The sequence below is a fragment of the Cornus florida genome, unplaced genomic scaffold (assembly GCF_030987335.1).
Source record: "Cornus florida cultivar Cherokee Brave unplaced genomic scaffold, ASM3098733v1 CherokeeBrave_3.0.0_Hap2_Chr05, whole genome shotgun sequence".
NCBI classification, from domain to species: Eukaryota; Viridiplantae; Streptophyta; class Magnoliopsida; order Cornales; family Cornaceae; genus Cornus; species Cornus florida.
Window position 1 is genome coordinate 113184946 of NW_026775575.1, and position 72089 is coordinate 113257034.

Consider the following 72089-nt stretch of genomic DNA (forward strand, 5'->3'; position numbering starts at 1 on the left):
TCCTTTATCTTAGAGACTGAAACCATACAACAATAAGTTTAATAACACTTAAAATTAACTACTTAGATCCTCTGTTAAGTCCCTACAGTTCATGAGCATCACTCAGAAGCTCAAACAGTGCTCAAAACACCAAACAGAGCTCTAGAAAACACTTTCTGGACGTAAAACAAATTGGAGCCGGCTCTTGGAATGGAAGAGCCGGCTCTTCCCCTATTGGAGCCTACTCCAATTCCCTAGGAGCCGGCTCTTGCTGAAGGGGAGCCGGCTCTTGACTTTCTAAAGCCGGCTCTCTCCCTCTTGAGAGCCTCCAGTTCATCTCTGCTCCGTTTCCGTCAATCTGCTCCTTCTCCGATCGATTCCTACCCCTTCTGTTCTTCCTTGAGACTAATTTAATGGTTTAATATTTATACCACATCATCCCAATACTTAGTGTACAACAGTGAGTATCACAACAACAATTAAAGCCATAACAGTTTCATGCTTTAAAACCAACAACTAAGAACAGAGATACGAGGAAACTTTCAGACATGTTGTAAACATATACATATGACTAATTTGGCATATGATAGGCATGAAAAAAACTCAATTAATATTTAATTAACACCCTAGAGACCATCCAAGAGTGCACAGAACACAGGCCAAGGGGAGAGAGACAGAATAGAACTTGCCTCTGTAACTTTAGTTTGCCGTCCTCTGTCCAGACTTTCCGGTGACCTCTTGACTATCATCCACTCCATTGTTGCCCTAGGTTCAACCCATGAGCAGCATCCCTTCCTTCTCTCCTTGGTTCAGCCTTAATTCTTGGCCAAAACCCTCGTCTCCTCCTCTGTTTTCCTCACAATCTCTCTCTGTTCCCTCTCTGTTCTCTCTCCATTATATTGTACGTGTATAAGGTTTCCACCCTTTGAAGACCATAGTAGTATATATATATATAAGCCCCAAGAAACCCTAAACCCAAATCCTAATCCACGATGGAAAACTTAATTTTAGTCGGCGTGAGATGTACCAAACTCAAACCCTAATTAACATTACAATTAAATACAAAATTTAAATTTAAATCAAATGGAAACAAAATAAAAATAAAACAATTAAGCACCTAGCCACATAAATACCAAAAATAATTAAAATAAATAATGAAAACAATAAAATAAATATTAAAATTCCAATTATAGCCCTTACAAAATCAAGGGTATTACACTTGGCTAGAATGTCACTTGCCACTTGCTTTTTATTTCTTAGCAAGTGTTTGGCGTTCGACTCATAGTGCCAGCTGCCACTTACTTTGCTTAAGTGCCTGGCGCTCGGCTAGAATGCCACTTGCCACTTGGCTTTTTATTTTTTAGCAAGTGTTTGGCGTTCGGCTCATAGTGCCAGCTGCCACTTACTTTGCTTAAGTGCTTGGCGCTCGGCTAGAATGTCACTTGCCACTTGGCTTTTTATTTCTTAGCAAATGTTTGGCGTTCGGCTCATAGTGCCAGCTGCCACTTACTTTGCTTAAGTGCCTGGCGCTCGGCTGGAATGCCACTTGCCACTTGGTTTTTTATTTTTTTTAGTAAGTGTTTGGCGTTCGGCTCATAGTGCCAGCTGCCACTTACTTCGCTATTTTTACTTAATCAATCTCTTGAAAATGAATATTACTTTTATAAATCTCGGAAACTTCTACACTCGCCTGTATTCAATTGAAAATGAACAGAATTCAAAATTGAAACTCAACTTTTTATTGATAATACCTCTTCAGAGATGTAGCATTCCAAGGCTTGTTAACCAGCCTTCCAGCCATGGTCTCTAGGGTACATGCCCCATTTCCTATGACTTCTGCAATTCTATATGGGCCTTCCCAAGGTGCCACCATTTTCTTAACCATTCCTACCTTCTTCTTTAGAACCAGATCACCTGGTGTAGAGTCTCTGTGCTTTACCTTTTTGTTATGGCTATTCATAAGCGTCTGCTAGTAGGATGCGAGCCTTACTGCCGCTGCATCTATCTTTTCCTCCAGTATATCGAGGTTAAACCTCAACATACTGTCATTATGCTCTCGGCTCCATGCTAAGCTTTGAACATTCGGAACCAAGTGTTCGACCGGTATAACTGCCTCGGTACCATACACCATGGTGAATGGGTTTTCTCCGGTCGGTCTCCTTGGGGTCGTTCTATAAGCCCATAAGACGTTCGACAGTTCATCTAACCATTTTTCTTTCTTCTCTTCAAGTTTCTTCTTGATGCAAGCAAAGATTATTCTATTCGTGATTTCTGCTTGTCCATTGGCCGGGGGGTGACTTACTGCCGCCAGCTTTTGATTAATTCCATATTCCTCCAACAACTCTCTTACTTGCTTGCTGTCAAGGTTGGTCCCATTATCCATGACGATTGACCTCGGAACACAAAACGGCAAATAATATTACTCCAAATGAACCGCCTCATATGAGTCTGAGTTACGCTCGGGTACGGCTCTACTTCCACCCACTTAGTAAAGTAATCTGTAGCCAGCAGCACATACTTGTTCTGAGCTCTTGTAGTTGGCAGAGGACCAACCACATCCATCCCCCATTGTGCGAAAGGCCATGGTGTGGCCATTACGTGCAAGTCCTCAGGTGGTTGGTGGATAAGTGGTCCGAACCTTTGGCACCTATCGCACCTTCTGGATAATTCTTCTGCATCTTGCGACATGTTCGGCCAGAAGTACCCTTGCGTCATTGCTTTGTGCGCTAAAGACATTCCTTCTGAATGGTTTCCACATACACCTTCATGAATAGCTCGCAGTATCTGCCGAGCCTCTGTGGGGGTGACGCACTTCAAGTACGGCCCAGAAAAAGATCTTCTGTATAACTGGTTATGCACTATGGTGTACTTTGCAGCATTCGATTTAATTTTTCTAGCCTCATCTCTTTGCTCAAGCAGAGTACCATCCCGGATGTAAGTTATGATCGGATCCATCCAACTTGGCTCATATGGAATAACATTCACTTGCCAAGGATCTGAGCCTGAAGGTTCTTCAAAAATGGATGGCTGGTTTAATATTCCTACTGGAATCACCCTTGCCAATGTTTCTCCAGAACCCGAGGCACTACATGCTAGCCGATCGGCATCCTCGTTATGCTCTCTTGGTATTTGGATGAATTCAATTTTTTTAAAGTTTTTGGTTTCCCGCATAACAGCAGAATGATATGCTTCCATCGTTTCATCTTTGGTTTCATACTAGCCATTCACCTGCCGAACAATTAACTGCGATTCATTAAAGACAGTCAAATTCCTGACCTTCAGCTCCTTGGTAAGCTTAAGTCCTGCCAGCAGCGTTTCATACTCCGCTTCATTGTTGGTGGCTCTGAATTCAAGCCGAAGCGCTTGACTTAAGGACGTACCTTCCGGTGTCTGCAGTTTGATCCCAATGCCCGCCCCCATTTGATTTGAGGATCCATCGACAAAAAGTTTCCACAAGCAACCACGAAGGTCTTCCTTCATGTCTTCTGAATCATATTCTAGTAAAAAATCTGCCACCGCTTGCCCTTTGACTGCCGTTCTGGGTTCATATGTTGTATCAAATGAGCTTAACTCTATGGCCCACTTCGTCATCCTTCCTGAGAGGTCTGGTTTGTGCAGGATTATTCTGATAGGGAAAGTTATTAGAACGATGATAGGATGGGATTCAAAATAATGCCTGAGCTTTCGTTTCGCATGCACTAGCGAGAGTATCACCCACTTCGCCTTTGAATAACGCCGTTTAGCCTCAGTCATCATTTTGCTAACATAGAACACTAGATATTACTTCCCCTCTGCACAACGGATCAAAGCACCACTTGTCGCGATGCTGGATACCCTGAGGTATAAAAATAGCTTTTTGCCTGGTTCTAGGGCTGACAGGACCGGAAGGTTCTGCATATATTCCTTCAGAACAGTTAATGCTAGGCGCTGTTTATCCCTCCAAACTTGTCTGCCATGGCTTCGTATTGTGTCAAAAAATGGTTTGCAGCGATCTGACAATTTGGAAATGAACAGGCTCAATGCAGCGATCCGTCTCGTAAGTATTTGCACTTCTTTGACTGTTGTCGGCTCGGCATTCTTAGTCAGAGCTCCTGCCTGGGCAGGGCTTGCCTTTATGCCTCTATGATTAACCACGTGTCCCAGGAATTGGCCAGAACTCACGCCGAATGAGCACTTGGTTGGATTGAGCTTCATTCCATATTATCTTAACACATCAAATACATCTCGTAAATGTTTCAAAAGGTCAACTTTCTTCTTACTTTTTACCACCATGTCATCAATGTAAACTTCCACGGTCTTCCCTATTTGGCCCTTGAAAATTTTGCTAATAAGTCTTTGGTAAGTTGCTCCGGCGTTTTTCAGTCCGAATGGCATGACTTTGTAGCAATAGGTCCCGCATTCGGTAACGAAAGAAGTTTTTTCTTCATCAGCAGAATCCATGGGGATTTGATTATAACCTGAATAAGTATCTAAAAAGGTTAAACGCTCATACCAAGTAGTAGCATCCACCATTTGATCAATTTTCGGCAGCGGAAAGCTATCATTCGGACAGGCTTTGTTCAGATTGGTGAAATCGATGCACACTCGCCATTTCCCATTCTTCTTCTGTACCACAACAACGTTTGACAACCAGTCAGGATAATACACTTCTCTTATAAATAGTAGTGGAGTGGTTCATTACAAATAGTATCAGAGCCTAACTTAGTCAGAAGTGTGCTGACGAGGGCGTCGGGTTTCCAAAGGGGGTGGATTGTGATGACCCTGTGGGCGGGTGAGAGACACTGTCAGGCTACTACACTGGCGAGTTACGGGTGCACAAGTCTCACGTCGTCTGGGTAGAGGAAATGTGAAGTGCATATATGTAAGTGTGTCATCTCCAATTGGTATGAGGCCTTTTGGGATGAAGCCCAAGAGCAAAACTGTGCGGGCTCAGGCCTAAAGCGGACAATATCATACCATGTGGTGGAGTGGGTCGTTACAAATGGTATCAGAGCCTGACCCAGCTGGAAGTGTGCCTACGAGGACGTCGGGCCTTCAAGGGGAGTGGATTGTGATGACCTTGTGGGCGGGTGCGAGAGACACTATCAGGTTACCATACTAGCGAGCTATGGGTGCACAGTCCAACATCGTCTGGCTAGAGGAAAGGTGAAGTGCTTATATATAAGTGTGTTATCTCCAATTGGTATGAGGCCTTTTGGGGTAAATCCCAATAGTAAAACTGTGTGGGCTCAGGCCCAAAGCGGACAATATCATACCATGTGGTGGAGTGGGTCGTTACAGAGACACTCTCCCATGGTCTCTCTGGAATAGGCAGTGGCTCTAGTAGGCCTGCAGGATGCTGTTGCTCAATCTTGTCTTGTTGGCACACAAGACAAGTCCTCACATATATTTCCACATTATCATGCATCCGAGGCTAGTGTGCGCCGCGTACCTGGGTGATCAGCCCATTTGGTGTCATGGCACTCCCGTATTATCTCCTTTTGTAAGTTGCCCCACCTGCATACAAATAGTCGATCCCCTGTAGTGTGAAGTAAATCATCCCTTAGCCAAAAGCGTCGAGTCTTCCCTTCCTTAGCCACCTGAATAAGGCTTTTGGCTAAAGGTCACGCTGCAACCCTTCTTTAATCCGCTCCACAAGAGGGTGCTGGGGCCGACTGATAGCTGCGAGCTCGGCCTTGTGATTAAGCGCATCCGCCACAACATTGGCCTTGCCCAGCTTATATTCAAAGTGATAAGTGAACTCCGCTAGGAAGTCCTGCCAACGAGCTTGCTTGGGGCTGAGCTTCTTTTGTGTCTGGAAGTAGCTGGTGGCAACATTATCCGTCTTGATCACAAATTGTGCCCTGAGCAAGTAATGCCTCCAAGTACGTAGGCAATGGATGACCACCGTCATCTCTTTCTCCTTCACTGTATAGCGCTGCTCGGTGTCATTAAGCTTGCGGCTCTCATAAGCTATGGGGTGTTCTTCCTGCATCAAGACGCCCCCAATAACAAAGACTGATGCATCTGTGTGCACCTCATATAGCTTGGAGTGATCGGGCAAGCTAAGTACTGGCTCCTCTGTAACTGCCCTCTTCAAGTCATCAAATGCCCCCTAGCATGACTCTGTCCAACTCCAAGCACATGCCTTCTTCAGAAGGTCTGTTAATGGGGCTGCTCTCGCCGAGTAACCCTTGATGAAGCGGCGGTAGTAGTTGACAAGCCCAAGAAATGAGTGTAGTTTTGTCACTTTAGTGGGCGGCTCCCATTCTTGAATGGCCCTCACCTTTGCCTCGTCCATCTTCAGCTTTCCATCCCGTATCTTATGCCCTAGGACCAACACCTCCTCTTGGGCAAATGAGCATTTCTCCGTCTTTACATATAAGTCATTCTCCTGTAGGACTTGGAAGACCACCCTCAAGTGCTGCACTTACTCCTCTAGAGTGGTGCTATACACAACAATATCATCCAAGTACACCACCACAAAGCGATCCAAGTAGGGATGGAAGAGCTTGTTCATCAAAGTACAGAAAGTAGCAGGTGCATTGGTAAGACCAAACGACATAACAAGAAACTCATAAGAGCTATACCTCGTCACACATGTAGTCTTAGGCTTATCCCCGTCTGCCATCCGCACCTGATAGTACCCCGAGTGCAAGTCTAGCTTAGTGAAGTAGCGTGCTCCACCAAGCTGATAAAAAAGATCGGCAATGAGAGGAATGGGGTACTTGTTTTTGATAGTCACCTTATTTAGCACCCGGTAGTCAATGCACATATGCAAGGACCCGTCCTTCTTCCTCTGGAATAGCACCGGTGCGCCATATGATGCCTTCGAGGGTCGAATATAGCCCGCATCTACTAGCTCCTTGAGTTGCCTTCGCAACTCCTCTAACTTTGGGGGTGCCATCCGGTAAGGCACCAAAGCAGGGGGTTTAGAACCCGGTTCTAGCTCAATTTTATGATTCACCTCTCTCCTGGGTGGAAGCTTCTTGAGCAGCTCCTTAGGCATCACGTCCATGTACTCGTCTAGCACGGCTCGTATCTCCTTAGGCACCTTTTCTTGTGGGGAAGGGATTAGCTCATCATCAGGCGTCTCCATCAACGTAGCAAGATAACTAGTCTCCCCCTTCCTGAAGCCCTTCTTGAACTGCATAGCTGACAAGACTTGGGCTTCCAACTTGACGCCTCGCTCTACTGGCACCATGCATGTTGTGTTGCCTTCCATAATACACATAGTGTTAGCAAAAGGAATGGGGAAAGCTCTCACCTTGTCTAAGAATTCCAACCCAAGGACTAGTTTGAAGTCGTCCATGGGTGCCACCGATAGATCTATGTAGCCACCCCACTTACCAATGCATGGACGCCGTGTGCCATGCCATGTATAGCCTTTGTCGCCCAGTTAACTGCATTCATAGAGCCCCATTTTTTGCTATACTTGAGGCCCAACCTCTTAGCCTCGTCAAGGCTCACAAAGTTGTGGGATACACCCGTGTCCACCAAAGCACGTGTGGATGTCCCATTAATGCTCGCTTCCGCGAACATTAGCCCTTTAGCCGCCGCCTTAGGGACTTCAGTTTTAGCCTTAATGGCATTAAGGATTTGTAGTGAACCCATCTGCGCCTCCTGTTGCTGTTGTTGCTCTTCATAGTGACTTGTCATGGCATTGAGCGTTTTCCTCTTAGGGCAATCTCTCACCCAATGTGGCCCGTCACATATGAAACAAAAACCCTTAGGCTTGGGTGCTCCTTCCTTATTCTCCCTTCCCTCTTTGCCACCATGGCCACCACCTGGCTTACGGGACCAATCATTGTGGGGTGCAACGCCCTTGTCTCCCTCACCTTTGCCGACATACCTCCCCTTGTCCTTGTCTTTGTCTTTTGGCTTGGACGAGGGTTCCTTCTTGGAGTTGAAATTAATAAAGGACTCCACTTCTACAATAGCCGTGGCAAGGTCTTGCACGATACGCCGCCTCAACTCCGTCTTGACCCACAACTGCAAACCATCCATGAAAAAGAAAAGAGAGTCCTTGTCGGATAGATCCGGGATCTCAAGAGTCAAGTTAGTGAATTTGTGATACCCCCGAATTTCTAGATGCGGGTTGGCCAGGCCCACGCCCGATTACCCGAGGATATCAAATCAATTAGTAGTTAACGAACACAGAATACAATTAATAAACAAGAATAAATAAATTGCTAAAAAGAAATAAGAATGATAATCCAAAAACCTTAGAATAAAATTTAATTAATAAAGAATTATTCTGATACATTCAAATTCTCCATTTCCAATACAACTCGGGAATCAGTCTAGTGGACCCCTAAAAAATCCCAATTGAAAATTTCATAGCTGGGAAAAAACTCAAGTCTAAAACATGGAAATAAATCCTACATCATCGGGAGTATGAATGGAACCCTCTGCTCAGCACGAACACGTCTAAGTCTGGAACTGTCGTGTACCTGAAAAATAGAAGTGGGTCAGGCCCACAAACAAGTTCTAACCTTCTACAATCCAAGCAGATGCTCAATACGCATATACATCCTAAGCAGTTCAACAATAGCTATAGTCCTTACATAAGTATATTCACACTACAGGACTTTCACTGAACTATGGAGGGGGTCTCAATCTGAATAGAAGGCAACATGCGAAAACGCACACAAAGGTGGGCATGAGTACCTAGACCTAACATGGTATACCTCAACCAACATAGCTAGTTACGCATCTTACTGCATATACGCACCCTAACCGTCGACTGTGAGACTCAAACTCAGATCGCGGTACCATAATTTATATATATAAATTCCCATCCAAACCAATGTAGTGCCGCTCAACTGTTCGTCACTCAAGACACCACAATTAATCAGGATTTTAAACGTTCTAGTTAAAACCCTATCTTTCCTAATACAGAAATATAAATAACCATCCAATATGTCGTTCAACTATTGTAGTTGACAGGATATGAAACCATGTAGGATTTAACTGTTTTAGTTAATCCATTCCATATGTATGAATGGGTAGGGATTAGCATTTTGATCTAATCCGTCCCTCCGTATCCCACCATCCCATACCGATGTATACCATGCAATTGATCCGTAATGATGCAACATTTTGAGCAGTTCATCAAAGAAAGTTCATATAATCCATATAGTTGATAATACAGAATTTAAACAGTTCATCAACTAACAATCCAGAGCCCATCCGTATACTAACGACACAAAGTTTACTAAATCTTCAAGTTCAAATCCAGCATTCATCCAGTTAATTGACAGAAAATATATATATATAATTCTTCAATTAATCCCAGTCTGACATCCAACTAGATTGACAACACAGGTAATAAATGCAATTATCAGCTATATAACCTATCCAGCAGTAATCCAACATTCACAGTTGACCATACAAATAATAAATGTAATTATCCACTCTATAGTATATCCAACAAAACCACAGTCACTCACTAAATTGTAAATATGAACTGTTTCACATTATGCATGCCAAAACCTTATTAATTAACAAACTTATTTAGCCCTACCTCAACCAGTTCCATGATTTTAATACATATCAAATATATATATAGTCCTTAAATAAATCCAAATAAGCATAATAGATTTATTTTACAAACTTACGTACTTATCCTATACTACTCCACCATTGTTCAGGTGTGAACAACACACTCAATGTAAGTGCACACCTTCCATCCCTTACAGGCATGTAAATCATTCTGTAGTCCTACATGCCTACAATCCATCATAGAATCATGAACAAAGCCTAACTCCATTTCCAAATAAACTGCTACAACTAAGGCTGTGTGGTTTAGATCCTAAGTCCCAAAATAGTTTACTAGTTTGCTTAGAATTTCTATATTGTTCCAAACAACATTACTGGTTGGTTGAATATGAATTAATGAGCCATCTGAAGACCTAAATTAATCCCACTCATCAACCCCAAGTCCCATTTACAGCTCCTAAACACCTCTGCCATAACCAAACCAGTCCCAGAACTCTCAAAAACTCACAAAACTGGAAACACACGAAGAGAGCAGGCTCCCACAAGGTGGAGCCGCCTCCACCAATGCTTGAGCCAGCTCTAGACCAAGGTAGAGTCGGCTCCAAACCATGTAGAGCCGGCTCCATGGTCTTTTGGAGCCGCATCCAGTTTTCCCTCTCCTCTATTCGTTTGTTTCTTCTCCGTTTGCCTGCACTACTTCCGTCCCTCTGTGTTACAGCTTCTAACACCCTTGTTTGTGTTCAAAACCTCTCAGAAGAAACCCATCTAACCCTTTCTACCATTGATTAACAGTAAATTAAAAGAACAATTGCACGATTAAATACAAAACAAACAGTTCGTAACAAGTTCCCAGCACATACTGTTATAAGAAGTTCTAAACATGCAGAGTCAGTTTTAAATTCCATTTAACGATTTCCTGGAACTACTTAGGCATGCAAAGAACATGAGTAAAAGGGAAAGAGATGAGGTTAGAACTTGCCTTTAGCCTTTCCCCGTCTCAATTCTCCGGCGACACCTTTGTTTATCTCTCTGTTTCCTCCCAACTGCTCCAAAACTTCTCACCACCTTACTGTGTCGTAATGGTATTCTAAAACCCTAGGCAAACCCCTTAGACGAGTATTTATAGGCAAACTGACCCTAGGCTCAAATAAAACCCTTATATAACTCACTCGGCCTATAGACAACCCTAGGTTATAATCCACTGTCGGCAGAACTAAAAACTGTAAACCTAAACCTAATTAACTTAACCAATTAAACAAATAATGACATGCAATTTAAATAAATTCACATAATAACAAGTAATTCAAATAAATCACAATCACAAATAGGGCAAATACTTCAAGATACCTCAAGCAAGTTAGAAAAATAACAATTAAATAAATTATTCACATAACAACAAGTTAGAAAAATAACAAAGCAAGTTAGAAAAAATAACAAAGCATTTAAACAATTAAAAGCGAATTTAATTTAATTAAAGAAAATAAAAACTACAATTTAAACAATTAATTAATTCAAAACAATTAATTAAACCAAACCACTATGCAAAATCAAAATTTGACACCTAAGCACAAATCCGCACAAATAAAATAAAATTTAAATTTCAATCTTATCTTTTGAAAAATAGGGGTATTACAGAATTCCTTCACATAGTCCCGGATTGACCCAACCTGTTTTAGCCTTCAGAGTCTGCCCCTGGCTTCATCCTCGGCATTCTCAGGATAGAAATGCTTCCTAATTTCCCTTGTGAAATCAGCCCAAGTATCAATAGAGACCGTACCTTTGCCCATGTCACCATATTTTTTTCCCACCATAGCATGGCATGGTCGGTGAGGTAGAGGGTCGCCGTGCATATCTTGATGGTCTCATCTATCATGCCCGTAGCCTCAAAGTATTGTTCCATGCTAAAGAGGAAGTTCTCCAACTCCCTCGCTACCCGATTCCCACCATAGCACTTAGGCTTGGGAATATCAACCCGGGGTGCTACTACCCCCGTAGTAGCTATGCCGAACGCCACCGCCCATTTGCACAATGCCCAATCCGCTCCCATTTCCTCCATTTGCTCAAGGAAAGTGCCAAATTCCTGATCAACATAGCCACGTAGGGTGGCAAACTCACCCAATATAAGTTCTCGAAGTGCTTAGAGCTCCTGCCGAAAGTCACCACTTAGGGTATTGAGTGACCATTTGACAGCATTCTGGACCTCAGCGTCCTCCGACTCCAGCCCATCCATGCGCTGGTGAGCATCCTCGAGCTGCTCCAACACGTTGGCTATAGACCCCTCCATGTTTGCCACACGTGCCTTTAAGTTCACCATGATGTCCTTCGACCTAGCCCTTGTCCTCATGCCGACTGGAGGGAGATTTGCATCCCTTCCATGTAGCTCATCCTCTTGGGTGTTAGTCACGTCTGATAGCTCCGCCATAGTTTCCTCCACACAAGGTGTGACGCCTCACTACCTTAGCTCTGATACCAACTGTCACGGACTTGGACCTTTCCAAGCTCATATGCGGCCTTAGACACTTTCAAGCCCCCTTGAAGCGCTAAGTCAATCTACCTGAGTGTGCTAGCTTAGTGACGACTAAGGCTAGACAAGTGCTTTGCTTACTTGGGTGTGTAGGAAGAGATTATGCAAGTGAACAAGAGAGTTTGAGAATGTATGGACACTTGTATTACTTGAGAGGAGATTACAACTTAGGTTGCTTGGTGAGGAGCAAATGAACTCCCACCTCCTATTTATAGGCCTTTGGCCTTACAAGAACATTCTAGATGTGTACAAATGTGTGGCCTAGAATAAGTGTCTAGAATCCTCCAAAGATATATCTACACAATTCTAGAACTATTTACAATGTACAAGACAAGTCTAGAGAATTCTAAAGAATTTTATATAACTCTAGACAAGTCTAGAAAAGGTTAGACAACTCCACTGTGACACCCCCAACATTTTTCACGCATAAGTTGATCAGGCTTATACACGAAAAACGAGGGATATCAAAAACAATTGGCAATATACAAGCATGGAATACAAAATGATGGTAATAAAAGAATTTAGACAGGAAAGGAACACTAAATAATACAACATCCATCCATCCTTTATTTAATACAGTACTCCATTACAACTTGGAAATCCTATGTCAAAGATCCCTAAATATAAACCGGAGAGTTCAACGTCAAAAGTAAATAAAAACTGAAACTGAAGTAATACATAAAACTTCTACCCTGAACTGGATCATAAGAGTAGATGAGTTCGGATGGTGGTCCCTCACTGCTAACCTCAACCTTGGAACGGGTATTGACCGTATCCTGAAATAACAACAATGGTGGGTCAACCCCACGAGCAAGTCCTCTCTACTATGACCCAAATCAGAGAATCAAATAAATTAATCCTTTATATCCGGATGAGTACTATATCTGTATACATCCTAAGGGAACTATCCAATGTATAACATGACCTCAACCAGAATAGACGATGATCACTTAGACTCACACTAGGTGGTTAAGTGTCACCTTTCCCTACCCGGGAAATCAGCTATTATACATGGTGCACGTTACTGACAACACAGACTGTAAAGACCACACAGTAATAACGCATCTCAATGTACTAATGAGTTATTGAGCATAACAATTAGGCAATACATGCCAATAATAATACTAAATATACTGAGTATGTTAATTAGGCAACACATGCCAATAATATGAATAAATATACTAAGTATACCAATTAGGCAACACATGCCAATAATATTAAACCACATACCCCGACAGCCACACATCTGTCTATAGCAACGAATGCATAAGGTATAAATGAGTCTAAACTTATTAGCCAGCTCACATGGTTCTATATGGCAACACATCCATATAATATAAATGCGACATAATAAACAGTCCATTTATTCCCTGAAATGCACACAGCATAATAATCATGGTTTATATATGATTAACAGTATAAATATTCCATAATATATAATGGATCATTTATATGAATAAAACCAAGCACTAATTAATTTAACATTAATGGTTATTACAGTTTAATAAAATAATAATACCATTAATAGTCGTTAAATTAATTACATACGTTTACTAGCGATTCGCACTTTAACTGATACAATTAATATTTAGAAATATTAATCGGACAATTATAATAGTTAACGAGAATTAAAATAATAATATAATGTCCCGTTAATTCCAAAAATGCCAACCCGAGGCCCCAAAATGTATAGTGAAGGTCCTGGTAATGACAAAACAGTCCCTAGGGGTATTCTGGACTTTTCCAGCAGCTGCAGAGGCCCTTCACGCGCCCCCACGCGCCTCCCAGAGCTCCCCACACGCGCCGCCAAGCTTTCCCACGCGTGCACGCGCTCCTACGCGCCGCCACGCGCGCGCACGCGCTCCCACGCGCCCACTAAGCCCCCCTGATGACGTGGCTCGTCCTGGTTCGCTGGCTGCATCATCCTGCTATGGGCGCGCTACACTGAATCATCTCACCCTATCTTCACTCAATCCAACGCTCATAGATCCGGGTGTACCGCGGTAACATGGACCGCGGTGCACCGGATCAATCGCTCCTGTTAATGGCCCAGATGCGCGCGCATACCTTCCTATGGTGCGCTGCATCACACCGGATCACTCCGGTCATCTCCCCCATTGCCGGCGACCGGAAAACTCGCCGGAAGGTCGCCGGAAATTACAGAAAAGCCCCGGAAAAATCTAGAAAATTCTAGAAAAATCCCTAAAGCCTTATTTAATTATTTTCAGCCATTATTAATTTCATAGGATATTAAATAAATATATACCATCCTATATAATTAAAATTTCATTAGTTTAATAAACTAAAATTAATAATTTATTAACCTCATAACCTGGTCTCTATGTATGAAAATAAACTAAACAATTAATTTATTAATTCAAAGGGGAAAAGTAGATAATAACTTGCCTTTTTGGATTTAAAATAAATCCGCCGGTTGCGCGTAGTCGGGTAAATTTCTCCTACACCGGTCCAAGCTCCTTTCTTTCTCTCTCTTCCTTTCCACACTTTTACAATGGCTCACTAAAAATTATAACTTTTTCTAACTCCCTTCCATTCCTTCTAATGTAGGCTAGCTAATTTATATACAATTTATATAATATAAATATTACAAATATCTAATTTTGCATTTAATTAACCACATTCCCAACCATATGGCTTCAAGTCTTACCCATAAACATTAATGAAATCCTATCCTAATCTCTAATTTCATCATGACTTATGATTTAATACTATTATTATTATTATAATTATAATAATAATTATTATTATATTATTATTAATAAACTTTTATAATTATTATTATTATATTATTATTATTATTACATAAGTATACATTATATCATCATAATACTTTATAACACAAATATAATACTTTGATTAACTAATAATGCTTAATATAAACATAACCAACAAATAAAAATTATTAATAATAATACATGCACAATTAAATGAATAAATTTACTATTTTAACATACACAATTAATTTACATGCACCATTAAATGAACTTTATATAATAATGTAGCATGCACAATAATAGGTAAAGAAATCCACACATAAATGAATTTAAATAAACTAAACTCTTTAATAAAATACGGGTATTACATCCACACTAATCTAGAGAATTCCGGGAAGTTCCATACTTGTGTAGAGAAGTCTAGAAAGCTCCGGTCCATGAAGGCTCTATGTCATCGTTTGCTGGGCGCCTGCGTGGCGTAGCCTCTTGGTTGCGGGGTGTGACAATACGCTAGTTAAATTTCATCATGCTACTCCATCTGTCTCATATTAGATGTTTAAGTTTAGAAATTGGTGTTTTTAAGGGGATATGCAATTAATGTATTATCCCTTTTTAAAATTATTAACTTGTCCTTTTTAGTTTAGATATGTATAGTTACCAAGTTTGAAATTTTTTAAAAATATAAAGGACAATGATGGAAAGATAAGTTTATTTGTTTTGACTTTTCAAAGTGAACAATTAATTTAGAACGTATAAAAATGAGATAATTGACTACTAATATGGAACCGTGGTTGTATAAGCCAATTAATTAAGTTTATATATATATATATATATATATATATATATATATATATATTTCTAGATATCATAATATATGTCTGTGTATATATTATTTATATATATGTTCAGAACACTCACACACATCACAAAGTTCTTGGATAATGGGTGTGTAAAAAACACACTCACAGACGCTTGAACTGCTAACTTCTCTTGGCTGCGAGCTAGCCAACGGCTTGGTGGTAAACAAGGAGTATGTCGTCACGATTTTTGAACACTTGGCTTCAGCACCTAAGCTTCATATTATTAATTATTAATTTTGACATAAAAATCTTTACCTTTTGTGCTGAGTTGACATGCCTAGATGAGTTTTTTTTTTAAGCTATGGAGGACACAGGGGCTACTGGTATATATGACGAGAAACTCCAGTCACCTTGAGAAATTACTTTTATATCTCTACCTAATTTGTATCATTCGATTAATCATCATCGAGTAATTACTGTAGCTATGCTTCATAAAATGGATCTAATTAGGTCCTCTGTTGGTTAGAGCAATTCAAAATTATACTCTTGAGTCTTGATTCTTGAATGATCCATATTTTTAATGAGTTTGAAATATTTCAATTTGTACTTTCAGATCACACTCTACAAAGTTGGTTATCTTTCGAATAAAGTGAGCAACACCAAGTCTTGTTTAAAAGGGCTTTGTTGGTTTAAAGACTTGTACTTTATATGAGTGAAAGTTGAATAAGACAACACATACTTTCTATTAGTGCAAGTTGAATAACAAAACATGGAATAACTTGTTAATTATGTTGTCACAAACAAGCATCAGCAACTGGGAATATTATTAATTCGCTTCTACAAATAAAATTCCTCAGAAAACCGACCCAAATTCCACTCCATTTTATGCAATTAATCACATAATGGAGCAACTGGGGTCTTGGTAGGGTGGGTATTGGGCGCAAGAGGTCCAAATCACGGGAGGATACACAACCGCCTCATTTTTGGTCTCTTTCTTCTCCTCTTCTTTCTTATTTTCGGCGACACTTACGAGCTCGGCATAGCCTATTGTCACGAAGTGATTCCTAAGACGCTTGGAGGATGGAAGACATGCATGCTGGTTGGCAAAGAGCAGAGTTTGACTGGGAATGGTTCCAGGGAAGGGGCGTGCAGGAGCACAGGATGGTACCTCTTCAGAGTTCAGGCAGGTCGACTCGGTTCAGTTCGAGGTGCTTGTCGCTGGTCGTGGACTTGACTATGAAGAAGGGAGTTGGCCATCCCTGCACAAACTGGTCGGGAGCTGGAGCCGTTCCCCTGACGAGGCCATGGCAGGCCGAAACCAGTCAGCACGTATCCTTGGGAGGGCAGGTCGTGGTGGCTGACTAGGGCGCTTGCGCGAGCTGAAGCAACGCCTTGGTGCCGTACGGGCCGTGCCGTTGCGCCAAATCTCTAGGCCCATGACAAATGGTATCAGAGCAGGACTTGGGGTAAAGCACGGTGGGGTGCCCCCTTGTCGGTCTGGGAGAGGTCAGAGAATGAAGACGGTGCATTGAAATTGCGTCGATGAGGAGGAATCAATGCAGTTGGGGGGAGAGCCTCCATCTCCCCAGGAAGAGGTGTCCGTTAAAGTTGCGCATTGAAGGGTCGGAGGGCCGCGCGCGCCAAAGTTCGTGCTTAGTCCTTGGGTGATGCAAACCATGGTGAAGGGCGAGTATCAAGTCGGCAGGAGGCCATTGCTTGCTCGGGATGTCGCGGAGGCGGTATGACGAAGAAGAGTCACGTCCTTGAGGAGTGGACGTCCCCTTGGTCCGAGGCCTATCATTGAGCGAGTGCAGTGCAGGGAGCTGCACAAGGAAGCGATGGTGGAAAGGCGAGCATACCGCATGGAGGCAGACTTTGGAATGGAGTTGACGCAGTAGTGAAGCGATGCACTGCGACGAGGACGTCGCAGGATTTAGGTGGGGGAGAATGTCACGAAGTGATTCCTAAGACGCTTGGAGGATGGAAGACACGCATGCTGGTTGGCAAAGAGCAGAGTTTGACTGGGAATGGCTCCAGGGAAGGGGCGTGCAGGAGCACAGGATGGTACCTCTTCAGAGTTCAGGCAGGTCGACTCGGTTCAGTTCGAGGTGCTTGTCGCTGGTCGTGGACTTGACTATGAAGAAGGGAGTTGGCCATCCCTGCACAAACTGGTCGGGAGCTGGAGCCGTTCCCCTGACGAGGCCATGGCAGGCCGAAACCAGTCAGCATGTATCCTTGGGAGGGCAGGTCGTGGTGGCTGACTAGGGCGCTTGCGCGAGCTGAAGCAACGCCTTGGTGCCGCACGGGCCGTGCCGCTGCGCCAAATCTCTAGGCCCGTGACACTATACCCTTTCTCAGTGCCGTCGTCAGCACAACCGCATCCACCTCATCTCCGGTTACCACTATATCGTTCTTGTCCGCACCCTGTAAAGCCGCTGACTCCACTCCTGCACAACATACATATAAAAATATTGATTACATACAAATTAAAGCTATCCAGTTTCATCAACCTAGCTACATATATGTACATGTGTCCTTGAAGATGAAAAGTTTTGTTACCTGAAATACCGACTGCAATCTTGAGGGCTTTGGAGCGACGCTTCTGGTCATTTATTTGCAGTTTAATCACCATCTTTTGCTGCAACCAAATACACAAATTCAACTTAGGATATATATAAATATATATATTTATATAATTCTTTGCAACTGCATGCAGAAATGATATAATAGCAATTTCCTACGTGATCAAATCAAATTACCTTCATCTTCTTTGTTTGGTGAATATGATGGATTAGTAGTAGTCTGAGACACATAGTATATGGGGTATAGTTTGGGAAACCTTGTGAAAGGGTTCTTGAAGAGGGTGTTGTTGGTCATGAATGGTGGTAATACCGTGCAAGGCAGGTCCTCTATTTATAGGACAACTTGGCTCATTTCTAATTATTACCTCATTTTGGGGGAGATAAAGAGTAATCAAATTAAGGATCGTGTCAAACATATGGCCAAATTGATGTTACAACTACCCATTTAGTATCAACAAAATTTGGTCCCGTATGTAATCTTCCATGCAACGTCCCGGAAGGAGACACACCATACAAAGACAAAAACAACGCTGCAAAATTTAGTTGATATAATGGAATTTATTATGTTGAGTCTATTTGAGTAGGGCAGGGGTTGAGCGGATTGGAGGTATTATTTGAGCCTAACTCAATATATGAAATATTCAATTCGAGTTTAACCTTAGTTCTACCTTCAACCCTAATTATTCAACTCAAATCGAATTCATTTTTGTACTTTTAAACTTGGATTTGCAATTCGGACTTAAATTACATGTTAGAAAGTCGGGTTAATTTGGGTTATTAATATGGTCAGTTTTCACCGTAAAAATTTAATGTGATTTTGAATTAGTTTTTGATTAAATTACTCTTAAAAAAAATAACTTATTGTAAATTTTTAATAAATTAGAAACAAATTCTTATAAATTAAATCTCTTAAATGTTAATATACAATAAATTAAGATTTAACAAAGAAAGTTGAAAAAAAAAAAAAAATTTGATCATAATTTGAACATTGTATATAATGTATTTTAAATAAAAAATGTGTATATAAATAATATTAGAATTCAAGTCCAAACTTATTAAGTCTGTTGCAAATTTTCAATCGGATCTCAACCTTAATTATAAAAATAACTGTTCAAGCCGTAAAAAATTGGACTAGACGAGTTAAATCCGCATTGCCCAACCCACCGAGTTGCGCCCTTAATCTTGAGACACTCTCATTGGAGCTTGCCTTCTTATTTAACGAGGTGACAGATATTTCATTGAACGATTATTATGAGTTATCAAGTTTAGTGGAACACTTTGTACAATTAGTCAAATTTATGAGTCAAAATAATCTTGATGAGATGACATAAGTAAGTCCATTGATATATATTTTTTTCCTTTTTTCATGTTTATTTAATAGAGTTTAATTGACAATAAAAATAATATATATATATATATACACATATATGCATATATATTATTGAACGAGAATGACAATCTTCTAGTGCTCACTGCTCAACCATACGAGTGAAACGTTGATAAATCTCCAGTCAAGCCAAGTATTAAACAAAAAACATAGACAAGGATTTGGTGTTTGTATGCATATAGTTTTAAGAGCCTCTTGGTTTCGGTTCAATTAAATAGTTTCACTACACGCGGAGAGAGACAGAAATTAAGTGGACATTTCTTTAATTTGGACCCACTCCTGGAGAAACGTCTTCTATGAGTTGCGTGGGACAAGTCACGTTAAATTAAAGTACAATTATTGAATTAGTGAGCTTGACTCGTTAAAGTCAGCCAATGTGATTAAGGTCTTGAGTCATTGTTTATCAATAATATTAAGAGTATGTTTACATCAATCACAGTTCAGGACCTCGTGGGTGTACCGTTAAGTCATAATTTTTAAAAAAGGACATTTAGTTTTAGATGGAGGGAATATTTTTTATATGAGATTCAACCTACACCCAAACATTACAATGATTAATACCTCATAAATTTAGTAAGATAAATCTGAAGATTATTATCTTAATTGAAAAGTTAATATAATATTATCATTTTAATCTTCTTAGATTGAATTTATAGAAATAATTCATTATCTTTTTATGGACTCATTACGAGTAAATTTAATAATTCATTCACTATCAATATAATAATAATAATAATAATAATAATATTTATTATGAGACTTGAGTACAACCTACTTGATAATTGGGCTAATAGGACAACATAGGTGTTTAAGTTTCTTGTTCGAAAAAAGGAAAAAAAAAAAAACGTAGGGAAATTGACAAATTTGAATGCCTAAATAATTATTCTTTTGATTTTGATTTTTGTTTCTGTTTTGTTTTGTTTTGTTTTTTTGTTTTAAATGAGTTTTCATTCACCAAAGGGAGGAGAGAGAGACGAAAAAAAGGACATCTCTGGTAATGGCTTCTTTTGAATCTGAACTAAAACTTGCTTTCACTTTTGACTTTTACCTCCTCCTTTACATTTTAAAAAAAATACTAATATTTATCTTTTTACGTATGAAAGAATAATTTTTTTCTCAGTTTGTCATGATATTATTGCTCACATGTCTATTTATAATATTGAAAATAAATCAATTATTTAGATGCATATAATATATATATGTGTGTGTGTTTGATGTTAATTTTATTTAGGAAAAATATATTAATTTTTATTTTTTTGCAAATTATTCATGAGTATAATGATAGATATGCAATTCTCAGTTATTCTTTTTTCTTTAATTTTTTTACTCACCCAAATAATATGAAGTACTTTTTTACACGTGTGGAGGCGTATTGCTTATTGTAAATTTTGATAGTGATTTTTGTGATACCCTCGAATTTCCGAATGCGGGTTGGCCAAGCCCACACCCGAATACCCGAGGATATCAAAACAAATTGATAATAAACGAACACAGAGTACAAAAGAATAAAGAAGAATAAATAAAATGCTGACAAGAAATTAAAATGATAATCTAATAATAAACATCATAATATATTTCCATTAATTAATAAACTCTTCTGATACAACTGATCCTCCAAAATACAACTCGGGAATCCATACTGTGTGGACCCCTAGAAAATCCAAACTAAACAAATGACAATAATCTAAAATAGGAAACTGAATCATAAAGGAACTCCTATGTAGCATCGGAAGAATGAAGTAGACTGATCCTCGCTTAGCACGAACAACCTCTACTCCTGACGAACACCTGAAAAATAATGGTGGGTCAGGCCCACAAACAAGTTCTACTTTACTACAATCCAAGCAGAGATCCGATACACGTATACATCCTAATCAATCCAATAGTAACTAGTAGTCCGTATATATATATACACACACTAAAGTAACCTCACTAGACTATAGGGTTGTCTCAACCTGAATAGTAGGTAACATGCAAAACGCACATATAGTGGACATGAGTACCTAGACTTACCAGGGTACACAACTACACTATATCTAGCTACACATCCCTGGCGATATACGCGCCCTAACCACTGATCCTGAGACTCAAACTCATATTATGGCACCATACTTATATATATATAATCTAGTAACCATCCTATCCAGTATAAATTAATCTGCCATAAGTCATTCAACTTGTTCAGCTGACCTCACTTGAATATAAATAGGACTTAACTTTTTAGTTAATCCATTCCCTTATATAATAAATTAATCCTCCATAAGTCATTCAACTTGTTCAGCTGACCTGACTTAAATATAAGTAGGACTTAACATTTTAGTTAATCCATTCCCTTATAAAAAATAGGTAGGACTTAACTGATAAGTTAATCTATCCCTATAATGCCACCGTCCCATACCGGTACATTAAACCACACAATCCAACAATTAATATAACAATTAAGGAAATACATCAAATATTCCATAAATAACTATGATAAATATGATATCAAGTTATCACATAATAATAGGAATGACTTATTATTTCTTTAAACTTCCTATATCATATGTCCTACACAAACTGAATCTTATACATGATAATATTTTATTATACCGTTAAATAAGGATTCTCTATATCCAATTCATCCTACATATTTAATCTCAATTGTTAAAATATTTTAAAAGATTAAATCCATTCGTTTGTTTAAAACATTCAAATAGCAAGTATCATTATGATTGAGTCTATTTAAATTTATTAAAACCCAAACCTAGTCCCTATTTAATGTTCAGGAATCCTAGGCATGTTTCTACGTTCCATCATTTCACAAATATGAAAAATACATAATTTAAACATGTAAAAATTCACATAAGAAATCAAATCAAAATCATGTATTTTATCAATTCATAACACAAGAACAGATATGAACCAATTTCATAAAACCTATGTTCTAATCCAATTAAACATGCATAATTATTTAATTTTATGTGTTTAATAAATCCTGGAATTTCCTAGGCATGTACAAAAACATGAATCAAAGGGGAAGAGATAGAAGAAGAACTTGCCTTAAACTTTCGGATCGAAAGTTAAACTTCTTCTTCCTTAATCTTCTCTCTATAGGGTTTTTTTCCTCATTCCTTCCTTTTCCTCCTTCCCTCTCTAACACTATCTCTTTAGTATATATCATGTGAATATTTCTAACCCCCTTTTACAACCTATAGCTATATATTTATAAGTTAAATAAAATAACCATAACCCTTTTCCCAATCCAAGTCAACTAAAAAAAAAATGAAAATAAAAATATTAAAAAGGTAAGCAAAATATGTTACGTATATAATTTATGTATATATTTATTAAATAAATAAATTATACACATTCCATTATTTATTAATAGATTATCCAATAATACTTAAGTTACCATAATATTATAAATTAACTTAAAACATAACACGTATCAAATCTATGTATATTTTTATTATTTAAATATAAAGCATATATATCAGATTAAATATTACTACCCAAGTTACCATATAAGTAATTAACAAATTACTTTCCCTTTTATATATATATTAAAAAGGTAAGTAAAATATGTTACGTATATAATTTATGTATATGTTTATTAAATAAATAAATTATACACATTCCATTATTTATTAATGGATTATCCAATAATACTTAAGTTACCATAATATTATAAAGTAAGTTAAAACATAACACGTCTCAAATCTATGTATATTTTTATTATTTAAATATAAAACATATACATCAAATTAAATATTACTATCCAAGTTACCATAAAAGTAATTAATAAATTACTTTCTTTTTTATATATGTATATAATATATATCTATATATATACATATATAACTATTCATGGGTAATAATCCGTACACATCCAACCTCATATCCAAGTAGTTCATGGGACCCAATTGGTTGTCCCATTACTACTAACCATAATCATAAAAGAAAAATAAAATAAAATAATAAAAGAAAAGAAAACATTTAATTTACAATTAATCAAAATAGCATTTAAGCACATAACCTAATTAAACAATGAACATATAGACAAATACAAATAATATATAGACACATAATCAAATAATCAAGTAATACCTAATTCAATTAAACATATAAGCAATTAGTCAAATAATTAATTAAATAATGAAAAAATACAATTAAAACAAATAAATAAATACCGAGACTATCCTTTTAAAATTAGGAGTATTACAATTTTCAACATTATGTGTAGACTATAAATTAATGTAAATGTGTTAAAAAATGACTGTATTGAAAAACCGATATAATATGTCAAAAAAATGTACTGCCTAGGTGTAACAAGGGTCATTTGTCCCACATCGGAATCGGATAGGAAAGTGATTTGGTATAATTGGGTGGGTATGCACCACTACCCAATAGTTCGAGCTTTTGGGTAAATGGGCAAGCGCCCACCCGTTACAGTTGGTATCAGAGCCAGACCCAGTCCTTAATCAGGTGTCAAGCCAAGCACCTGGCCCGGAAGGCGTCCAGGCTAGCATCCCGGGTAGGCAGGGTGGCCCGAATCGCAATGAGGGCGTTGCGAGTTTGGGTGGGGGAGAATGTAATAAGGGTTATTTGTCCCACATCGGAATCGAATGGGAAAGTGATTGGGTATAAATGGGTAGGTATGCAGTACTACCTAATAGTTCGAACTTTTGAGTAAATGGGTAAGCGCCCACCCGTTACATTAGGATAGAACTCCAGGTCTTTCCAGCTTCTCTTTTTATATTAGAAATATATACATAAGTATATATATATGGTTTTCTTGGAAGTTTATCGAAGTAATGTCATCTTCAATTTGTCAAGTCTTCAAGCCCACCAGAAGAGACCAACCGCGTATGGACCACGGTCGAGTCCGTCAGAAGGATATATATATATATATATATATATATATATATAAATATAAACGTCCTCATAGGGGAAGACTGAACCGCAGTGTGAAACCGCGGTTTTATTTTCTCCTTCTAACGGACTCGACCGTGGTCCATACGAGGTTGGTCTCTTCTGGTGGGCTTGAAGACTTGACAAATTGAAAATGACATTACTTCGATAAACTTCCAAGAAAACCACTTTATTTTCTTTCATGAAAAAAAATAAATTGATAAACATAGTACTAATACTTTCCACGGATGGACCCACCAACTTTTATTTATTTATTCCTCCTTGCAAACAAACAACAATAAAGAATTCACAGTCATCGTGGCCCCATTTCAACTTGCAAACAAACAACAATAAAAAATTTAAAAATTATTACTCTCTTATATTCTGTGTGGTCATTTTGTAGCCAAACATTTTAGAATGTCTGTGTGACTTTATACTGCCTGCTCGAGTTGTTATGATCTCTCACCAAATTAAATGAGAAAGGGATACTAAGACAAGAAACAGAACATAAGACAAGACACATTTAACCAAAAACCAACCAAGACCAAACAACCCAATTAAAAGTGGACAATACCCGTAGGATTTACACCATCTCACTCCATATGTCATAACAAGATTATACCACACGTGGTGAAAATGATGTATATCTTCCTTTAAAAATTCGTATAATTACGTTCGTCTAAAAATCATAAGGACTATATTTTCCGGTACGAGAGATTGCAACTTTGCTTCGAATTTCTTATGCAAAGCTGGTCGAATCCGTTGGAGGCCGGTTCATTCCTTAAAAATTCGTACAAATATCACAAGAGCATAATTATTCGCTCATATTAATTAAAAAAAAATTAGAAAGTCTAATAATATAAGGAATTAATAATTTCAGGTCCCCCTAACTTTGAAGGGAAAAAAAAAAATAATTTTAGGAGATAGCTGGAGTCTAATAATAAAAAGAAATAAAAAAATTAAAAAGTTTAATAATATAAATAAGTTATAATTTTAGGAGCCTAACTTTGGAAGAAGAAAAAAAATTTAGGGACCTTTCTATTGGCCAGTTTGTCACGCCCCAAATTTATAAGACGTAATAAATTATGATGTAAAAAGAAATTGGAACAGCAATCCTTGTTGGACCAAAATTATGTGCAGTGCCCAATCAAAAATTCGTATAAAATTCGATTTTAATTGAAACAAGGAAAACAAAAATGATTTGAAAACTAGACTCAAAGGGTAATGTGACACTACAATTCCCAACAACTTAAGCTTTGTCGATAAAATCAGTTTTTGGAAGGAAAATGGCTGTCTAAGAATGCTGAAAATAAAGTGTTTTTGAAAACTTCATTCATTTGAAAAATATCCGAAGCTAAGAAAATTCCAATAAATTTGTTTTTATAAAATAGACTTAGAGAAGTATAAAACTGAAAATTTTGATAAAGATCCGGTTTCAAGAAGTTGGTCAAATAATTCATGTAAAATCTAATTTCCAGCAGATGTAAAATTCGGACAGCTGGTATTCTTGAATTTTTAGAAAAATATCCACTAACCTATTTGTGGGCACCTATATTCCACTAAGACTAAAACTATTCTATATAAAAATAATAATAATAACAATGATATAAATAGCAAGTAGGATGAACAAAAGAATGCAGCTCATAAAGTATATAAATATATCTACATAAAATATATTTAAACGTAAGACAATTAAATCCTTTTTAAGCTTAAAGGGCCTAATTAAATTATAGAGTGTTACACAGTTAGAGTCTAAAAATAAAAAGAAATAAAAATTTTAAAAAGCCTAACCATATAAGAGAGTAATAATTTTAAAATTCTTCCTATTAGTGGCCCTGAATTACATGCTATCACAAAAGCATAAAATAAATAAATATATACAAGTTTTTAAAAATCAACAATGTTTACAATGTTTTTTAGAGTTATTTAATTCCTACAGATACGAAACATTAAAATGACTATAACAAGAAAACAAACAAACAAAGACTACGCTAGAGAAATAAACATGACTTGATCAATCAAAATGAGTGAAAATGAAAAGAGATTTCCATACAGTCCATAGTTGTCCTCAATCCTTGTATGCAATCTACTTCTTTCCATTGCGCTCTACAAAACTTCAAACAACAACAAGGGTTGTCAGTTAATGAAATTCATATGAAATTTACAAAATTAGACAGTGTGTATCATCACGCATTAGAAACTAGATGTACCTACCAGCTAACATAAATTCAAGGATGCTCCAGAAACAAAAACAAAAACTGTTTCATTGTACTAGCAAACTGTGCAAAAACATAAATGAGATCCATCATTATATGAAGAACAGACAGATTGACTAAACATATTGGTCCACTTTTATTATCTTTCAATTCTTTCTACCACTATTGATTATATTGAAGTTTCGTATAGAAAATGTTAAACTTCAACACCAATCGTAATGCATTGAGTGAACTACGCGCACAAAAATTGGAGCAACAAAAGTCATTGTAAACCAAATTGGTCACTATCAAATTGCAATCCTAAAAGATTCTACCCCAATGCCGTATATTGCACATAAGATTGAAATTTGATCACAACCTTTTCTAGTAAATACTAGAGATCTTTAGGGCCTTCTTGGTTCAGTTTATGAAAACTCAGTTATAAAAAAGACTCTTTTCAAATAACTGTCTTTTATAATTATTTGAATACAGTTTTATGTTTTTCGAGTTGTTAAACTGTTTACAGAGTTACAAATCAAGTAGGTCCATAATTTTTACCAATTAACTTTAATTATTGATGTTCTTTGTTAGTGTAATTCTTGTGTGATTGGCAAAATCTATTCCAAAGTGTGTTTGTTAGTCTTTGAATCAAACATCGCTTTGAGTATTGTTTTAGTAGCTCAATCCCACTGTGATTAGCAATTACTTAGAGAACTCAGGAGTTAGGTTGACAATTACTTTAGTCAAGATTTTCCTTGACCCAGGCATGGCATGACAATTGATAAATAAGTAGGCACAAAAACCTGTCTTATTAGCTCAATCCCACAATGACTGCCAAGATATAACTCAAATTTATAGAATTAAAACATAAATAATACTTAAAAGAGAATAAACTTTAAAAAAAAAAAATTTAGTACAGGAGAGAGTAAGGAAAAATGAACAAAAATTACTGTGCTGCTGCCAGGGGAACCAATATCTAATCCCACGACATGGCATTCCCTAAAGGATTATTGTGTCAATTGAATTTCAATTTCTTTGTAGAAATCAATTATAAGAAATGTGCCTCCAATAATGTCTGGGTACCAATTTTCTGATTTGATAATGGCGTAGCATGAGAGAAACAGGGCAGCTACATATATAAGCCCCATTTCCAAAAATTGAAGTGGCATCCTAAAACCTAATCCAGAGGCCCTTTCTTGTCATTAAGAATTTCATCATCCTTTCTAAAAAAACATTAGCATATCTAAAAGATCATTGTTTATATTGTCATTGATCAAGAATGTTATGAGAAGTAAATAGCATATAGATTTGATCATGTTATTCTCAACTCGAATCCAAATTCACAAGCCTAACTACAACATCTGTTCAAAGCAAGTACCATTCTACTTTTATCTTTGATGGATCAATCTTAAAAGTGCAATTAGTAAAAGCTGAAATTTAAACAAAACAGAGAGGAATGAGCAAGTGAAAATCAAAACCAAAATGATCTGCTCTTTAGCCTTCTTGGAAGGACCAATAGAAGAGGCAATTATGCAGTTATCAAGTCTTCAAAAAGTTCAGTTTGAGTCGCATAGTGATGATCATCTGAATGTTATTCTTGGAAGCTAGCTCACTATCAAACAATTTGATCCTGGAACCTAATACATTTACATTTGGTACTTTCCAGTGAGCGCAAAACCCTTTAGAGTTGAGCCATTATCTCGTAATCGATGTCGATCATCTTCAAAATTCAATTCCTTAACATGAACATTCAATCTTCTCAGCCAAACGGAGTGAACAATCATATGAAAAATGTCAAATCTCTTGGGCGGTCCATTGTGCACAAAATGCCTTTGCACTTGCTTCACCCTTGTGTGCATTGTCAAGTACTGAGCTTCAGATATGCCCATTGGTATCTTCTTTATATTGGGTATGTCATTCACTGGCACGGTGATGGAAAACGCATCCCAGTTCAGAACGTCGCTGAATGGCTCGACATAGCCTTCTGAAATCAGCACAGGAATGCATTCCGAGAAGATGGCTTCAACAATTCGTGGACTTGCAACTTCGTACCCACTGGGGCACAAGCAAAACCTGCTCTTTTTCAGCATTGCCTCGTAGGAAACTCTGGCTGGAACGGCTTTACATACGAGCACATCTTGATCTTTGCCTTCCCATTGCTCTAAAAGCAGGTGCCTAATATGGCCGTGTAGTCCACCAGCGAAGAAGGCGAGAATTGAACGTTGGGAAGGAGAGAGACCGCCAAGAAGCCCTGTCATTTCTCTGGTTTTGAGATTGACTTCAGGCAATGACACATCCTTAGAAGGACTGAATCCTTCAGAAGTGTTGGCATTGCAAAGAACTCTGATTGAGTTGTTGAATAGATTTGGTACATGAGAAGTTGTGCTTGGACCCTGAAAACCATGAAGCCAAAACATTAGCCACCAGGCCAAAACACTTACTTCCAAGTCTGAGAAATTAACCAAAACTCACCCAATCATGGCAAGAGAGCATGAAGTGGTCAGAGCCAAGGCTTCTATTCCAAAAGGGATGTTTGGTTGCAATAACGTTTATATAATCGGCAACAATATGACCACTGTCTTGGAATCCATAGTTACCGACCTCATAGAGGTACTGAACCATCATCACCACACTAAATGGAAGGAAGTATACGAAGGCGTCGTCAGGGTCTTTGGTTCTATATAAGTTCCCTTGTTCCATTTCACTAATGAACCTTCCCTCGGTGGAATATATACTCCCACACGGTCCATTGTGGAACAATGGAGGCTCTCCTTCTTCATAGACATGGATCTTAAAGAGTTTCTCCATTTCTAGATAGCTCCTACAATTTTCATACAAGACACACACACACACACACACACACACATATATATATATTCATTTAATACACAATTAAGAAAGAAAGAGTGTTGGAAACGGCATTAGAAAATGCAAACTTTGGAAGGATTTTTAAAAAGATTCCGCTAAAAAATTTTTGCGAATCTATTGACGAGCGCGTTCCTTTCTGCGAGGAGATGAACGTGGTATATTTATTTTCTCAAATTCGTTTCCGGGTGAATGAGAAATTGGCTCCAAAGTAAGTGATTTATAAAGCCTAAATGGGTGTGAATAAAGTGGGAAATGCTTGTCCCACATCGAAAAAGTAGCAAAGCAACTTTGAGTATATATATGTCTAGTATGGGATTTGGGTTTGGGCACAAGGGCACCCAAGTTTTTAAGAAGGGAGGACCTAGGCTAACCTAGATCCGAACCAACTACGCCCCAGGCGGGGCTTGATTGTGAAATAGGTTTAACTTTTTACCCAAAGTTTGGATGGGCCTATGTGGTTGTATTTTATTTTGTTGCTGGACTTATCAAAATGGGCCTGTTTACTGGGCTAAATTAATGGCCGAGTTGGATTATTTGCTTGCTGGACTGGACGAAATTAAAGGGCTGGGCTGGATCACAATTAAAAGGATTCAGTTTTAATTTTGAACCAAGAGTTGCACCCTTTACAAATTAAAAACCACCAACCAATTTTTAGTTTTGATTGGTCAACAATGGTTGCACCCATTCGGATTATGGGTGCACCCATTCAGAATAGGCACCAACAAGCCTATAAATACCCATCATTGGGTTCATTTCTAGGCACCAAAGCAACCTTGAGTATATATATGTCTAGTATGGGATTTGGGTTCGGGCCCAAGGGCACCCAAGTTTTTAAGAAGGGAGGACCTAGGCTAACCTAGATCCGAACCAACTACGCCCCAGGCGGGGCTTGATTGTGAAATAGGTTTAACTTTTTACCCAAAGTTGGGATGGGCCTATGTGGTTGTATTTTATTTTGTTGCTGGACTTATCAAAATGGGCCTGTTTACTGGACTAAATTAATGGCCGAGTTGGATTATTTGCTTGCTGGACTGGACGAAATTAAAGGGCTGGGCTGGATCATAATTAAAAGGATTCAGTTTTAATTTTGAACCAAGAGTTGCACCCTTTACAAATTAAAAACCACCAACAAATTTTTAGTTTTGATTGGTCAACAATGGTTGCACCCATTCGGATTATGGGTGCACCCATTCAGAATAGGCACCAACAAGCCTATAAATACCCATCATTGGGTTCATTTCAATTCACACCAATTCAGAAATCTTCTTCTCTTCTTCTGAATTTCTTCTTCTAATTCTTCTTTGTTCGGTTCAGCCACTGGTTTGAGTTCAACCTAAACTGGTTTAGATTGGGTTCGAACCTTGGTTTCCAAGTTTGGGTTCAATCTTGGTCTCTGAGTTAGGGTTCAATCCTGGTCTCCGAGTCTGAGTTCAACAGAGAGTGCTACACCGAGTCGGTTCGCCTATTCCATTGGTTTGAAGTGCTACTACCAAAGGAAGAAAAATCGTTGTATCTTGGGAGATAGACGCCGAAGAGTCCGTTAGCACCGTAGCGGGGCGTATCTGTCTTAAGGCTATAGAATTAAATTCTAGCCTCGACTTTATCAGGTTCTTTTATAGTTTTATTTTCTTGATATTAAACTATATAAATATATATATAGATTATTATAATAAATATTATATTTACAAATAATATTAAATGAATTATACTATAGTATATGATACATTATTTATTCAACAAAGAGTAGTTGAATTGAAATGGGTAATTTGTACCAATGAAAGGCATTGGGATTTCTGTAGATGAGGCCATTAGGGACATAGTCAGGGTCCTCATGGGTAGATGTGGTGTTGCCATTTTGGGCAGCTTCTTTAATGGAAGACCTGACTTTGGCCAAACTAGCTTCAACCCTCTCTAATCTTGTGTTTCTCTTAGCAACTCCTTTGGACACTGTAGCAGGGCTTTTGGTACTAAATGTCCCCTCTTCCTATTTATTAATTAACATAACAAAAAAAAAATTAAAAAAAAAAAAGTGATTAATTGGTATGCAAATGAGTAATGAAAGAACAACCAATTGTTGATTCATAACATAATATAATGTATGTACGTATGTATTCTTACCAATGGAGATTGCAGAGTTGAATCTTTGGACTGAAACGAGCCATTGAAAAAGGAAGAACCGAAAAGGGCTTCCAATGGAGAGAACAATAAAACCCAAGATCTGTCGGGACCTAGTGTATAGTTGAGTAAGGAGATGACAACAAAAGGGGTTACAAGTAAGATAACAAAAACTGAGACTGAGAATGATAATATGAAGTCTTCTACCTATACCAAGACATTTTTTGCCGATATAAAAAATTCAGAATAGGTAAATGTACAATATTTATTAGGCTTCGCATTACCCTCAAGTCTAAATCATATAGTAAGTATATACATATTTTACTTTATTCATTTAATAATAATATCAAGGGTTGAAGAAATTTTACTTTGATGGTAAAAAATCACAACAGATATAGAAAATTCAGAATGGTTAAATATTGTTGTACAATATCTATCACATTTCACACTACCCTTTACACTATGTTAAGACTCACCTAAAAAATGAATATATATATATATATATATACACACACACATTAAGTTTGATATTAGGCAGTTTAGTTAAACTGTGTTTTCATTGTTTTGTAAGAATCTTATTGATGTTTTTATACACTCAAATGTTTTGAAATCTCAAAACTGATTAAAAAAATAATTTTAGTATGAATAATGATAAGGAGATCAATGAATTAACCTTGAATAAGTATGATCTAACGTATTTTTATCTACTTCATCTACTTAAAAAGTTTTAAAAATAATTGTTTAACACGTGATAAGAATGACCAACCATGTCAAATTCGATATTAATTAGGTAATTCTTTTTCGATTTTCCTACCATTACACTTTTAGTATATACAAATAATCACATTTACAAATTATTCATAAGTTAGTCAAATAATCACGCAAAATAAATAATAATAACAATAATAATAAAGAAACCTGACGTTGGTGAGATGACTTCATATAAGTCCATTCATCATTTTTCCTTCTCAAGTAAATTTATTATAGTTTAACTAACAATAAACCGATATGTTATAAATATGTATATTTATATTGTTACGAGAATGACAGCCTTCTAGTGGTCAATCGTGTGATGCAATTGTTCTCAATTCTCCAATTAAACCATATATTATTAGAATATCTCAATTAGAAGTAAAAATAGTACCATTAACCAAAAAATAGAAAAATTAAGGATTTGTTTGGTATGCGTTATATTTTTTGTATTTATGTTTTTGTCAAGTGTTATAACAGTAAATAATAAATAAATAAAATATGTTTGGTAAAACTGTTTTGTTTTGCACAGTACCAAAATGTTTCGTGCACAGTGGCTAAAAATCGAAACTCCAATTTAATATTTTTTGCATGTTCTAAATAGATGAATTGTAAAAAATATAAATTAAAATTTTAAAATGCATTTTAAATTAACCATTATATCTTTAAAACTTTCAATATTTTTTTATCAAACATGTTTTAAAATTTTTATTTTAAAAAATCTTGCAATAAATAAATGTTACTAAGCTTTCGAATATTATTCAAAACACTTTATAATAAAATACTTATTTTATTTCAAATTAAAACAAAAATACAAAAAAACAAATCAAGTCCCAAACGGGTTCTAATAAAAAGGTCTGTTGTTTATTTTATATCATAAAGTTGAAGCAATATTTTCTTCGTTCAATGAATGGAAGAGAGAGAGAGAGAGTGTGTGTTTCACACTACGCGGAGAAGGACTGGAACCGTCGGCTTGACTTGTCCAAGACAACCAGTAAATTAGGTCATGAGTCGTTATTTATTAGTAAATAATATTAAGAGGAATCAACATCAACCCATGGGCCATACCCAGGACCCATGGTTGTTGTATTGGTCCAATATTCATATTTATTAGGACGAGGTCACAAATCATACTATATTGAAGTCTCATAATCTGATTTGATTTAAGATTTTTGACAATCAATACACGAAAATATATCTTAGAAAAAATCTGATTTAGGATTCTATCTTCAATACAATATTAACTCGGATTAAAATTTCTTCATGAGGCATCAATCAACAAGATTTTCATTACAATTTTATAAAAAAGGTAAGTAACATTATAAAGCATCCATTGTGAAACTCTAATTTAGAGGAATTGTAAGAAGAATGTGTGTATATCTAGGGTTTATTTGTTTAATGTGATATTTATGATTGGTAAACTCATTTTAATTTTTTGTGTTTAATATTTTTTAATCATATCAATTGAATCGTGTGTGCATTTAATGTTGTTTTGCGGTCGGGCTACCCTGTCTATTAGGATGGCACACTTGGGCTCCTTTCAGATCGGATACTTGGCGTGACACTGAATCAGGGATCTAGTCTAGCTCTAATACCAATTGTAATGGGTGAGTATTGTCAGCCGACCTAAAAACTTAAGGTATTAGTTGGGGCTAGCACTCAATCCATTTATACCCATTTCACTTCCATTCGGATCCGATGTAGTACAAGTCTTCCCTTGTAACAGAAACTCAGTCACTTTAATTATAAACCAAAATTTCTTCAATATTGCCCTATGTTTTATTTTCAAATCACCGTATTAGTTATTAAACTTTAGGGTTAATTTTACCAACACACCCTCAAGTTTGGCCAAATATTAATTTCAAATATCTTTCGAAAATAATTATCATTTAGGTCCATTTATATTTTTCCGTTAAAGTCTCCGTTAAAAATATGAAAAAAGACAACTTTGTCCCTAAGTTTTTAATCCTATTTATTTCAAAATATCAGTGACTTAAATGACCATTATACTCTTAGATATATATATATATATATATATATATATATATATATATATATATATATATATATAACAATAACAGCGGGACAGAGGTGTACACACAAAATTTGTAAGTATGCAAATAAAACAAAATATGGAGCAAATAGTAATTTATTAATTTGAAAAATTTGAGTACAATCCTCTACAATAATATTCTTTACAAATAAGACAGTCCTCTGATTCGATTTCCTTTAGTTGGTTGATCCAAGGGCTGCACGAGCTTATTCTTGAATCACCGTGGAATTTGATGAAGAACGGCACGTCATTAGATGTGCTTGTTGTTGATCACCGTGGAATTTGATGAAAAACGATACGATGTTCTTCGCTTTTGGGTTTGGATTCTGAATTTGTGTCTTCTAAGTCTCTGGATTTCCGGACTTCTGAATTCTGAATTTGTGTCTGAATTTCTGGACTTCTGAATTCTGACTTTGTATCTGAATTTCTGGACTTCTGAATTGTGTCATTTGTTGAATTTGAGGAAGAACGACACGTCTTTGGATGTGCTTGTTGTTCTTCGTTTTCAGAGAGGATTTGTTGAATTTGGTGAAGAACGGTACGACTTTGGATGTGCTTGGTGTTCTTCGCTTTCAGGTTTGCCCTCAGGACCTTCTGGATTTCTAGACTCTGAATTTGTGTCCCTTGAATTTCTAAATTTCTGGATTTTTGGACTTTGGATTTCTGTCCTCCTTCTCCCTTCCTCCAGGCCTCTATTTATAGACTTCTTGGATCCATAGGAAGATGACACGTGTCCTTTCTGATAAGGAAAATATCATAACTGGGCCGGGCCGGTTATATTATGATAATTATCCTTAAAAATAATTATTCCAAATATATTTTATTAGGAATAATTATCTTTCAATTTAATCATCTAAGCTGGGCTAATTAAATAATTTAAGTGGACCAAGCTTGGTCCAATTAAATAACTTAATTAAACATTAGGCCCATATTTAATGAGTCCATTTGTCAAAATTAAAGCCTACTAAAATTTTAATGTCTACAAATTGCCCCCACTTCAAGTCCCACGTATAACAGGACTTGTCTCCTTTTTCAAGTGGGACTTGAAGTATCCAACTTTCCTTTTTTTTATTTATTTTTTATTTTTTTTATTTTTATTGGATTTTTCACTTTCCAATTTATACAAATCCCTTGCCTATTTAAACTGTAATACCCCTCGATTCTAGAGCCACGGGTGATCAAGTCCGAGCACAGATCCGAGGGATATCAGACAATTAATATGTAAACAAGCAGAAATAAAACTGAATTAAGAACAAATTAATAATACGCTGAAAGAAATCTAACATAAGAATCCTCAAACTTGAAATAAATAAATTAATATGATTTAAAACCGTACAACTCGGGAATCCACCTAGTGGACCCCTAATCCCAAATCCTTAAATAAATTTACAGAATTAAAATCCAAAATTAAAAATAGAAAGGAAATCCTATGTAACCGGAAGAGTGAGTGTCTGTATCTGCATCAACACGATCCAGCTCTAAGATTGGTATTGTCGAACACCTGAAAAATAATAGAGTGGGTCAGGCCCACATGCAAGTCCTGATCTACTACGATCCAAACAGTAATCCGATACGCAGATACATCCTAGAAAGACTCAACAATATCTAGAGTAGTCCATATATGTATATATAGTACACACTATAGGACGCTCGCTAGTCCAGTAGGTCTGTCTCAGCCTGAATAGAAGGTAACATGCAAATACGCACCCTAAGGTGGGCATGAGTACCTAGACCTACCAGGGGATAACACCTATGTCCAGTTATCCATCCTAGGCGATTTATGCGCCCTAACCATGGTCCTGAGACTCAGGCTCATACCATGGCACATATAATAAATATATAAAGTCCGTACTCCTCCTAATATAGAATATCATCCATCTGTGTAGTGGTCTGATATCTGTATAATACATCCATCCTGAAACCATAGTAAATCATTCAATTCACAATTGATATGACACATGTAGGTGATGGACTTAACCTATATGGTTAATCCATACCTGAATCCAAATTAGGTCGGACTTAGTGTTTTGAACTAATCCATTCCCAATATAGGTAGGTCTTAGTGTTTTGAACTAAGCCATCCCTAATATGACACCGTCCCATACCGGTTCATATACATCCATATAAGTGGGACTTAATATTTTTATGGTTAATCCAACTCATTCCAAATTAGGTAGGACTTAGTGCTTGAACTAATCCTTACCTAGTATGTCACCGTCCCATATCGGTACATACAATCCTCCAGTTAACATAGTTGATAAATCAATATTAAATAACCATCAACCATTATCCATAATATGCACAAGACAAGTTAATTCATGTACATAAATATTAGACATTTAATGCAGAGCCCAAAATCCAACTCCAATAATGTAAATTGATACATAATTTACACACATTTACATTCTCCAACATAATCCCTGAATTGATACAATTTAGTACCATTTAAGTATCAAATAAATCCAAATTAAGCATAAGGAAAATTAGTTAATTCCCAATACTTCAAATACTATAAAAATATAATTTATATGTATATTTAAATCATACATAACAACCTTGCCAAGCTCCGGTATATAAACCTACCAAATCCTCCAATATAATCCATGAATTGATACAGTTAATAGAAATTTGAGTATCAATTAAACCCAACCTAAGTATAGTTGATTTCTAATTAATTCACCATACTTAACACTATGGAAAAATACAATTTTACCCAATTAAATCATCCATACGACTTGTTAAGTTCCAGTGGATACAACAGTGTACACTACACTAAGTTTCCCTTAGACTTTGTATTTCTCCCTCAATTAATCCCAGTTTAAATTAATGTTCCTAAAGACTAAGTTTAGGTTTAAAATAGTTCCATACAGTGTTTAAAATAATTTAAACGAAGTCCTAATACACTGCATAGTCAAAACCACGCACAAAATCACACAGTAATGCAATTTCTGGGCAAGAGCAGGCTCCAAAATTTGAGAGCCTGCTCTATTTAAAGGGAGAGCCGGCTCTAGGGCTGCAAGAGCCGGCTCCCCCATCCTTGGGAGCCGGCTCTAAGAGTAGGAGGAGCCTGCTCTTCCTCTCTTAGATGCCGTCGTCTGTTTTTGCGTCTTCTTCTCCAACTCCGGTGATTACAGAGCCTCTGTGGTATGTTCTAATTCTTATTCTAGGTTCAATATTAGTCCTAAACAAGTTTAAACCACTGAGATCCAGCCCTAACATGTGTAGGAACACAAGTTCTAAAGCAACAACTACAACACCTCTGTTAACCAATTTTAAGCAAGCTGCGACAGATTTAGTTCAGATTAATTTGATGCAATTAGATACTGTTCTAAAATCTTGTTCTAGGGATTAAACTCATTCTCAGAATAATTGTAAGGCATCCAATTATATTACTAATCTCAATAAAACAGGCTTAAACGTAAATGACACAGATAACAGAAAATCAACCAGTATGCAAAACAATTAACTCACTGAGGTCAAATAAATTCATATCTGCATGGAAAACATGTTATTATGTTTGTGTCAATCCGTTTTATCTTTTATTAAAACCCTGAAGTCTAACCAGGTATGCACAGAACACGAATTAAGGGGAAAGAATAGAACAGAGACTTGCCTCTAGGTTTCAGTTTTAAACCTTCAACCTTCGTCTGCAAATTCCGGCAAACCTAATACATTCCCTTCCTCCTTTGGTCACTGTCCCTTTTTCCTCTGTTTTGCCTTCTCAAAACTAATACGTGCATAGGGTTTTCTAACCCTAGCAGACTTATTTTGTTCAATATATATAGGCCTTCATTCTATATTTAACCTACTTTTAATTTCGACTAATTTACAAGTCGGCTAAATGCTCCCCGTAAAAGAAAACCCTAACCCTAATCTATATCCATGACCATTTAAAATATAAACCAAATGAGTCACCCAAGCATAACTGTAAATAAAGCAAAAAAAATTAAATTAAATAAACAATTAACAAATAAATTATATAAACAAACCAACAAGACACGTCAATAAAATCATACTAATAAAATAATTAAATTAAATCACACATAACAGTAATTAAGCAATTTAAATTAAATACACACAACTAATAATTAAGCAACTAAGCAAATTCACATAAAATAAATTCCCCAAATAAAACAATCAATTCAAACAACTAAGTCATATAATCAAATAAAAATGAAATAAAAACCAAAATGTAAAATTAAATTCCCATTTTGTCCATTTGAAAACTAGGGGTATTACATTCTTCCCCCCTAACAAAAGGAATTCCGTCATCGGAATTCACGAAACTCTGAATTAATTACTGTACAAAATTCATTTTCGTTTTCGTGTGGCACAGCCGCTTATATGAGCTCCACCAAATTCCTAACATAACCAACAACATACCAAGTTTCTATGTAAAAGAAAAATAGTAAAAATGTACAACTCCTAGGTTGTATCTATCAACGCTCCAATCGTACCCAAAATAAAGCGAAGGGTAATAATCACTATTCCTCCATGTTCCATAGAACAGACGCATAGAATTCTTATACATGCAGCGCTTTAACAAGTTGGTAACGTTATAGTATAAACAACTGCCTAACGCGTTTAGCAAAATCCGTGAAAAGGCAGTGTAATACAGAAAACTAACCTTCCTTCTAAACAACCATTTCCTGATAGAGAATTCTTATGTACGAGTTCAACTATCTACAAAATCCGATTGCCGCCTCCAAACCATACACACTCCTTACTAAAAGAGAGTATGTTTCTCCAATGTATCCGTATATAAAGTCAAGGTATATTATCATATAACCTCGTTTCCAGGCCAGACCAACCAATGAGAGATCGACACCACCAACTATCCAAAATCCCAGACATTGTTGCACGAACCCCCTTGTGCTAACAATAACACAGACAATATCTGAAAAGCTAAGTAACACTTCCAATTACCCATGCCAACCTAGGATAAATCCCAAGCATATTTGCAGTGGTTAAATATAATATCACGATCACAGATCCCGTCTAGAGATGCGAAGCATAATTGTTGCTCTAACACCTTCAGAAAACTCCTTGGACACAGCACCAGTTATCTTCTATATTTAATAACCATACGCTAAAACTCCGTTATCAACGCAACGGAGAACGGAGAAGAAGCGCCAAAGTAAACACCACTAAAGTGTAGTCCTTAAGCGAACTTGCTCTATCCCCTATTCTTAAACCATATGGAATTAAAATTCCAACTAATGTTGGTAACTTCTACCAATCATCCCCTCCTGATTTGTCCTACTCCCATTTCGAAATAGGAAGTGGCTAAAACCTCCAGTGATATCCAAGTATCAATTTTCCACTTTGCTAGCAGATGATACACTTAGAAACAGTGATATACCTGTCTCTATCCGTACTGCACCCAAAACTAACCTTATATGTCGTGATGTTAACCATAACCAGTTGACTGCACCGTAAAATTTATGAATTTTACAGCTCAGTCACTCCGACCTTCCTAGAAGCAGAAAGATAACTACTAATCGTCCTTCAGTACCTTAAACTCATCTGGGTAAGGTACTACCTCCTGTGGGGTCAGCTCAAACATTCTAAGTTGACCACTTCCATTTCCCTGGTAACAGCAGGTGTTTTAATGTCCACATGTTAAACCACAACGGATAGCGCAATAACCACCGAAGGTTCAATTACCATACCGGTTGATAAGATCATCCTCTTCCCTATAACTTCCACCAGACGAAGCTTAACGCAAAGTGTGAATCACCACATCTATCCATCTAAGCCGTCTCGTGATCCGTGCTATTCGTAGGAACTGATATCTTACTGATCGGATGGTCAATCATACATCAACCTTCGCAATAGCACGAATCATTGTAAAATAGGGCTATTGGTCGGGTAAGTCGAACCACTGGGACTGCGCTAATCTTAAGGCAACCTAAGTATCTAGAGTTATTTTAGAGTGATAAGGGGTGTTCATAGAGGGTTTGTTTTATTTGTCACTAAACTACAAATTCAGAATGCATAAAACAATAAATTGAAGGAGATTAAAAGAGAAGATTTAGAGAAGGAAGTCTAGGGAAGTGAGTCCACTCCAAACCTCTACACAAGCTAATTATATGATTAATTTGGGGAATTAATGTAGAAATGACCTTGATATATAATAATACATGACTACTATAATATCTTCAAGAAATTCAATTAATTAAAGAGTAAGAACAACCTATCAAAGCTTCACATGGTTGAGTTACCTAAACTAAGATGCAACCCTAGACATGCTCACTAAGCTAGAGATTGTCAAACAATTAATCAATTGGTGGAAGCACATGATATCAAGTCACAAGATTAACTCATCAAAAGAAATTCTTAAGCTATGGATTAACAAGCTACTCAAAACCATGCCATTAAAACCGTTCCATAATCTTAGTTCCATTGTCACTATGAAACTATAAGCCATACACTATGAGATTAAATAATCTAAGACAAGAGTATGTAAATCAACATAGTCATTCAAACATTCAAAATCTTCATTACAATTTGTAACATGCTCTAGACCATGGAACTAACCAAATATACATTTCATTCCCCAAAATAAATCAAAAACTAGACATGCTTACAAGGTAGAGCTTCATCACCTCCTTAGATGGAGTTTAGTTACCCATGAGTGAGCTAGAAGAAGGAAGAAGCATGGATGAACAAGCCATTTTCGAGCTTCCCTCTTTTTGCTTGAAGAACACTTCCTCCTTGCTCTCTTCTCTCTCCTCTAATCTTGTAGAATATATGATATTCTTTTGTGTGCTCCTTCCTCTCTCTTATCAAGCTCAAGTCAAGGCTTTCTCTCCTCTAAGGAACACCTCCAACCACTTCATAAAGAAGGAAGATGGCATTGAGGAAACCAATGTGCAAGTGGCTGAAATTGAGCCATTTTCGAGTGCAATCTGCCTGATTTTCGAGCACTCGAAGAGTGGTCTCGAGCACTCTAAATTAGTGTAATGTGTAACATGCTCTTCTTGCTCAGCACTGACCTACTTTGGTAAAACTGCTATAACTTTGTGCCCTGAACTCCGAATGATGATCTGTTTGAAGATTTGGAGATCTGATTCAGTGCTTTAAAAACTTCATGTTTTGATGAAGACCCAATTCTCAAGTCTGGTTGGTCGAAAATGGGGAGAAAGGCAGTACTTCAGTGCTGCCAGGCAGTTCTGCGCACCTCTGTTAAGAAGATCATAACTCTCTGCTCCGAACTCCGAATGACGAACCGCTTGAAGATTTGGAAAGCTGATTCAGAGCTCTAAATATTTCATGTTATGATGGAAGTCCAGTTCTTGAGTTTACTAGGTCAAAAATAGCGACAAAAGTCAGGATCTACTGCTGCCAGAAATTCAGAAATGGCACCCTTTTTGTTCAAAATTCCACAAGGCATCATTTTTGCTTCCTTTTTGCACTTTAACCTGAAAATGCACAAAAACATGCAAATGGAGTTAATTTACATAAAATAATCACTTAATGGACTTTGTTAATGTAATTTAGGGCGCTTGAATATACAGAATTCAGCGCTTATCACACCCCCAAACTTACATTTTGCTAGTCCCTTAGCAAAACCAAAATGTAAAACTCAATGGAATGACAAACATGGGACTGCTACTACAAAAATATCTACCATGGTAAAATAAAATAGATACATAGTTCAAATACAACTTGAAACAGACAAAAACTGGAGATGGGGTCATTGGGAAAACTACCTTGCATATATGAAGCATTGATACAAAAATTTACAAAAACCATTTCAACATGCATGCATCAACATCATCGTCCATATAAATAACTCAATTGTCATCTCTTAAATGGAAATCAACTCTACTTCAGTGAAAGTGAATTGAATTCTCAACATGCGGCTTTTACTTTTTTTTCCAATTCCAAGGCACAAGTTTTAAAATCAATGAATTCCCTTTACACGAAGTCCCTAAGGCATGATTTTATTTTCAAGACAACTTTTGTTGCCTGTTGACAATTTATTGTAACTCATTAGCGAAACATAGAATGGTTGTGCAATGCTAAAGTCCCTTAAGCTTTCTAACCAACCTATGTAGCAAGCGTTAGGCCAACAACTCCCAAACCAGATGGCTTTAGGGTGTTAAGTGTAGAGACACTCCAAAGGGCTTAATAGCTCAAGTTGGAAAGGCTACGAACTCTAGCGAACCATGTTTATTACAATTTTTTTTTTTTAAATGACCGTGCAATGTTTAAGTCCCTTAAGCTTTCTAACCAACCCTTGTAGCAAGCGTTAGGCCAACAACTCCCAAACCAGATGGCTTTAGGGTGCTAAGTGTAGAGACACTCCTAGGGCTTAATAGCTCGAGTTGGAAAGGCTACGAACGTCAACTGGTCATCTTTTCAATTTTTTCAATTTTTTTTTTTTTTTTTTTTTTTTTTTTTTTTTTTTTTTTTTTTAATTCATGCCAAAGGTATCCATCTATCAGGTTCATCAAATCAGATTAACTAGGCCAAGGTCAAGGTCAATCAAGTTGCATGACTCACAGTTAAGTTTCCAATGTGCATCTGTGCATTGTGAAGCTTATAAGAGTGTAAATCCAGCAAGAATCTAATTGAGGCATTTATACAGACTACATTGTATTTGCATGATCACTTCAATTTCAAATTTTTTTATTTTCAAAAATTTCTCAATTGCTTCTATACACAAGGTATTAAACATATGCTTTGTCTCCGACAAGTTCCAAGTTACACTATCATTGCTTTTCAAAAAATATGATACCAAAACTATGCCAAGAATGCTTTGGTGCACCCCCAAACTTAAACTACACAGTGTCCTCAATGTGGGACATGGATGTAAGTTAGAGACAAAAATGACAAAGAGTATAAAAAGGAACAAAAATACCCAGGGGGAGGAAACGGCAGGGGATACAAAACCCTCAAACTTGAATTGGACTGCGCAACCTGGAGAGTATCACGAAGAACAAAAAGAAATAACCACAAAAAGCATTAATAGCACAAGTATAAATATAGAAAAATAATGTACATAAAGTTACAAAAAAGAGAGAATTTGCATTTCAAAAAGAGTTTTGACATGATTACAAAAGAGCTGTACATAGATCATGTCTACTAGAGCAACCTATACATAGCAAATTCCGGAAGTTCAAAAGGAAAACAAAAGATACAAGAGAAATATGTACATATGAAACAAAAAGATAAGGGCCAACGCTCGCAACAAGCTACGGTCCAGAGGGTAAACGGGCGAGGATGGAATGGAGGAGAGATTGAGTCTTACGCCGTTCAGCGGAAGCCAAACGACATTCCTCAGCTACGACACGACGGTCTTCAGCAGCAAGACGACGATCTTCTTCGGCACGTGAAGAAGTCTCACACAGAATCTGAGTGTACGCGGACAAAGAATTCTCAAAATGATCCAGTCGCTCATGAATACCGGCAATGCTAGCCCGGATGAAAGCCTGGTCTTGGTGAGAGTCGACCGGAGGCTCTACCCTTGCAGCGGCTGCTGCTGTGGAAGCATCCTCAGAAGGAGGAGGAGGTGGAGCTTGGATGAACAGGGGGGCAGCAGGCTGAGGGGTACTAGAATGGCTAAGAACATTGATCCGACGGCGCTTGGTAAAAATTTTAATCTTTTCGCCTTTTGGTTCATGGGGAGGAACAATGAAACCCTTGTGCTGAAGGAGCCGAGTGATGAAAAACGGCAAAGGCAATTTCCGATTTTCAACTCGCGGAACCCGTGCATTATGAGCGTCATGCCAAAACTTCATAAATGTGGTCCAAATGAGCTATGGGATGGAGAACCATTGGCCTTGGTCCATGGCATATAAGGCTTGCAAAAGGAGGCCCCTACGCTCGGTGCTATGTACCAAAGGGCAGACATTGTGCTTGAAGACAGTGTCAATGAACCAGAGGCGTTCCGGAAGATTGGTTTTGCGGATAAAAGACCGGGGCCTGGTAGGATCGTCAACAGTGCAAATGGCAGCGGCAATCTGCTCCACAGTTAATGTATCCGGCTCCTCATATAAAGGGAGATTTTCACGATTGACAATGTCATCGGGGCACTCAATGGGGCAACCAAAAACCTGAATGATGTCAGTCATAGTGAAAGCATAGGTGGTGCCATCAATGGATGTAGTGAGAGAAATGGGTGGCTCTTCAGGGCATTGGAGATTCTGATAGAAGAGGCGCACTACACGGGGGTAGGCAACCCTGGCAAGGGGCGAGCAAATGTGCTGCAGACGCCGGTTAGTCAATTCGGCTATAGCCCACGAAGTTGTGGGGAGACTATCAAAGGCATCGGTGAGCGGAAAAGAAAGCTCATAGTGGAGTTATTTGCGATCCCAAGGATCACGTGGTCGCTCACGATTGACAGCACGGGCACCCGCAAAGGGTCTAGGAGGGCGAGAAGGACCGGCACGAGACATTTAGAGAGGTGGACTTGGTTGAGGACTTTCAGCGAGCACCTGGCGTGCACCACAAAAGAGAGAATAAGAAGATGAGTGGGAGGGATGAAGAAAACCAAAAATTTTTTACACTCAAACCAAGCTCTAGCATAGAGCACTCATCAACCACAAATAACACAACCTCCACAATGCATTCCCATCCTCCTTATAAAGGAAATAAAGGCAAGGAATTGAGAAGAAAATGAAGCTCACATACCTTGAGAAGAAGAATAAGAATGGAGGCACATGGAGTGAATGCATGCATGCATTAGAGGGAAAACGGGGAAGGTGGGGTGGAAGTGAGAGAGGGTTGTATGTGGTGTGTGGCCAAAGGTGAGGGGTTAGAGGGAGAGATGAAGAGGGAGGCCGAGAGGTGAGGGGTTGTGAGATTGAGTTGTTGGTTGTGAGGTGAGGGGGATGGTGAAGGTGGTTTGGTTGAGAAGGTTGTGGGGGTGGCTTGGATTTGGAATGTGACCGAGAGTGGGAAGGGAAGTGGAGTGTGGGTTTGGGGTCTAGATCATGTTACAAATTGTAATGAAGATTTTGAATGTTTGAATGACTATGTTGATTTACATACTCTTGTCTTAGATTATTTAATCTCATAGTGTATGGCTTATAGTTTCATAGTGACAATGGAACTAAGATTATGGAACGGTTTTAATGGCATGGTTTTGAGTAGCTTGTTAATCCATAGCTTAAGAATTTCTTTTGATGAGTTAATCTTGTGACTTGATATCATGTGCTTCCACCAATTGATTAATTGTTTGACAATTTCTAGCTTAGTGAGCATGTCTAGGGTTGCATCTTAGTTTAGGTAACTCAACCATGTGAAGCTTTGATAGGTTGTTCTTACTCTTTAATTAATTGAATTTCTTGAAGATATTATAGTAGTCATGTATTATTATATATCAAGGTCATTTCTACATTAATTCCCCAAATTAATCATATAATTAGCTTGTGTAGAGGTTTGGAGTGGACTCACTTCCCTAGACTTCCTTCTCTAAATCTTCTCTTTTAATCTCCTTCAATTTATTGTTTTATGCATTCTGAATTTGTAGTTTAGTGACAAACAAAACAAACCCTCTATGAACACCCCTTATCACTCTAAAATAACTCTAGATACTTAGGTTGCCTTAAGACTAGCGCAGTCCCAGTGGTTCGGCTTACCCGACCAATAGTCCTATTTTACAATGATTCGTGCTATTGTGAAGGTTGATGTATGATTGACCAACCGATCAATTTTTGGTTGGTCGAAAATGGGGAGAAATGCAGTACTTCAGTGCTGCCAGGCAGTTCTGCGCACCTCTGTTAAGAAGATCATAACTCTCTGCTCCGAACTCCGAATGACGAACAGCTTGAAGATTTGGAAAGCTGATTCAGAGCTCTAAATATTTCATGTTATGATGGAAGTCCAGTTCTTGAGTTTACTAGGTCGAAAATGGCGACAAAAGTCAGGATCTACTGCTGCCAGAAATTCAGAAATGGCACCATTTTTGTTCAAAATTCCACAAGGCATCATTTTTGCTTCCTTTTTGCACTTTAACCTGAAAATGCATAAAAACATGCTAATGGAGTTAATCTACATAAAATAATCACTTAATGGACTTTGTTAATGTAATTTAGGGCGCTTGAATATACAGAATTCAGCGCTTATCATAAGCCGAAGCTCCACCAAAAGATCTGACTCAACCAATAGCCACTTGACATGAAGTTACCGAGTTATGCAAGTGTGCTGTGCATATTTGTCTCGAAGATAGAGATTTGTTGTAGATGCTGTAAGGATGTGACAGATAAAACTTGCATGCCTATGCCTTCGTGTGGTGATTTGTTTTTACTTAAGCAATATCTTCGCGACACTATGAATTATTTCTTCAATGACACCTCAACTGAAAGCCAAATTTCTCTTTCAGCAACACCTTGACAGCGAGCAAATATTTTTTTAGCAATACCTTGACGGAAAGCCAAAATTTTCTCTCAGCAACACCTCGGCGGCAAGCAGAATTTTTTTTTTTTTTTTTCCTTCAACAACACTTTAGTGGTGAGTTTTACAACAACACCTTGGTGACGAACCAAATTCTTCAGCGACGCCTTGGCAGCAAGCAAAATTTCTCTCTCAGCAATACCTCGGCGGTGAGAACAATTTTTCTAGGCAGCTATAGTCAGACGACGAACCAATTTATTTCTTCGCAACTACACTTTGCCAAATCAAAATTTCTTTTATAGCTACAACTCCGACGATAGACCAAAATTTTTTTTGCAACTACACTTTAGTGGCATGCCAAGTTGACAAGGTGTGACGAATCACTTTTGATATCACGCGATGAACACATTTTGCCCCTTTTTTTTAGGTTGACTGAACTTGGAACAAACTTCCAAGATGCCTACATACCCTAAACAGGGATCAAGTCATCATGTAGTTCACAATTTTTTTTTTTTTGGTAGACAGTTTATACTCATGTCAAAGAGTTTTTGATTTTTTTTTGCTTTTTCAGGCGGACAATTTATACTCGTACCAAGGAGTGTTGTGTTTTTGTTTTGGAGACAGTTTAACCTCGTATCAAGGAGTTCTTGATATTTTTTTCTTTTAGGTAGACAGTTTAAACTCGTGTCAAGGAGTATCAATTTTTTTTTTTTTTTTTTTTTTTTTTGGGAGACAATTTAACCTTGTATCAAGGAGTTCTTGATATTTTTTTTCAGGTAGACAGTTTAAACTCGTGTCAAGGAGTGTCATTTTTTTTTTTTTTTTGGGAGACAGTTTAACCTCGTATCAAGGAGTTCTTGATATTTTTTTTCCCAAGTAAATAGTTTAAACTCGTGTCAAGGAGTGTCATCTTTTTTGTTTTTTGAGAGACAGTTTAAACTCGTATCAAGGAGTTCTTGATTTTTTTTTTTAGGTAGACAGTTTAAACTCGTGTCAAGGAGTGTCATTTTTTTTTTTTTTTTTTTTTTTTAGGAGACAGTTTAAACTCGTATCAAGGAGTTCTTAATTTTTTTTTTTTTTTTTTTTAGGTAGACAGTTTAAACTCATGTCAACGAGTGTCATTTTTTTCAAGTTGACAGTTTATTCTCGTGTCGGGGAGTATCATCGATAGTTTAGACTCATATTTGGGAGCATCGTCGACAGTTTAGGCTCGTATCTGGGAGCATCATCAATTTTTATTATTCTCCAACTTTGTAAGAATCAGACGGCAATCCAAACCTATGCTGAAGGGTATGGACTATCTCGTCGTCACTTTGAGGATTTTCTTCTTGGTTTCCTTGACTTAATGCCCCCTGTGATTTTGCATTTTTGGTTGAAGTCATTGTTTCTTGATGCAAGTCTTTCGAGATGATGCTTATAATGAAAGATGAAGCTATTTCGTCGTCTGAGTTAAGAAGTGTGATACCCCCTAATTTTGGAACACGGATTGATCAAGTCCGCGCACAAAATCAAGGGATATCAAAACAATTTAAGTATTTAACAAGCACAGAATACAAAAATGAATAATAAAGAATAAATAAACCGCTGAAGAAAACTAATAAATAAATATTACTTAATGATTCTCCAACAATTACAATTCGAAAATCCCATAACTCAAGGACCCCTTAAACATTATCCAATAATCCAATACTATTTAAAAGTACACAAGATGAATAGACGAATGACAGTCTCCCAGCTGCGGATCCTCAACCTCGAGACTGGAACCTCTAATAACCTGAAAAATAAATCGTGGGTTAAACCCTACGAGCAAGTTCACTCTACCAGGCCTCTGAAAACCAATAAGCAGATCATCTCTGATCAAAACCAAACCTAATAAAGTTTTAACTTTAATAAAGCACGATATACATGTCTATATATAATTTTATATACTATACTAATCACATCCATTAATAGGTTTATTAAATTTCCATACCTATTAAATAATTATTAAAATAATATTCATACCTAGACCAATCTACCATTTCATTTTATAAAAACTCCTTTGACCTTAATCCCATCCTAGTCAGTTGTTTAATCATTTAAACAACAAATTATAATAAAAGAAATACTCTATTTAATCCCAACCCGATAATGATTTTAATTGTTTAAATCACATATCCAAAATCCAAGTTTTGACAAATCATCCACGTCTTCCCCAATATTATTTTATTAATGTAAAATAATACACTAACCAGTAAGTACTAAACTATTCTCATTTAAGAATATCTACCCTAATCCAATCCATACATACAACAACCATAAATAATATTTTAATCATCTAACACATAACAACGTAATTATGCTTTGGCAAATCAACCATGCCATTGTAAATATTTTTATTTATCTATTGGCAATTCAACCATGCCTCCATAAGTATATTTATTTATACATTGGCAATTCAACCATGCCTCCATGTATGTATATTTATACATTGGCAATTCAACCATGCCTCCACAGGTATATTTATTCATACATTTAATTAGCAATTCATCCATACTTTCCATATATGTATTCTATTCATACAAATATTTAGGTAATATATTTAATCATTTGACAATTCATCCATGCCCACACTTTAACCATGAATTAACTTTAAAATTAACAATATGCTAAATCATACATAGCCATCACATGCATATTATACGCATATCATTAATTTAACAACCAGCCTATTAAGATATGCCAAATAAGAATGATAATATTAATCATCTTAAATGATTTATATATATATATACCTACACATATGTTATTTAATGTATATGTGTGTTTAACACCTTTAATAATCCTTGATTATTTAAAATCAATATACATACATACATACATACATATATATATATATATATTCATCCTTCCATACAACTCATAGACAAATTAAACTATATATACACATATATAAATAATTATATATATATATATATATATATACACTTCCTTCCATAACAAATTATTAATTTATTATATTTACACAAATTAGTGCAACTAAATATGTCAGAAATAGTTTCCTTTAAATACTCCATATTGGTTTAAATAGTTTTCCGACACTTTCTCACTAAAACATAAATATCTCCTAGTAGGATGGGAATCTGATAATGAAATTGGTACCATTAGAAAGAAGACGAAAAATCCTTGAATTTGAGCTCAAGAATGACCCAATTTCGATTTAAAATGACTAAGTTATGACCGTTTTAATTTCTAGTGTCGAATTAGGCCAACATAGTTACCCACGCGCGCCCACGTGCTTACTATGCACTTGCACGCGCTGGATTCAAGCCTCCTTGTGTGCTGGTATTGGCTAAGCTCTTTCAGCTACCGTGAGCTCACCACACTGAATCCATCACTTCCTTTATGCCGCATCCAATGGTTATAAATGAGTGCGCAAATGAACACGCTCACACTAGATTATTTTTTATTAACTATAATAGATCTAAGGTCCAGATCATCGAGTGCACCATCTTCTCATGGTCTGCAATACACCAAATAATCCCATAGTTGACCAGACCACTTCTATGGTCCAGATACACATGCGCACCAAAGTTTTATGCGCCGCGATGCACCATATCAATTCACATAAGTTTAATTAATCAAATGGCCCTAATTGGCGTATACACCCTATTATCCTACACCGCGCCGCACTGGATCAATTCTTTATTGTGCCGCCGCTCCACATGCGCCAGTTACCTAGTGTATATATATATATATATATATATATATATATATAATTATTTTCCTAACAAATAATAAGAAAATAAATCCTAATAAATTCCTAAAAATATCAGAAAAATTCCAGAAAATTACAGAACAATTCTAGAAAATAAAGAAACCATAATTAACTCTCTTGGGTCACAAATCCACCTATAGATTGATTTTAAAATATACATAACACCTATATATATCAATTAAAATCCAATAATCTAAAAATCAAATATAATAGTTTATACTTTTTAATTATTCCGATCTAACCATAATTTTTAAACAAATAAATTTAATTAAAGCCTTGATACTCAAGGTGAAATCCTTATGAGTTCTAAGAGGAAAGTTAGAGAAAACTCGCCTGAAGGTTTCGAAACGAAACCGACGCTTTAAGCTTTAATTATCTCTTCCAATTCCGACGTCCTCCTTTTCAGATCCGACCTCCTCCTTGTCAGCCCTTCTTTTTCCTCTCTCTCTGTCTGTTTTATTTTTCTAATGTGTAAAAACCTTTAACCCTAAAGCCTTATGTGTATTTTTATACACCTTAAATTCCAAATCCTATTCCAACTAGTATTATGAATTAAAATAATAATCTTTAAATAATTTATATCTATAAACATATATATATATAAATATATATTCCTTCCATAATTAACTCGTTAGTTAATTAAATCATATATACTTATAAATATCAATAAATATATATCTATATATATATCTTTCCATAACAATTATTAATGAATTATATTTATATATAATTATATATATATATATATATATATATATAAATATAATTGATACAAAAGTGATCATTTAAATAATTAAATAACCACGGACCTTCATTAATTAACCCAATAAGGTTTCATACAAGCCCAAGACCACATCTTTTGGTCCAACTTTCCTTAAGCCCAATCCAATTAATTTAAATAAATAAGATAATTAATTAAATACAGAAATTAAAATAACTAATTACATGAAGCACATAAACAAACAAGAATTTACAACTAAGTCATATAATACCAATAAAATCAACACACCAATAATTCAATCAATAATCAACCACACAAACAATCAATCATCATACATAATCACGAAATATAACTTAATTAAAATAAGATAATTAATCTAGCACTCAATAAAATAAAATAAATCATTGAAAAATAAAATAAAATAATTAATCCTAATTAATAAATCTTTTAAAATTATCGGGGTATTACAAGAAGTATTTTGTCTTCTTCTTCTGATTCACTTTCCTCATCTTCTTGAAGGTTGTCGGGTATATCTGGAACATCTTTCCTAGCACCATAATTTTCCATGCTAAGCTCCATGTCGTGGGTTCGAGTAACAAGCTCTTCAAATGTGCGAGGCTTAATCCCTTGTAAGATGTAAAGAAACTCCCAGCGCATGCTTTGCATACATGCTTCAACTGCAGAAATTTCAGATAAACGATCCTTGCAGTCAAGACTTAGTGCTCGCCAACGGTTGATGTAGTTAACCACGGGTTCACCCTTCATCTGTTTTGTGTTTGTAAGCTCCAGCATATTTACAGTACGACGAGTGCTGTAGAAACGGTTGAGAAATTCTCGTTCCATCTGTTCCCAACTGTCAATACCTCCAACTTTGAGGTCTGTGTACCAATCAAATGTATTTTCTTTGAGGGAACGAACAAATTGCTTGACAAGGAGATCTCCGTCGGTACCAGCATTACCGCAAGTCACTACAAAGTGTGCAATATGTTGCTTGGGATTGCCTTTTCTGTCAAACTGTTGAAGCTTTGGAGGTTGATACCAAACCGGCATTTTTAAGATGTCAATTCTTTCTGTGTAAGGCTTTGAGTACATACGAGCACTTTGAGAAACGCCAATTTATTGTTCTCTTATGCGATTCACTTTCATGTCTTGAAGTTGTTGGACAGAAAGTGAGGTAACAGAGGCAACATCAATTGTTGGATTGGCAGACACGCCATTTTGATCATCAATTGGAGTGTCCTCCGGCATGGAATTAGAATGAGGAATTCGGCCTTTGCTTGACTCAGCATTGTCGTCACACAATTTTAACTTTTCTATCAGTGAGGCAATTTTCAGATCTTACTCCTTGAGAGAGTGTTGTAATCTTTCAATTGCACAGGCTATAGTCCTCAATTGCTCTTCGTACGAGGTAGTACTCGTCATCATGACTGGCACAGTGATGGAGTCAGAAAAAATCTTTGACCTTGGGTGGACCATCCTTGTACTCGAACTTGTGACTGGAGTAACCTTTGAGGTTATAAGAACCTTCCTCCTTACCCCTAGCGGGGTGGAACTTGAACTTGTGACTGGATCAACCTTTAAGGTTGTAGGAACCTTCTTCCTTGCCGCTAGTGAGGTGGAACTTGAACCTGTGATTGGAGCAACCTTTGAGGTTGTAGAAACCTTCCTTCTTGCCCCCAGCGAGGTGAAGACGGTATGAGTTTGAATTGTTACTTTGACAGATTTGGCAGAATTAACACTCATTGCATCGTGTTGTTTTTTGGCAGGAATGGATGATTTGACTATGCTCCACATCATTGAACTTGCAGAGGTGTTTGTACCACTTGACGAAGTTGCAACCTTTTTGCCACCTTTTGTGATGGTATTGATGTTGTTTGTAATAACCGCGATGTCTTTGGGGTATTTTTGCTATTTGTCTGAATCTTATTGGAAGTCATAGAATCTGACGATGAATTTGTTGAGGGTTTGATGTAGGAGAAAGAGATGAGAGGCAGAGGATGTCCCACCGGGCGTGCCAAAAATTTGTACACACAAATTTTGTAAGTATGCAAATAAAACAAAATATGGAGCAAATAGTAATTTATTAATTTGAAAAATTTGAGTACAATCCTCTGTAATAATATTCTTTACAAATAAGACAGTCCTCTGATGCGATCTCCTTTAGTTAGTTGGATCCAAGGGCTGCACGAGTTTATTCTTGAATCACTGTGGAATTTGATGAAGAACGGCACGTCGTTGGATGTGCTTATTGCTGATCACCATGGAATTTGATGAAGAACGACATGTCGTTGGAAGTGCTTGATGTTTTTCGCTTTTGGGTTTGGATTCTGAATTTGTGTCTTCTGAGTCTCTGGATTTCTGGACTTCTGAATTCTGAATTTGTGTCTGAATTTCTGGACTTCTGAATTCTGACTTTGTGCCTGAATTTTTGGACTTCTGAATTTGTGTCCTTTGTTGAATTTGAGGAAGAACGGCACGTCTTTAGATGTGTTTTTTGTTTTTCGTCTTCAGAGAGGATTTGTTGAATTTGGTGAAGAATGGCACGACTTTGGATGTGCTTGGTGTTCTTCACTTTCAGGTTTGCCCTCAGGACCTTCTGGATTTCTGAGTCTCTAGATTTCTAAACACTGAATTTGTGTCCCTTGAATTTCTAGATTTCTGAACTCTGGATTTCTGTCATCCTTCTCCCTTCCTCCAGGCCTTTATTTATAGACTTCTTGGATCCATAGGATGATGACACGTGTCCTTTCTGATAAGGAACATATTATAACTGGGTCGGGCCGGTTATATTATGATAATTATCCTTAAAAATAATTATTCCAAATATATTTTATTAGGAATAATTATCTTTCCATTTAATCATTTGGGTTGGGCTAATTAAATAATTTAAGTGAACCAGGTTTGGTCCAATTAAATAACTTAATTAAACATTAGACCCATATTTAATGAGTCCATTTGTCAAAATTAAAGCCCACTAAAATTTTAATGTCTACAAGAGGTGATGATGGTGAAGGCGAGATCTGTGGGTTGAGCACTACAGCGATAGCTTTGGTCTTTTTTGCTGAACTAATAAATTGGCGGTGAGGGTGGATATTAGAGGGATGGGCAGCTGAAGAGGGGTTGGAAAGCCTCTTACATATCTGTTGCTTTTAAGTGGGTTTCATATCTTTGATTTGTTGAATTACCTATACAACCTGACTAGTGGAATATTTGCCCTATCAACTGGAACGCGGAATCAATCTGAATTAACACACCTCAATCAAAACCTAATCTATGCCCTTGGGGTGTGGGAATGGGGTCTGACAGTAGTAAAGCGCCCTCTTCCTCTTGATCTCAAACTCCATTAACACTTCTTTCACTAATGCAAAAATTAATTATAAATAAACAATATAATTATATAGAGAGGGCTGTAAGACATATATATTGTCACCGGGGATGAGATTGAGCCCATTTTGGTATAATTTGATTTGGGAGTGTTATAATAACAATTAAAAATAATTAAGCACAAATTTAAAATAAATTATCAAATTAATACGGAGTATATACATGAGAATCCAAATTAAAATAAGTATATACTTGAGCAAATCCAAATTAAAATAGTAAGTGTGACGGTATATAGTATGAATCAAAATGGGTTTAAACAAAATGGATATTCTAAATCTAATTATGTCTATGTCCATATCTAAAATTAATTATGTGTATACATCATATATATATATAGTATAAATTTATTATGGGTTCAAACAAAATGGGTATATATATATATATATATAATTTTATGGATATTTTAGTCTTTTTATATTTTTTAGGCTAAAGAATTGTTTTGACAAAGTCAAAGGGTTGTTAAGTTTTTTTATAATATGTCGTAACTATGCAACTAACATTGGATTGTGAATGAAAAACGCAACAAAATTTGGTAATGTGAATGATAGTTACTTTCAAAAAATATTTGAGAGTGATATTTGACCAAACCAGGAGGGTGTCGGTGAAATTAACCCTAAACTTTCCTACCCTGAAATTGTTAATTCATGTCCTTTACATATATGTTTTGTAATGTAATGTTTAAAGTTAATTTTAAAACACATTTTAAAATATTTTTGAAAAGTCGTTTTCATGTTTAGAGTTAACAACGTTTAGCATGGTATCAGAGCATTTAAGGTCCTGACTTCAAATCTCATCGTTACCTTAAAAAATTAAAATATAAATTATTACATCCATTAAATCTATCATGTCACACCGTTATCAATTTTCTTTACTGTTATTTTTCTTAATATCATTATATATATATGACCAATCTCTACGTTGAACATTTAATATTAAGAAAAATAAAAGTAAAGAAAATTGATAACTCTCTAATTCAAAATTTTAGTTTAAGTTGCAAACATGGATTTTAAAATTAAAAATTGGTTGGATTCAGATTGAATAATTAGGGTTAAAAGTTGGATTATGATTGAGTTTACATGTTGGGTTGAGATTAGGGACGGAGCTAATGAAGGCCTAGGGGGGCACGTGCCCCCCCTGAATTGGCCAGCAACCTATAATATATGTGGTAATTTTTTAAAAAAATTCCATATATATGACAAAATTTATATAATGCCCCCCTCAAATTTGTAATTCCTAAAATTATATTCTTATTTTTTCTTTATTTTCTCTTTTACTCTTCACATTTCTTAAATTTCCTTAATAGAAAAAGTCAAATTTTTTTTTCTTCATTTGAAACTTTTTAACTATTTCCTATTAAAGTTTTTTCATTTTTATTTTCCTTTTATATTTTAATAATTTTCTTCTTTTTTGTCTTTTTAAATTTTATAGTTATTATATATATATATATATATATATATATATATATTTCGTATTATTATTATTATTATTTTTGCAGTGTACCTCTCACTTGAAATCTTGGCTCAGTCACTGATTGAGATCTAACTATACCTCCACGAAGTAAGGGTGTTTTTTTTATTATTTTTTTTTATTTAAGTTAAACCTCCACGCCACGAACTAAATTGTTAGTTATGTATTGCCGAAAAAGTTATAAATATAGAATTCTTGTCTCTCAAAACAGGCATCATGGGAATAGTATTCACGTCTATTGGAACGAGGACATCATGCATAAAACAAAGACACATGTCAATTAACGCTTTGTGCAATTACACAAGCTAAATTCAACTTTCGATATATATAAAATCTTTTTCAACAGGACAAAGACATGTTATTCCTACGTCACCAGATAAATTATACCTTCGTTAATGTGTTGTGATGAATGGTAATACTGTACAAAACAGGTCCTTTATTTATATGATTAATAATATTGTGTCAACAAACCCTTTAGTGTGAGATTACTCAATAATGGTAATATCATTTAATAATAATATGAAAATAATAATAATAATAGTAATATCATTTAACAAAATAAGTCCAAAATACCGTATTTTGCAACAATTCGGAAGAATGCCAATGTGCTAAGGCTCACCAATAAAGTGAGAGTTGGTAGAATGAATGTACTTGCTACGCATCTACTTCGTGACATTCTCGTGATATAAATATTAAGACGCGCATTTAACCGTTTAAAAGAAAATTATGTGAGAATTATACCACAATAAAAATTTCATTCTAAAATTCATTTTACAGTAAATCACATGAATTAGTCAAATTTTTATATATTATTTCTCTTGACTTTATTGGACTAAATTACACTATCAATTCACACACACCCCATCAATGAATTGTTTGCACCAAGACGATTCAAACTTTAAACTTGAAACTTCCTTAGACACCAGAGTCAAGTTTTTACTCACTTGAGCTAACTCTTTAGAGTTTTACACCATCAACTTTTACGATCTCATATAATTTTATTTTATGATATTTTAAACTGATTTTTACATAGCAAGTAGATTTTAATATTGGCTATGCGATAGTATAATTTGTATATGATTATTAATATTTTGGTTTAAAAAATTCTAATTTAAAAATGGGTTCAAGACACTTAGTCATAAAATCGACCTAATAATTGCATTAGCATTTCAAAAAAAAAAAGGAAAAAAAGAAACTGAAGTCCTGAGTCTCTTGATTCAACCATAATATTCGAAATCTCAGAACTAGTCGAAGACCAAGTCAACAACAGTATATACAATAATGGTTTGAGTAATCTTCAAAACTAGTTAAATAATAAGTCGAATAATCATGCATGCAAAATAAATAAATAAGCAAACTTACGTGAGTGAGTGAGTGAGTTCATTGGTCATTTTTCTTTCTATGTTTATTTAATTGCGTTTCACACTTCCACTTGATAATAAACGGATATATTATAAGTGTGTATATATATATACACAGTATATTGTTGAATAAGAATGACAATTTTTTGATTTAAATGTTCCCAATTACTCTCTCAATATCAAAAAAAGTTGTCCTATTTTTTTTTTTTTTTATTTGTCTGTCCCAAAATGAATGTCATGTTTAACAATTCACAATATTATTTTTTTTTAATATTCCTAATTATCCCTTGTCTTGAATTTCTAAAAATAATTAAAAATTGCATGTGGGCCCATTATAAAAAGTTGGCAACATGACATTCATGTATTATAAAATAAACAAAGTACGGAATAACAAACAGTTTTAAGTCAAGTGGCGCCAACATTTAAGAAGTCCATGTTAATGAAATGGTCAAACCGGTCAATACACTAATTGAAGACAAAATTTGAAAACGTAAATTTGGAATTTTCTTTCTTATCACAATAATAAAATGCATTAAAAATTAGTCCAAAGTTATGTTTCTAAAAAGTGACAACTTTTGTGGGACAGTGGGAGTGTCATGTTAAATCATATATTATTAAACATCTCAGCTAAAATAAAAAAAATAAAAAAAGAGGCACTTCTATTAAACAAAAAATAGAATGACCTATGAAAAGGATTTGGTGCTTGTATCATAAAGACTTGAATCATCAGCTTGACTCTCCTCGTTCAAGTCATCTAGCCTTGTCGATCCATAGATGAGGGAGGTCGTCATAATATATTATTTATTAATTAATATTAATATTAGGAAACTTGAATCAACCTAGTTGGTGTACTGATTGTATGTTACAAGGGGAGACTTGTCCCACATCAGATTCGAATGGAAAGTAACATGGGTATAAATGGGTGAGTATGCAGCATTACCCAACAGTTCGAGCTTTTGAGTAAATGGGCAAGCGTCCACCCGTTACAGTTGGTATCAGAGCCAGACCCAGTCCTTGATCTGGTGCCACGCCAAGCGCCCGGCCCGAAAGGCGTTCGGGTGAGCCACCCCGAGTAGGCAGGGTGGCCCGACCGCAACGACGGCGTTGCGTTATACCATTAGTATTATTAATTGCTTCTATTCCCATTTATTTTGTTTTGTTGACCATGTTGTGTTAATAAATACAAATCTTTGTAAATGGTGGATGAAAATGGAAGATACAATTACAATTCCTTTCTTCGGAGGGATACTATATTTGTTAATTTTTTGTTTATTGGGTAACCAATCTTTTTGTTTGCTCTTCCAAAAAATATAAAAAATTCCCGATCGTTCATTTCATATCTCTAATCAATTTATTTCTTGATTATATATATATATATATATAAAGAATAATTGTAAATTTACAACATCACATTGTATTTAGAAAAGTCAAATGGGTAGTAATATCATTTTATATGCAAAAAGCGTTCTAACACAAATGAAAAATAACTTTTAAGGTGTAAGTAAAAAATGGATCAAATGATTATAACGTGAGTATTAGTAATTTTCGAAAAATATTTCAATATTATATTTAGTCAAATCTGAAGAGATATCAATGAAATTAACCCAAAATTGATGAATCCACATCCAAAACTTGATTATTTTATTTAAAAAAGAAAAAAGAACTGGACATGTCCAAATTTCAAACCACTCAAAAAATTCTATCCATATCTTCATCCCGTCCATCTCTCCTTCCTCAACACTATTGAATCAATGTTTCTTAAACTCTAATCTCGTTTGATTTAGTATTTTTGAGCATCAAATCAAAAAATATTTAAAATCTTTATTATAAATTACACAATATTAAAAATTAAGCATCAATTGTGAAACTATAATTTCGAGGACATGTTGAAATAATCTTTTATACAAAATTTGTGTATTTAACATTGTTCAATAAAAGGGTAAACACATCACATGAATTGTACTTAAGTTCAAGGTGAATATTTAGCAAACTATACTAAAAATTACGAGTTTCAATTTCCAAACCCTAACTTTGTCTTTCACTCTACATGAATTGTACTTAAGTTCAAGGTGAATATTTAGCAAACTATACTAAAAATTACGAGTTTCAATTTCCAAACCCTAACTTTGTCTTTCACTCTATTTTCTATAATTTTCAATATCCCTTGTTGTCAAACAAAACTTTATGAAGCCCTTATATACCGGGTTACAACAAAATTCTAAATAAGTCCCAACTTCTTAAGAAATTTTCCTGATAAGGAAGTTTATCAAAACATTCTAATTAGTAATTACAATAATCAATATTCAGTTCTTCTCCTATTGGATGAGGTGGATTTGCAGTCGGTCCACCACAAGATTCACATCATTCAACATAATATTTGTTAAGAGCAAAGAACAAAAAGAAAAAACCAATTATACCCTCTCAACTTTTAGAATAGACTGTAGTTATATTCTATATATAATGCTACAGGTTAATTAATTTTCTTTTGTTTTATTTTTCTTGATCTCATAATATGTGTGTGTATATATTATTTATATATTTATGTTCAGAACACTCACACATATCACAAAGTTCTTGGTTATTGGGTGTGACAAAAAAAAAAAAGAAAAAAAAAAAGAAAAAGAAAAAGATTATTAATAATAAAACACACACACACTTGAACTGCTCACTTCTATCGGCCGAGAGCTAGCCATGCGTTTGGTGGTTAAGAAGGAGTATGTCATCACAATTTTTGAACACCTGCTACAACACCTAAGCTTCATATTAGTATTAATTATTGTTACATAAACATATTTAGGTGCTGAGTTGACATGCCTCGACGAGTTTTTCAACTATGGAGGACACAGAGGCTACTGGTATGACTTTGAAGAGCCTTTACCGAGAAACTCCAGTCACCTTGAGAAATTACTTGTATATATATCACTAGCTAATTTGTATCAATCGATTAAACATCCATCACATTCAGTAATTACTGTGGCTATGCTTCAAGAAATGGATCTAATTATTTTAGTGCAAGTTGAGTAAGACAACACATACTGCAAGAAACCACAGCACTGGAGGGTTGAAATTGAAATACCAATACATGGACTAACTTGTTATTTATATATAGAATTATTATTTAACAAACAAGCATCATCAACTGGGAATATTATTAATTCCCTTATACAATTACAAATTCCACTACTTCATTAATCACATAATGGAGCAATTGGGGTCTTGGTTGGGATGTTCATATTGTTGGGAAACGTGCAAGATTTTAAAACTTTTGAGGGATTTGCAATCACGGATCTTGATTCATCACACAGAGACAAGTTTTATGCAAAGATAAATAAAAGATGATGCATAATTCAATAAATAGATTGAATACTTACATCAAAGGTCTGAGTAAAACTTTTGAACTTTCCTCTAAAGTGAATGTTCTCACTTATTGTAGATCCCTTTAGCAAGATCCTTTCTCCTTCCGTTCGATTATTATCTTCCCTTTAGGAATCACCAATATGCATTGATGAACGACCTTGGAATCTAGGCTGGTGGTGGCCTCCTTTAGAAGAGAAAACAAAACCCTAAAATCTAGAGAGAGAAAGTGTATTCCTTTTTCTTGTTCTCCAAGTCACCCCTAAAATATACATGAACTCATGTATATATAGGCAAAATAAAAATAAGAATAAGGAAACAATAAATCATTCTCCATCTCTAATTCAACTTTCTCAATCCTAACATGACTCCAATATCAACTTGGGCTATTGGTGAGAATCCTTTTGGGCTTACTATTTTCTTGGCTCCTATAAATTAATAATTGGTCCGGTCCATTAAACCATGGACCCAATTCAATTAATTCATAAATTAATTTCTACTCCACTAAAAGTAATTAATTGCACTTCAATTAAATAGTAAATAACCTCTAAGTCAATGTTGCACTTTGACCCCTCTATGCTTAATTATTTATCGGATAATTAAAGCCATCAATCCGACAACATAATTAATATAACTATTTTGTTACCTTTGATTATTTCCGGTTCGATCACAATAAAATATTTATTTGACAAAAAAATAATAATAATTTATTAAATAAATATATATAGAAAACATTTGTCTAAAACATACGAAGGCCTTCGAATTTAATTTGTGATCAACCATAATCAAAACAAAATAAATACAAATAGCACTGATGCAAATATTGAGAATATAGACCTCTAATTATTAATTACATAACTACCCAAAGTGTCGATCTAAGGATCCCGAGGTATCCGCCGAACAAATCAAAGTAATTATTAATTAATAAAAGAGTCTATACTTCTCTCATACTTGAGAGTCAAAAGTCATGACTGTGATAGAAAGCAATTGCATACGACAGCTCTCGCAATATATCTCAATCTATCGTGGACTCGGTTTAAGTCTTAACTAATTAAATGTCCATCCATAATTACCGACTTTAAACCATTTATGATTACTAATTTATATCATAGTATTAATTGCCATTACATACATATATAAATATATTTTGTAATCAAGCGGACACCATCAATTCCATAAAGAATCGAAAAATAATACATTCCATTCACCAATTGTATAATGCTTTAATAATAATATCCAGACAAGAAACCATGACTTTTACAATCCAAAATTAGAATTTGCTATGCTAGGGCACACATATCCTAACAGCTCCCACTTGCACTTATAGCCAATTCAAATCATATCTAACTCCCATGTTCTCCATATGACGATCAAACATCTTGATCGGTAAAGCCTTTGTGAATGGATCAGCAAGGTTATGTTCCGATGCAATCTTAGCCACAAGTATATCTCCTCGCTTTACTATATCACGAACCACATGATGTTTCCTCTGAATGTGTCTTGTTCCTTTATGAAATTTTGGGTCCTTGGTTTGGGTTATAGCTGCACTATTGTCGCAATGAAGCGTTATAGGCCGATCTATGTGCTCCACAACCTCCAGTTCAATTAGAAAGTTTCTCAACCAAACAGCTTCTTTTGCTGCCTCAGAGGCTGCAATGTATTCTGCTTCCATGGTTGAGTCAGCAGTACAACCCTGCTTGACACTCTTCCAACTAACTGCCCCTCCATTGAACTTAAACACATATCCAGATGTAGATCTCCTGGCATCAGGATCTGATTGAAAATCAGAATCCGTATATCCGACTGGAACCATATCATCACCACCATAAATGAGCATTAGATTCTTAGTTCTTCTAAGGTATTTTAAGATATTCTTCACAGCTGACCAATGATCAAGTCCAGGATTGGACTGATATCTACTGACAATCCCTACAGAGTAGCAGATGTCCGGTCTGGTACAGACCATGGCATACATGAGACTACCAACTGCCGAAGTGTATGGTACCCGCCTCATTTGCTCAATTTCCTTATCAGTCTTGGGAGACTGGTCATTAGAAAGAGCCAACCCATGTCTAAATGGCAAAAACCCTTTCTTAGAGTTTTCCATTCCAAACCTGATCAGAACTTTGTCAATGTAAGACTCTTGAGACAAGCCTATTTTCTTTTTAACCCGATCTCGCATAAGCTTGATCCCAAGAATATAGCTTGCTTCTCCAAGATCTTTCATCTCAAATTTATTGAACAACCACCTTTTAACTGATGACAATGCTTCTACATCATTACCAATGAGCAAGATGTCATCAACATATAAAACGAGAATCATGATGACATTACCCTGTTTTTTCTTGTAAATGCAAGGTTCAAACACGTTTTGTTCAAAGCCAAATAATTTGACTGCCTGATCAAAACAAATGTTCCATGTGCGTGAAGCTTGCTTAAGTCCATAAATAGACCTATTCAACTTACATACACAGTCCTCACGACCTTTAACTACGAAACCGTCTGGTTGCCTCATGTAGATGTCTTGTTCAAGATGGCCATTTAAAAATGCCGTCTTAACATCCATCTGCCATATCTCATAGTCATAATAAGCACTAATGGCCAAAAGAATGCGAATAGATTTAAGCATTGCAACTGGTGAGAATGTATCCTCATAATCAATACCTTCACGTTGAGTGAAGCCTTTGGCAACCAGCTAGCTTTGAATGTCTCAACATTCCCATCCATTCCTCTCTTTCGTTTGTAGATCCACTTACAACCAATGGGCTGAACCCCACTAGGAAGTTCTACAACATCCCAGACTTTGTTAGAATTCATCGATTCCAACTCTGATTTCATGGCATCTTTCCAACGATTCGCATCTATATCGGTCAACGCTTCCACATAGCTTACTGGGTCCGACTCATGCTTATCGGGGACGGCCTCATAGACCTCACCCAAAAGTGTGAGTTTTTCCGGTTGGATGATAGTCCTCCCACTACGCCGAAGGACCGGTGCAGGAATCGATGTACTAGATGATGGTAATTCAACAGGGACTTCTTGTGTCTCATCATTCTCAGTATTTATATTAGGTGTGTCCACTGGGGATATATCTGACATGCCAACCATCTCCTCTAACACTATCTGGCTACTAAGTCTGTAGTTCATAATATAATCCTCCTCCAGGTAAACAGCATGAGTGCTGACAATAACTTTATTGTCCCTGGGATCATAAAATAATCCACCTCTAGTGCCCTTAGGATAGCCAACAAATAAGCATGCATCTAATCTTGCTTCCAACTTGTCTGCCTGTTTCTTTCACACGTGTGCTGGACACCCCCATATATGCATGTGATTTAAACTAGGTTTACGTCCAAACCACAGCTCATATGGCGTTCCTGAAATAGACTTGGATGGAACACAGTTCAAAATATACATCGCCGATTCTAAGGCTAATCCCCAAAATGATAGAGGTAATGTAGCAAAACTCATCATAGATCTAACCATGTTAAGTAAAGTTCTGTTTCTCCTTTCTGCCACTCCATTCTGTTGAGGGCAGTCAGGTGCGGATAACTGGCGCACAATACCCTCATTGACCATATGATCCTTGAACTCCCCCAAGAGGTATTCACCTCCTCGATCAGATCGAAGTGTTTTGATAAGTTTACCTAATTTACGCTCCATTTCCGCCTGAAACTCACGGAATTTTCCATAAGCTTCTGACTTGTGTCGCATTAGGTAAATATATCCAAAACGTGAATAATCATCAATGAAAGTGATGAAGTACTCAAACCCTCCTCTCGCTTGGGTGTTCATGGGACCACACACGTCTGTGTGCACCAACTCTAATTGTTCTTTGGCTCTATATCCTTTGGCTGAGTAAGCCCTTCGAGTCATCTTTCTTTCAATACAGGATTCACAAGTTGGTATAAGCTCCTCTGCCTCACAAGGTAATAAACCTTCTTTAACCAACCTTTGAATCCTATTTTGATTGATGTGACCCAATCGTAAATGCCAATGATACAATGAGTTTGGAGAAACTGCTTTTCTTTTAACATTCAATCTAGATGAAGTTGCATTTAATTCATAATTTTGCATTTGATATGAGCTAGGAGTTAAAACATATAGATTATCTTTCAATGCACCAGAAGTTATAACACAACCATTTAATTTAATTAAAACATTTTTTCCAAAAGTAAAAATATAATTTTTGCAAACCAACGAAGAAACTGAAATTAAATTGTGCCTAACATTTGGCGCATAAAGACAATCTTCTAAAATAAGACTCCTCCCACTGTCAAACTACATATGAACCACTTCCACTGCTTTAGCTTCCACATTGGCATTAGATCCCATATGCAAGTATATCTCTCCTTCATTGAGGCTTCTGGACTCCTGGAATCCCTGCAATGAATCGCAAACATGATTAGTGGCTCCAGAATCTATGCACCAGGAATCTATATATTCAACCACATTACATGCCTCAACAATGAATATACCTTTTCCTTTGCCTTGTGTGCGAAGTGTTGGGCAGTTAAGTTTCCAGTGTCCTGGTTGACCGCAATGGAAGCAGTTTCCTTCGCCTTCAACCCGCACTTTCTTCTTTCTCTTATCCTTTTGGATTACTTTGTTTGGCACAACCACAGTTTTGGCACAATCCTTCTTCTTTTTCTTGCCCCTCCTCTTGGGCCTAGAAGTGGATGGTCCAGCAGACTGAGTGTAGTTGATATATGCACCCTTGCTTTTGTTTATCCCTTCAAAGGTTACCAACTCATTCAATAGTTCAGCGAGTGTGTACTCAAGTTTATTCATGTAATAATTAACCCTAAAAGAGTTAAATGAGTCTGGCAATGAAGCGATAATCATGTCAACCTGAAGTTCACCATCCAAGTTGCATCCAAGGATTACCAGTTCATTTAAAAAACCAATCATTTTTAAAGCATGTTCCCGAACTGAAGTACCTTGGACCATCTTAATGGTCATCAAATTTGTCATAGCATTTTGGCGTGCACTCTTACCAATTTGCCCAAACATTTCCTTAAGGTTAAGCATGATGTCTGCACAAGTGAGATATTGAAGATGTTGACTTTGGAGTACATTTGAGAGTGAAGCAAGAATGTAGTACCTAGTCATCTCATCTGCTTTATTCCATTTCTTAAAAACTTCATGCTCTTCAGGAGGATCCTTAGGCAAAGGTGGAGAAGGTCTGCGAGTAGTAAGCACATAATTCAACCCCTCATATGTGAGTACAATATCTAGTTACCTTTTCCAATCGATATAATTAGGTCCAGTTAATCGATTTTCTTTTAGTATGTTTGCAAGTGGACTGAATGGACTAGTCATGATAAATCTGAAAATAAAAGCATTCATACAATAAATAAAGTGAATAATAATAATCATGCAAGTATAAAATAATTAATTAATTGTGGGTCCCTTAACCACATTGCATGAAAAATCGGACAATCAATATGCCAATAACTTATCCGGTTGGCGGAATTCATTATTGCTTATTGACGAGAATAACTCATTATTTCCATATCTCTTTAGACAATGCCTTATCTAAATATGAAATAATTCCCGATTAGATTTAGCCTTTCTAAAATCACCTAGTATAGACCACTCCGTTGGGGAGCTAATACTATTGATTTTAGATTGAGTGTATAACATAATTAATGCTCTAACAGAAAAACAAATATTAAATATATTGCCATTAATAGCTTAGACTCTTTAAATCATGCGTAGGGCCTTATTTTTAAAGATCTAACTATAATGGTTATTTAATAAATATATTTTCGTGAGACAACCATTCTTGTAATCTAGACTCTTTAAATCATGCGTGGAGCCTTATTTTTAAAGATCTAATCATAATGGTTATAATTACGAAGGCCATGGGGTAATGTATAACAAAAAAAACCCCGTTCCCACTCAATTTTTAATAATATAAAACTAGGGTTTTCAATTCATGATTTAATGCATGCAAAACGCCTTGATTTTAATCCAATTAAATTTAGAAAATATATGGATTTTAAATGATTCACTAATCTTTAATTTGAGGCAAAAAATAATTTACAAAAATAATTTTTCTGTTTCCCAATAAATGCTCTCAAATTAATTAGCAATCTAATCCAATTTATCTTCATAATTTAATTAATATAAATCAAGCCATTTAATTAAAAATCATGGATCCAATGCATGAACAATTATAACAACTATTAAATTATTCTATGCATCAAATAACAGACAGAAGCAATATAAATGGCCAATGGATTCAGCTTTTAACATTTAAAAACTATTCTTGCTGTACGGGCGTCTTTCAACTGTCTGTAAACACCCACAGGAAGCTTGTACGCGTTAGGAGAAGCAAATCGCTGCTTGGAACGAGCTCGGAGGACCCCACACTCCCTGGCACGCGCCTAGGGCAGGCTGCAAGACTCGGCACGTGCACCCACGCGCCCCCACGCGCCTGCACGCGCTTGGGGCGTGTGGGACGCGCTCTCACGCGCTCCCACGCGCCTGGGGTGCGTGGGACGCGCCTCCACGCGCCTTCACGCGCGTGGGGGGTACCACCTTCTTGGCTGGCGCATGAGATCCACGCGCCAGCTTGTCATTCACTTCCCACTTCCTGGCGCGTGAGAAACACGCGCCAGGCTCACCTTGTGTGTGCCACACTTGATCCGGGCCACCTCCGATGCCCCTTCTCGCCGCCGGCGAAGCTCCGGCCACCGGAAAAACGCCGAAAAAATTCCAAAAAATCCGGGAAAATCCCAGAAAATTAAATTAAGCCTCAAAAAATTCCTGAAAAATTTGAAAAAATTCCAGAAAATTATTGAAGCATAATTTAACCCTTTCGGACCCTCTTGAAGCTTCATAGCATCCTTTGATGAATATTACATGGCTTTAATCAATACTTACAATTTAAAATACAATGAAAAAAATTAAATTACATCATTGAATTTTCAAACGGCTAAAACAAAGCCTTAATTACATTCATCCAAAAAATAAAATTACATTCTATATACTTATAAGCTTCATCCATGGCCCAAACACACATCATCATCCATTCACAATTATACATACATCATCATGTATTAATATATATCAACATAATAAATCATACATCAACATATATCAATAATTTTATATATGTATATATAATTTGGATCCATTAATATGATTTTTATAAACACATGTTCTCTAGTAATGAATCAAACCATGTGCTCTGATACCACTGTTGGGAAACGTGCAAATTTTTAAAACTTTTGAGGGATTTGCAATCACGGATCTTGATTCATCACACAGAGACAAGTTTTATGCAAAGATAAATAAAAGATGATGCATAATTCAATAAACAGATTGAATACTTACATCAAAGGTCTGAGTAAACCTTTTGAACTTTCCTCTAAAGTGAATGTTCTCACTTATTGTAGATCCCTTTAGCAAGATCCTTTCTCCTTCCGTTCGATTATTATCTTCCCTTTAGGAATCACCAATATGCCTTGATGAACGACCTTGGAATCTAGGCTGGTGGTAGCCTCCTTTAGAAGAGAAAACAAAACCCTAAAATCTAGAGAGAGAAAGTGTATTCCTTTTTCTTGTTCTCCAAGTCACCCCTAAAATATACATGAACTCATGTATATATAGGCAAAATAAAAATAAGAATAAGGAAACAATAAATCATTCTCCATCTCTAATTCAACTTTCTCAATCCTAACATGACTCCAATATCAACTTGGGCTATTGGTGAGAATCCTTTTGGGCTTACTATATTCTTAGCTCCTATAAATTAATAATTGGTCCGGTCCATTAAACCATGGACCCAATTCAATTAATTCATAAATTAATTTCCACTCCACTAAAAGAAATTAATTGCACTCCAATTAAATAGTAAATAACCTCTAAGTCAATGTTGCACTTTGACCCCTCTATGCTTAATTATTTATCGGATAATTAAAGCCATCAATCCGACAACATAATTAATATAACTATTTTGTTACCTTTGATTATTTCCGGTTCGATCACAATAAAATATTTATTTGACAAAAAAATAATAATAATTTATTAAATAAATATATATAGAAAACATTTGTCTAAAACATACGAAGGCCTTCGAATTTAATTTGTGATCAACCATAATCAAAACAAAATAAATACAAATAGCACTGATGCAAATATTGAGAATATAGACCTCTAATTATTAATTACATAACTACCCAAAGTGTCGATCTAAGGATCCCGAGGTATCTGCCGAACAAATTAAAGTAATTATTAATTAATAAAAGAGTCTATACTTCTCTCATGCTTGAGAGTCAAAAGCCATGACTGTGATAGAAAGCAATTGCATACGACAGCTCTCGCAATATATCTCAATCTATCGTGGACTCGATTTAAGTCTTAACTAATTAAATGTCCATCCATAATTACCGACTTTAAACCATTTATGATTACTAATTTATATCATAGTATTAATTGCCATTACATACATATATAAATATATTTTGTAATCAAGCGGACACCATCAATTCCATAAAGAATCGAAAAATAATACATTCCATTCACCAATTGTATAATGTTTTAATAATAATATCCAGACAAGAAACCATGACTTTTACAATCCAAAATTAGAATTTGCTATGTTAGGGTACACATATTCTAACACATATACCATTTGGTAATTTGGCGGGTATTGGGCGTAAGAGGTCCAAATCAGGGGAGGATGCACGACGGCCTCATTTTTGGTCTCTTTCTTCTCCTCCTCCTCTTTCTTGTTTTCGCCGACGCTTACAAGCTCGGCATAGCCTATGCTCTTGCTCTTTGTCAGCGCTGTCGTCAGCACAACCGCGTCCACCCCATCTCCGGTTACCACTGTCTCGTTCTTGTCCGCACCCTGTAAAGCTGCTGTCTCTACTCCTGCACAACATACATATAAAAATATTGATTACATACAATCAATCCTCCAAATTAAGGCTATCAAGTTTCATCAACCTAGCTACATATATGTACTTGTGTCCTTGAAGATGAAAAGTTTTGTTACCTGAAATACCGACTACAATCTTGAGGGCTTTGGAGCGACCCTTCTGGTCATTTATTTGCAGTTTAATCACCATCTTTTGCTGCAACCAAATACACAAATTCAACTTAGGACATATATATATATATATATATATATATATATATATATAATTATTTGCAACTGAAGAAATTAAAAGGTTATGATTACCTTCATCTTCTTTGTTCGGTGAATATGATGCACCCGAAGTAGTCTGAGACAGAGTATATGGGATATGATTTTTGGCAACCTTGTGAAAGGGTTCTTGAATGGTGCTTGTTAGGAATGGTAATACCTCTATTTATAGGACTACTTAGCTGACCGATTAATAATTACCTCACACGTTATTTGTGGAGATAAGCGTGATCACGTGGCCCATGGTTGGCGCACTTGTTGTATATGCATATTTTACGTAGCACGGATATAAATACAAAATACAAATATAATATGATACAAATATGTTGATATGTCAAAATTTAAAAAAGTAAGTTACGAATACAGGGTAGACACAGCTACATATAAATAAAAAATTTATTTTATACATTTATTCAGTAATAATATTATAAAACTTTAATTCATTTATAATTTTTATACTAAGAGTTGATATGAAATGAATTAGAAAATGAAATTATGTCATTTTTTGTAATGATTTTTATATTATATATGATATTATTTCACTACTTGGTCATGATAATATTCATATTATTTTCAAAATTTCTGGGTAGAGTTATGTTAGAAATGTTCCGGAAGTGTCGACGAAGTGTTCGAAATAATAAAATTAATTCTTAATTATGAACACGTATATGAAGTGTCGAAAACGAATTCGAGGAGTGTCGGTGTCCAACACGAGTACGGCTCATTCGTAGAAGTTTTCATGCTTCCTAGCATATTTAATAGGTAGGGACGAGGTCAGCAGTAAGGTCACAAATCATCTTCTATCTCTTCCTTTCTACTATTGAAGCTAGGGGTGCGCAAATAATCTGTGAATCCAATTTGATCCGTGCGGATCGAACCGTATTTTTACACTCACAGATCGGTGGCGGATTAAAAAAAATCTAATCTATAGCTCACGGATCAGATTACAGATTGGGCTATTAAAAATCCGATCCGATCCGTGAGTCTGATTTGATTCGATCCATGAGATATATATATATATTCAAAGAATATATTAGTTAATTTAATTAATTGATGATCATTTAATGGATTCTAATAATGTATTAATTAATGATCATTTAAATATATGAATTAATGGTGATAAATTGAAATTTCATCTATTGGGTTATGGTCAAAAAATAAATAATATTTGACTATTTAAGAAAAATCCCAATATGCGGATCCAATCCGATTCGATCTATCATTCAACGGATCCGATCCGTAAGATAATGGATCGGTGAATGATTCAGATTTTTTTAATCCGTTGGGATCTGATTAGGATTGAGGCCTAATCTGATTTGATCCATGACCACCCCTAATTGAACATGTGTTACTTAAACACTCAAAATCTGATTTGATTTAGTATTTTTGAGCATCAACTGACAAGAATATATCTTAAGAAAAATGTGCTGTAGGATTCTCTTCTTGTAGCACAATATTAACATCTCAAGATCTCAATTTTAAATTTAAGATCAATTTCTTCTTGGGGCATTATTCAACAAAATCTTTATTATAAATTTGTAACAAAGGTAAACAATATTAAAAATTAAGCATCAATTGTGAAACTATAATTTAGAGGACATGTTGGAATAATTTTTTTATATGAAATTTGTGTATTTAATATTGTTTAGGAATCTATGCCGACAACCAAGAATAAATTGTGAATCACAACAAAAAGGTAAAAACGCCACATAAATTGTACCTACGTCCACGGTGAATATTTAACGAAAGATTTTACTATTCAAAAATCAGGAAATTACAAGTTTCAACTCCCAAACCCTAACTCTCACTTTAACTTAATCTCTTTCCTTTGATTTTCAGCATCTCTAGTTATCACTCAAATCCCTCATCGCCCTTACATACCATGTTACAACAGAGTTCTAAAGAAGTTCCAACTCACTTGTAACGAAAACAGGGTAAGAAAATTTTCTCGTAAGTACGTCTATCAAAACATTCTAACAACTACAATAGCTAATATCCATTCTCCTCTCTACGTTGGTCCATGACAAGATCCACATCGTTCAACATAGTATTCGTTAGGGTAAAGTGTTAAAAAAAACCCTGAACTATCAGCCAATTTCATGAAAAATCCGAGACTAAGAATTGCTCCTTGAACTATAAAAAAGTGCACTCTATGGACAAAATCAAACGTCACCGTCAC

At 36.0% G+C, this 72089-nt stretch overlaps 2 protein-coding genes and 1 long non-coding RNA gene across 3 annotated transcripts; all 3 read right to left on the bottom strand.

Annotated features, from left to right (window-relative positions):
* Positions 1-16272: 16272 nt before the first annotated feature.
* Positions 16273-18426, bottom strand: LOC132310490 (uncharacterized). Its single transcript, XM_059808661.1, has 3 exons — positions 18278-18426; positions 18078-18156; positions 16273-17965 (listed from the first exon to the last, which is right to left on the bottom strand). The coding sequence occupies exons 1-3, from the start codon at positions 18329-18331 to the stop codon at positions 17847-17849; spliced, it is 252 nt and encodes an 83-aa protein (XP_059664644.1). The 5' UTR covers positions 18332-18426; the 3' UTR covers positions 16273-17846.
* A 2597-nt stretch (positions 18427-21023) lies between these two features.
* Positions 21024-26798, bottom strand: LOC132308685 (uncharacterized). Its single transcript, XR_009482459.1, has 3 exons — positions 26595-26798; positions 26434-26494; positions 21024-21275 (listed from the first exon to the last, which is right to left on the bottom strand). It is a non-coding gene; the product is annotated as an uncharacterized LOC132308685 (long non-coding RNA).
* Positions 26799-27903: 1105 nt separating this feature from the next.
* On the bottom strand, positions 27904-52432 carry LOC132309999 (probable glycosyltransferase At5g03795). The gene is made up of 7 exons (XM_059808242.1): positions 52325-52432; positions 52144-52207; positions 51653-51861; positions 31562-31765; positions 31216-31427; positions 29048-29396; positions 27904-28968 (listed from the first exon to the last, which is right to left on the bottom strand). Exons 1-7 carry the CDS (start codon positions 52430-52432, stop codon positions 28222-28224), a joined length of 1893 nt encoding a protein of 630 aa, XP_059664225.1. The 3' UTR covers positions 27904-28221.
* Between the last annotated feature and the right edge of the window lie 19657 nt (positions 52433-72089).

What these genes read in the sequence shown, in the direction of transcription:
- LOC132310490 (XM_059808661.1), bottom strand. Translation starts at nt 18,331, where the DNA reads ATGTGTCTCAGACTACTACTAATCCATCATATTCACCAAACAAAGAAG. An exon ending in ACCAAACAAAGAAGATGAAG is followed by an intron (nt 18,157 to 18,277) that starts GTAATTTGATTT and finishes ATTTGGTTGCAG; the next exon opens with CAAAAGATGGTGATTAAACT. An exon ending in GATTGCAGTCGGTATTTCAG is followed by an intron (nt 17,966 to 18,077) that starts GTAACAAAACTT and finishes TATGTTGTGCAG; the next exon opens with GAGTGGAGTCAGCGGCTTTA.
- LOC132309999 (XM_059808242.1), bottom strand. Translation starts at nt 52,432, where the DNA reads ATGCCGGAGGACACTCCAATTGATGATCAAAATGGCGTGTCTGCCAAT. An exon ending in AACAACTTCAAGACATGAAA is followed by an intron (nt 52,208 to 52,324) that starts GTGAATCGCATA and finishes CAACCTCCAAAG; the next exon opens with CTTCAACAGTTTGACAGAAA. An exon ending in AATCCCAATGCCTTTCATTG is followed by an intron (nt 29,397 to 31,215) that starts GTACAAATTACC and finishes TGAAAATTGTAG; the next exon opens with GAGCTATCTAGAAATGGAGA.